This window comes from Pseudonaja textilis, chromosome 10, assembly GCF_049901715.1.
Source record: "Pseudonaja textilis isolate UNSWEBS1 chromosome 10, rPseTex1.2, whole genome shotgun sequence".
Taxonomy (NCBI): Eukaryota; Metazoa; Chordata; class Lepidosauria; order Squamata; family Elapidae; genus Pseudonaja; species Pseudonaja textilis.
The window spans coordinates 12,646,078-12,707,025 of record NC_141999.1 but is presented as its reverse complement, the minus strand read 5'-3'; the positions used below and the strand labels follow the sequence as shown (position 1 = coordinate 12,707,025).

The 60,948-nt window shown below is 41.2% G+C and overlaps 1 protein-coding gene across 1 annotated transcript; it reads left to right on the top strand.

Annotated features, from left to right (window-relative positions):
• The first annotated feature begins 11,000 nt into the window (after window positions 1-11,000).
• OPRD1 (opioid receptor delta 1) lies at window positions 11,001-38,668 on the top strand. Its single transcript, XM_026702837.2, has 3 exons — window positions 11,001-11,544; window positions 33,097-33,446; window positions 36,177-38,668. The coding sequence occupies exons 1-3, from the start codon at window positions 11,330-11,332 to the stop codon at window positions 36,707-36,709; spliced, it is 1,098 nt and encodes a 365-aa protein (XP_026558622.1). The 5' UTR covers window positions 11,001-11,329; the 3' UTR covers window positions 36,710-38,668.
• Window positions 38,669-60,948: the final 22,280 nt, after the last annotated feature.

The following is a 60,948-nucleotide window of genomic DNA, read 5'->3' as shown; positions in this document are numbered from 1 at the left end:
AGGAGGGATTCAACCTGGAAATAAGGAGAAATTTTCTGACAGGAAAATAGAACAGAAGTTCCCTTCAGATGTTGTTGGAGTTTCATCACTGGAAGCTTGCAAGAAGAGACTGGAATGCCACCTGTCAGAAATAGTGTAGGATCCCCCGCTTGGGCAGGGGGTTGGACTAGATGACTTTCAAGGTCCATTCCAACTCTGTTAATCTGTATCAACCTTCCCTTGTTTTATCGTGCATTTCTATAGGGGCTCCCTTTTCTTGTTGATTGTTTTTATCAAATTGTTTTGGTGGGAAAGGCTTGGGCGTGGGTTCTTTATTTGCCTACCATTCTGGAGTCCTCCAGAAGAGATAGCAGCGTAACAATAACATAATCCTTATTTAGTGTGGGAGGTGGAATAGCACCACTGCCAGGCTTCTGACTCGTAACTCCCAAGAACTGAAATGTTCTCCTCATTATCAGGGACAAGATCTGCTGTGCACAGAGGATTTCGAGCTTAAGATGGCAAGTCAATTATTATTAGCACAAAATGTATCCATGTGTACAGATTTTTTAGCACGAACTGTGCGTGGGTGGGACATTCATCCCCTCCCCAGTTTATCTGCATCCTTGTGTCTTGTCTTTATTAGCATGTGCAAGCTTTGATTTCACATCACTCAAAGGATGCCACAAACATAATTACTCCTGATATGGTTATACAATGATTACATCAAGATAGTCTCCTTTTCTTTTTGCACTGGAGAGCATTTAGCAACCTTAGCTGATCACAAGAGTCTAGTAGTGATGAACTCTTGGTTAGCATTGGGGTAAGAGTACAATGCAGAGACATGTACACATGTGTACATTGGAGAAACAAAACAGCCACTTCACAAATATAAGGCACAAGATAGGAGAACAAACCCATCAGGACAAGATTCAGCAATCCATCTGCATCTGAAAGACAAAGGTAATAGATAACAGATAATCAGAGTTGGAAGGGACCTTGTAGGTCATCTAGTCCAACCCCACCACCCAACTGGGAGACCCTACACTATTTCTGACAAATGGCAGTCCAATCTCTTCTTGAAAGTCTCCAGGGATGAAGTTCCCACAACTTCTGAAGGCAACTTCTGTTCCATTGGTGGATTGTTCTCCCTGTCAGAAAGTTTCTCCTTATTTCCAGGTTAAATCTCTCCTTGTTCAGTTTCCATCCATTATTCCTTGTCTGGCTTTTGGGTGCCTTAGAAAATAGTTTGACCCCCTCTTTTCTGTGGCAGCCCCTCAAATACTTGTACACTGCTAGAAGTTCATATGTTTTAGTCTCCAGTCCCCTAATCATCCTGGTTGCTCTTCTCTGCACTTTTTCCAGAGTCTCAACATCTGTTTTACAGTATAGTGACAAAAACTGGATGCAGTATTCTAGATGTGGCCTTACTAAGGCTTTATAGAGTGGTATTAGTACCTCACTTGATCCTGATTGTATCCTTCTGTTAATGCAGTTTAGGATTGCATTGGGTTTTTTGGCTGCCACTGTCTCATATTTATCTGGTTGTCCACTGACAATTGGCAATTTTTTAAAAAATTGCAGCCTTTGTTGGCACTGGGGGCTGATTTGACACAGATGGCTACATAGGACTCTTAGAGAAAATGCAATATATAAAGCACACATACCCTTTGTGGGGAGAAAGGGATTATCTTTACACACAAAAATCCCCTTATTAACTTTGGAACTTTTTGCAAAGAAGCAGCGGTATTTCTCAGCGGTATTTCTTTCTTTGACATGCACAAATTTATATAGCTGTTTGAAAGGTAACATATTTATTATGGCACATGCTTTTCTCCATTGGGAACCACTATCAGATAGAAGAAACTGGGGAGCAGCTATGTATCTTTATGACAGGTAGAAGTGTAAATGCTGAAAGATCAGTAACAAGTGCCTTTTTAATTGTGGCATTCAAAGAGGCTGTCAGGTCGCAAAGCCTTTTTCTCTCTGTCCACGATTTCTCACTCAAGTATGCATGTTCTTAACACTTGAAACACAGCACTTCATCGAGCTAATAAACTTGTCGTTAGTCCATGAATTATCATCATCCATTAAGGAAATGCAAGGCTCTGGTTGTTTTATGAATGGAAATATACATGTCCCAGGATAATGTTGCAGGATCCAATCTGGGTGGTTCACCAGGATCAGAGGTTTAATTTTCCAGATGGGCTCCAGCAGAGGTGGTATTCAGCAGGTTCTGACTAGTTCTGCAGAACCGGTAGCGGAAATTTTGAGTAGTTTGGAGAACTGGCAAATCCCAGCTCTGACTGGCCCCGCCAACCCCATCTATTCTCTGCCTCCCGAGTCCTAGCTGATCAGCAGGGTCTTCTTTAGTTGCCCTACACATGAGAACAGAGCTGGAAAGCAGGTTCTGACCAGTTCTGAAGAACTGGTAGTGGAAATTTTGAGTCATTTGTAGAACTACAAATACCACCTCACACAGAACTGGTAGTTTAAAAAACTGAATCCCACCACTGGGCTCCAGCATGAGTCCAAAAGCTCGGAAAACTAAACCTCTGCTCCCAATGAATGACCCAGTTTGGATCTTGCAACTTGGATTATTTTGGTTGAAAATAGAAATATTGAACTTTGATTATCCCAGGATTGGAATCTCTGATTAAACAGTCAATGATTAAGGAGGTGGCGCTGGCCATTCTTTTGGTCCATATGTTCATCTTCATCTTCATATTATTGTGGAATATTTTCATCCAACCTGGAAGCAATTAAATGAGCCAAGTTTTGCTCTCTTCAGACTGCTTTGTTTTCATACCATGATTTTTTTTTAAAGTGATAATGTAATTCTTTTCTGCTGCATATCATTTGCAACTCACACAATCCCAAGTTCATCTCTTTGCTCCTGGGAACTGGGAAAGATTCCCTCATGAGTGGGTGAGGAGCAGCTTCCAATCAGAACGAAATTGAGGTATTAGATGACCCGAAGTGTGGACTTGGGAGGCTTTTAGAAAATGTTTATGAAACTGTTATATCTAATGTGAGAAGAGGAGGAAACACAGAGAATTATGAAGGAATGGGGAGTATTTGGTTTTGAGAAGAGACATCCACGCTGAATAAGGTACCCCAGATATTGTTGTGGTCCGCCAGAGGCCTGCGGAGCTGAATCGGACAGTGGGGAGGAACATGGGCCAGTCCTGGAATCTGGAGAGGGCTCAGACAAGGGATCTGTGTCTGACACAGAGATAGGAAGGACCAGGTCCACCTGAGAGTTATGTGCTGACTCCAGAGCCTCCAGAATCTGACATCAGCAAGGCAGAGGAACAGGGGGAGCCTGTTCACAGTGTGTACTTGCGCAGAGCTGCCAGAAAGCAAGAACAGTTATGACAAAAGGGGTGACTTAGGAGGAAGGGTTGGGGTTGATTGCCCCTCCCATAAGACATAAAGGAGAGCAAAGGGACAGGAACCTTTGCAGGAAGCAACTTTGTTCATACTGGTTGGTTTGAAACCTGAAGCTCCATGTTGAATTTGTGCTGTGTTTGGTCTTGTACAACTAATTGGCAATTTAGCCATTGGCAGAATTTCAAGAAAGATAAAGGTGTGAGCTTATCAGACTTATCCCGAATGACTTTGGCAGACTTCTGCAGCACTATTTACAAACTGTTTGAGACTCATTATGGGCTGTGAATGGATATTATTCACAACCATTGAAATAAAGAAAAATGGGTTTGGGGACTAACGTGTGTTTGTTAATGTCTCAGGAAGCCTTGGTCAGAACAGGTACCTCACAAAATATCATGAAGAAGAAAGTCAAAATCTGCTCATCTCAGTTCACAGAATATTGGATTTAAATTACTGGAAGGCAGTTTCCAGCATAATATTTTTGAAAATCTTCCTGTTAGTTGGAATAGTTTGAACCATGTATCCAGAGAGATGATATGCTTTCCTTTATGGGATTTATCTAAAGGTAGCCCTCAAATTATGTGTCAGAGTATATTCATTAACTGGCAGAGACATGGTTAACAAAGTAAGAATGGCAACAGACCAGCCAATGGGAGCTGACAGCCTGGGTGTACTTTGACTCTGTGTGCTTTGCTGAGAATTGAAAGTGAAACTAACTTGCTAAACTACTTGCTAAAACTGAGTTCTGCTCTGAGCTGCTGCTGCTTGTGTTCTTGTTTATGTTACATTGTAAGAATCTACAAATGGTATTGTAAACTTTACTAATGTTAATATGTTTATAAAGAAGCTAATGATCCTGCTGAATCAGTCTGTGTGTTTTCTGGACATGAATTTATGCTGCAAAATCTAACATTATGACAACAATTGAGCCCCATATTCTGTTGCTAAGTGAGATAAGTTTCACCCCGTTTTATGAATTTCTTGCCATAGTTGTTAAGTGAATCACCACAGTTCTTAAGCTAGTAACACAGCTGTTAAGTGAATCTGGCTTCCCCATTGACTTTGCTTGTCAGAAAGTTGCAAAAGGGACATTACCACCATCATAAATGTGAATCAATTACCAAGTGTCTGAATTTTGATCACGTGACCATGGGGATGCTGTAAAGGTTGCAAGTGTGAGAAATGGTCATAAGTCACTTTTTTCAGTGCTGTTGTATCTTTGAATGGTCACAAAATGAGCTGTTGTAAGTCGAGGACTTCCTATATTTATTTTATCTCTTTATGTCTTTTTTTTAGTGTACTGTACCAATTGCAGGTAGTCCTCATTTAACAACCACTCATTCAGTGACTGTTTAAAATTACAACGGCATCGAATGAAGAGACTTACTATCAATCCTGTAGTTGCAGCATCCTGCAGTCATATGATTGTGATTTGGGTGCTTGGCAATTGCCTCACAATCAGAGGTGGTATTCAGCAGGTTCTGACCAGTTCTGGAGAACCGGTAGCAGAAATGTTGAGTAGTTCGGAGAACTGGCAAATCCCACCTCTGACTGGCCCTGCCCCCATCTATTCTCTGCCTCCTGAGTGCCAGCTGATTGGCTGGATCTTCTTTCGTTGCCCTGCACAGGAGAACGGAGCTGGAAAGCAGGTTAGTGGGGTAGGGAGGGAATGGGGATTTTGCTGTATTGCTCCCCTGCCACACCCACCAAGCCATGACCATTAAGCCATGGCACACTCACCAAGCCACACCCACAGAACCGGTTGTAAAAAAATTTGAATCCTACCACTGCTCACAATTAGGATAGTTGCAGTGTCCCATGGTCACATAATTGCCATTTGAGATTTTCACTGTTGACTTCTGTCAAACAAAGTCAATGGAGAATGTGCAAGAGTTGCTTAAGAAGAGCAACCACCATCAATGTGGTCATGTGGCCCTTATGTCCCCAATAATATGTCCCAAATAATGTAGTTAAATAAAAACTACTTCTATCTTAATCTTTAAAAAAAAAGTAGTTTTTCTCTGTTAGTACATTTCTCTTAAGTTCCAGGTTGCTTCTCTCCTTGATTAGTTCGCATCGATTGCTTTTTGTCCTGCCCTCAGGTGCTTTGGAGAATAGATTGACTCCCTGCTCTTTGTAGTAGCATCTCAAATATTTGAGTTCTGCTATCATGTCTCCCCGAGTCCCTTTTTTCACTAGACATACCCAATTCCTGCAACCATTCTCCATAGGTTTTAGCCTCCAGCCCCCAATCATCCTTTTTGCTCTTCTCTACATTCTTTCTAGAGTCTCTATATCTTTTTTATAATATGGTGATGGAAACTGGGTGCAGTACTCTAAAGTGCGCTCTTACTAAAGCTTTATAAAAATGGTAGTAATTCTTCATCTAATCTTGATTCTATCCCTCTGCTAATGCAACTTAAGATTGTGTTGGCTCATACTTAAGTGATGAAGTGATTTAAGTTTCTAGAAGATTCAAAGCTCTCTGTTCAAACAGAAGATAGTTATCTACTGTATTTGTCTTGAAAGTCTTCACTTGGATTCCTACATGGGAAGAGGGTTCGGTTTAAGAGTTTCAGCGGTGATCTTAAACCATAGAATTTCACTCTCCCTCTTTTTTCTCTCTCTTTCCAACAGATGGCAAAGTGGGATGATTCCAGCAAATTCAGAGCCTCTTGTGAGAGAGTGAATTATCAGTTGGATAACTACTGCAAACAGTGATGAGATTCAAATAATTTAACAACCGGTTCTCTGTCCTAAAGATTTCTTCCAACAACCAGTTCACCAAAATGCTCAGAAAGTTCACAACCGGTTCTCCCAAACTGGTGCGAACTGGCCGAATCCCACCACTGAATCCCACCACTTGGAGAGGTGGAAAGGTGGAAGACGAGCGAATTATGAGGAGACAAGCAGATAAATAGTCAGAGGTTGATTTTATTGGGGAATCAACACACAGGAGAACAATCATGTCTTGTTCTTGGTTTAAATGAAAGCAGAGGATAGTGTTGTGCCCGACTTTGTGATATAATTAACAGCTTCACATAAAGTGGTTTTAGAGTTTGACTTTATTGTATTTTAGTTTGCCCGACTGTCTCCAACGATCATATCGGTAGCTTAAACAGGTTTGCTTCTGTAACAGAGGAACACTCCAAGGAGAAGCTGAAGAATGAGAGGGAGGAAAATAAAACATTTTCTCTCCTATTAGTTCACTGCTTTTATCTCATTTAATATTGCAATGGTGGTCTCTGGGCTAATAAGTAAAGATCTTTCATGCTCCTCTTAGGTGAGAAGACATGTTTAGTTATATAACTTGGCCAGAATGAGAAAGCAAAACTCGGAGTAAACAAGGTTCTAAGAGTTCCCTTTGGCCAGAATTGTCTCCAGTTCCAAATACAATGGATTTGGAGTGAAAGAGAATATTTGAACATCCTCGGATTTTATGATTGGAGAGACCTAACTTCAAATTAACAGAAGAACGAATGAGATGTTCTTGGAATTATTACTGCCTATGGGCTCTAAACCACCTGAATGGATTGTCATGGGGACAAAGTGATAGTGTAATTACTACCATACAGTCAAGGATTTCTAGATTGAGCAAGGAAAAGTAGGACTGTTAAACTTCTTAAAAGTGCCAGAAAAGAAGAGCCTCCATCAGAGGAAGTAAAAACTTTAGTTTGCTATCTGCTAGTAATGGAGAACCACAAACTTTCGAGAGGCAGCCTTCTCACAAACTGATTCTGCCCATCCTAGTTAGTTGCTGCTTCCTTTGGGACAGGAAACATCAGAGTCAGAGAGAGAGAGAGAGAGAGAGAGAGAGAGAGATACACACATATATAAAGCTAAAAGATATAAAACAGAAAGCAAATATAAAAAATAAGAGTCTGAAAGGATTTGATTTGATTTGGGGTAGGAATGAACAGAAATGCCAGCTGAGCATTTATAGAGAGCAGAAGTCGACATGAAGAAAAGGTAGGAATTTATCTGGATATAAATACGAGCTGAGTAGTTTAGGCAGACATGTAAGCCAGAGGTAGGAAACCTCTGGGACTCAAGATAATGCCTGAACATTGATGAGAGATGTTGGCAGTCTGAGGTGGAGTAGTGTTACTCAACCTTAAGTACTCTAAGATGTGTGGCCTTCAACTCCCAGAATTCTCCACCCAGCCATCTTAAGAGTTGTCAAGGTTGGGAAAGACAGCTCTGGGGTGTCACTGGCTGCCCACTCAGTGTAAACCTTTCCTCCAATTTCCCTGTTTTCCTAATCTCCCGACAGAGCTTTATGCCTTCAGTACAATGTTCTAAAATACTTACAAGCCTCTAGAGTTTGTGATGCTCTCTGAGCTTGGATTTTTTGCTTGCAGATGTTTCCTCACCTCAGTTGGTAACATCAGTGGGAGTAATTGCCAGGTTGGCTGGCAGTTCATATGCAGTAGCTCGCCCTGCCAGTTTTGGTGGAGGTGTAATTTCCTCCTTGTGGTTCCTTGATTAGAGTATTATTTCCTGTCTGATTGTCTGGTCTCTCCGCTCATCTGCATGTGGGCTGCTAAAGAGGGGCGGTCTTGTAATTCTTTTATTTCCTCCTAGGTTTTGTATTGACTCTTTTGAATGACCTGTAAATGTAGTTTATCTCTATGTATCTATTGATGGCCGTTTTATGTATGCCTATCTGAGAATAGTCTCATTGTAGGGGTCAGAGCTGATTAGTCCCGGTGATTCGGAGTGGGAGGCCGAGCAGCTCACAGGGACTGGGAGTGTGGCTCCGTTGGCTGTGGAAGAAACTGGGGAAGGGCAAAGTCCAGCTGGGCAGAGCAAGGGAGAGGTAGAGCAAGGGAGAGGGGGTTTGGAGGAGGACTCAGACCCACCCCCTCTTCATCCTAGGGCATGCAGGGAGGAACAGAGAAGGGAGCAATGTGAGTTGTTCAGCTTACAGGGGAGGAAAGGGCCCTGATTCCCTTCATGAGCTGCAGCTGGGAACACAGTGTTTAAAAAGGGAAGCTGCGCAGAGCAAGTTGTTGGGAGCAAATCGTGAATTATCTGGTTTCGTCAAGGCTTATCTGTGTTCCTGGCATCTTCCCAACTGTGTGTGTTTTGCTGTGCTCTCCAGTCTGCAATTCCTTCTCCTGCCCTGTCAAGTTATAATTACTGCAACGTGGTTTGTTTGGATTTTTAGTTACAGTTTGTATGTACTTTGTTTTTGGACTGAATTTCCTCCACTTAAAGGCTGTTCCTGAGAAAGTTTTTCTCCAGCCGAAGGTAACCTGGACATTGGGGGCAAAGTTGGAGATAATAAAGGGACTCTTTTTACTTATTTTACTGTGTTGCCTTTGTGCCACGCCCCAGGTCATTACACCCAGCTATATTTAGGAAGAGAGGGGAGCTTCTGGAAATTAGATCATATATTGCTCCAGCCCTGTATGGCCTGATCCTTGTGTGCTTTGTTCATTTGTGCCAAGGGTTTTTGCCACATGTTCATGAAACAGATCATACTTTTTGTCTGGCCTTGAACCATGGATGTCAATAAGGCTTGTGCTCCAAAGACTGTAGTTTAGAACTATAGCTTAGTCTGGTGTATTTAACCGATTCACAATCTAATAATGCCAGAAGGGGCAGGAAAATAATTATGTAAGACAAAGTCTTCTCAAATTTTAATGTGCAACAACATCATTTGTTGCTTCCTTCTCTTTAGTTTCGCAGACCTGACTATTAGCTTGTCCTAAATTATTGTATTCCTTGTCCACTTCAGCCCACAGTCCAGCCTTGTCCCTCTGAAAACACCCCACTGTATAATTTATGTCAGGAAGCAAAATAATTTAGGTTTAATAGATCAACTTGGAATTTTGGGAACCTGTTATGGACACTATCACCACCACGGATTTGCCTTCTCACAAAATGATGGCTTTGATGGGGTTTTGTCAGGCACAAATCACCTGTTTATCAGAAACCAAGCAGCTGAAGGATGCTCTTTCTATCGCCCTCACTTTGCTTTGTCCTTTTTAACTTCAATGGAAAAGGAGCTTGAAAGTGGCTTCAAGGGGTGCTTCATTTTGATAAAGGTTCAAATGAGAACCAGCTCAAATTGCTTCTTTAGGAGACAATGTGGCTACATGGCTTTACTTGTTCCCTTGGTTTTGCTGGGAGAGCTTATGAGTTGAGTCAAATCACTTTGTGTCTCCACTTCAGTAAGGCACATTACATCACCTTCACAACATGAAGCTACTCATAGAAGCCTGATTGTTTCCAGTAACAATTTATTTTGCAAAGAAAGCCCTCATACATTCAAGTCAGTCGGAACAAAGTAGGAACTTATCTCTTAATGAATATGAAAGTAACGACCATTATTGCAAATGAAGTAACTACAGTTTGTGTCAGCCTTCAAGAAACCTTCTTTTGCTTGTCTTTCTGGCTGCCATAGAAATGGGGGGAAGGAAGATAAATTGGGCTTTGTGTTTGGGGAAAAGAGTGCTGGAGGCTTGAGAGGGTGAACTGTAAAACTTGGGAAAACTTTCTTGACTATTCTTACTTGCTTATTGCCCAGGTGTAGCTTCTTATCTATCCAGGCCAAGGTCAACTGTCCTGGAGAGCCAGATGTCTTAAACACCACCTGAAGATGCACCCACATGACATTATACACACCTCAGATTGGATGGCCAGTTTGAACTATTGGGGGTGGGAACATTGGCATAACTTTCTATATGTGATTTGTGCGCCTATTGCCTCAGATCTTGTATTCCTCTGATGCTACCATATCAATTTTGAGTAAAAGTCCTTTTCTCTAAAACAGTGGAGTCTAAGCTTTTCTTTCTTGGATTTTGAATGAAGCCTCACCTGACAGTTAGTCATCATTTAGAAAATTCTTGTACATAACATTAAAAGTAAGTCCATTCAGGGAGTACCATCAGATCTCCAAGACTTCAGTAAGGGCAGGATCATTCCCTACCTTTCCTGGGATTGCAAGAACGATGCTGAGCTATGGCCTTTTCATACCATTTTTCAAGAAGCAACCATACTACTTCTGCTAGATATCAGCTAAAGCTTTGTCATGTCTTCAGAATCAAAGAATTGGGACAGAGATGAATGATGCCTTTTGTTGAGTTGTTTGTGATCTTGATATCGTGAGGTGATGCTAGCAAGACCTCCACTTTTGTGGGAACAGGCTACCTATGTATCTTTGATTCAAAGCTAGTCTGGAAAAAAAGAAAGAAATGAAATGAAAGATATCCGGTGTTATTGGGTTATGTCATTGTCAATTATTGGAACTTTTCTCTCTCCCTCTGTCTCCCCAGCCTTTACCTCCATTTAAACACAATTAACAATCTCTAATAGCTGTCTCCATCAGCAACAATATTGTGTGCATATGTGTGCAGAGACGCACTTCCATAATAGCATCAATAACTCCCTAAAAACACATTAGCCGAGGAGACAGCATTTAAATGATGGAACCGAGCAATGGGAAGAATTTTCTCCATAACAACCCTTAAAGACTGCCCCCTTCCTTCAATTTGCATCTTGTACGTTGTTTCCAATGTCCAAGAGAGAAGTCAGATTTCCCCCCACCCAACCTTTTTTAAAATAAGAAATCACCATCATTAGGAGAGCTTGCGAATTCAGTTTCCTGTGCTCAGCTGCTTGGCAGCAGATAAAGGAGGGAGGCAGTGTGTTGCTGGGGTTTATACAGAAGAACTGCTAGAATAGATGTCAGATTCCACCGGCTAGTGCGACTGCTTTTGAGAGCTCCTACTTCTGACTTGGCTGCCCAGTACCCCGCTTTCGCTCTGATTTGAACTTTTGGGTTTATTTGAATGTACTTTGCAAGGGAAAGAGTGAGCCTACCCAAGAGGAGAAGAGCTGGTTTTTTTCAGCACCGCCACAACGGGACAGCTCCCACGAAGTCTTTGGACTGCAAGCCTTCTGACCCTTTTGTCCTACCACAAACTGGACTCTGGAGCTGCCTGGTATCATGGAGCTGTCCACCATCCCCGGTGCTGAAATCTTTTACAACAGCACCTTGCAGGACTTTAGCTCAAGTTCTCTCACAACTTCAAATGCCACAAATCAATCGCCAATGAAAAATACCACTTCAATCATCATAGCTATTGCTATCACTGCCCTGTATTCCGTCGTGTGTGTGGTGGGACTTTTGGGGAATATCCTGGTAATGTACGGCATTGTCAGGTAAGAAAAAGGTTCCAAAATATCAAGCCCAGCTTGTTCTTTGACTAGACGAGAGGAGGATTTATGCCTATGTGACTTGGCTGGATGACACAAGGGTCATTGGAAAGAAAGAAGCCATGAAGTAGACGTGTAGGGAGACTGGGAGAACTGTGTGCAGCATGAACTCGTGACATAAACTTGTAACGTAATGTAGTCTGTGTGAAAGTGTGAAAGAAAATCACTTGCATGCCAAATGAATTAATAACCAGGATTAAAAATAATGCTGGTTGTGCATTGAGTGGAAATAGAGTGACCGTTTGAAGTTGATGAAGGAATTAGAGCCATATCTGTGCATTCAGCAATGCACTATCATGTGGAAGTTAGGATAGAAATGGAACATTAAAAATGTGGGTTTTGTGACTCAAGAAATGATGTGCTTCACTGCATGCATTTTAACTGCAAAATGAAGGTGCATCCTATGTTACTATTATTATGGTTTTAGAAAATTGCCATGCCTGATACATGCCTGGAGCAATGTAGTTTTTACAGTGCTAAAAATTCTGCCCACTGTGAATTTTATGTTTGGCTGTATATGAATGAAGAGGGAGACTCAAACAACAGCTACAAAGATGCAATGACTTTTCAAATAGAAGTATCTTGATCAGGCAGAATAAACTCTTAAGATATATTCACTCTCGGTTTGTGAAGACGAAAAACATTGTTTCTTTCAATTCATGTCAAGAGAGGCATGTGTGTGCCTGTATGGGAGATACCAATTTTTCTAGGAGAGGTTCAACATGTCAAACAAACAGAGATCATGAAATATGTGCTTTGTTAGTATATTGTCCTCAGCATAGTTTCCGTCAAATATGTTGGACTACAAGTCCAAGAATTTTAGGCTGCCTGGAAATTATGGAAACTGTAGTCCCTCATACCTGAAAGATATTTGATGGGGGGGGGGCAAGAATATTTCATAACTTGGTCTATGAGAGGTCATTTTTATTGTACTGAGAAATTTCCAAGATACTTCATATTTTTCTGGTGGAGGTAATAGTGCTATTAGAACAGATAATGGTGAAGTGTAATCTTATCAAATAAATTCAGATCCTTGACAGGATCATTAAACACTTCTGCAATCACTTTGGTTTAGGTCTAATGAACCTGCATTCCAGCCATTAGTCACAACAGAGAAATATTTTTAATCCTGATAATTACCAACTATGAGACTACCGCCAAGTCTCTTTTCCTTTTCTAGAAATGCTGAGTTTAAATCTGGGAACCCTTCACAGAGTTACAGCCCCTTTATTTTTGTGCCTAGAATTGTGACGAGAAAGTTGCTTAAGAATTGCATTTCTACTTCCCTCCTTCTGCCTCTTTATTTTTTTAACTAAAATGCTGTAACTTCTGGTTAGGTCTAGCCAAACAAAGAACTGACCTCTCATAGCATCGTTTTTGTTTCAAATGACATATTATGCAAACAAACAGGCCCCATTTAGTGAACTGGGTTGCTTCCTTTGGAGACTGTGTGAGTCAGCATTCACACATTCACATCTGAGGAAAGAGTGCCAATGTGGATTTTCCCCCCCTTCCTTTGTTGTTTCTGAGTCATGCAAAGCAGAGAAATGGTTTGCTTTCATGCAAGCAATTCAAAAACCCCAAAACAGATTCCTGCTTTCTTTTTGTATTTGGCAAAGACAAAGCTTTGGCAAAGTCATCATTAATATGCAATGCCACCCCCCAAATTCTCAGGAGTCTCAGAACTTGGCATGCCCAGGAAATTGTATTTTGAGCTCAGTATACCAAAAATCTGTTTCTGGAGTAGAATACCGCAATAATGTAATCTGTGTCTACCAACATTTCTTCCCCCTATATTTTCCCATTTCGGTTCCCAATGGCTGACTGAAATGATACAACAGTTTATGTTAATATAATAACTTGGAGCAATCACAAAGAACATTTAGGATTACTGAATGAAAATATTCCATCTGTTAGCATTTGCAAACCCTCATGAGAAAATGCCTTTGCTATTTTCGAGCTTTTGTACAATTTTCAATTTTGTCCTAGACTTATGAGGTCTAATGGCTTGATGCCCTTTTCTTCAAATGGGAGCCGCGATATCAAATATTCTGAAAAACTCTTTGTCTGAGAGTTCTGTAGAGAATTGGTCATGAAGTGCAAAACCATACATAACTATTGAAAAATAATTCCTAGCCCATTCGGTATAATTGATTTCAAGATCTGCAACCTGCATCTCCTTGATTAAGACCAAATACTAGCCTCTCCTGGTAGGGCTTTGCTATTTCAGAAGTTGGAAGATTTCTGCAGAAAATCTGGATGACAATTAGGTAGCTTCAAAGAGATGCAGAAAAAGAGATTGCAGCTCAGGGTTGAACTATGTGGTCCTTGGTGCTCTCTGAACTTGATTGTTTTCTTGCAGATGTTCCATTACCCAACTGGTTGTTCCTTGATTAGGATATTGTTCCATTGTTGTTAGATTGGAATACGAGAAGTAAACAATACTCCAGTCAAGGAACAACTCAGAAAAACACTCAAACAGCCCCAGGAACCACTCAGTCCCTTCCCAGCAACACTGATGAAGCAATATACTACTATATAAAATAAAAGCAAATGTCACATCCTCCTAGCAATGATGATCTTACGTAGTTTGGTATTGAACCATCTGCAAGAAAACAACCAAATTCAGAGAGCACCAAGAAGGGAGGTGAAGAAAACCTAACTCTTTGCTCTCATCTGGATTGCTGCAACCCAGAACTGGTAGCCTTGCTGAATGTGTATGCAAGAGTTTGCCTAAATTATCAACCACATTACTCTAGACGCTGTGTCTGATGCAGTTTATAAAAGTTTACAAACCTCGATTTGTTCATTTGGCTGTGAAATGCCAAGAGATTAACAAACCGTGTTGTCATTTTCTTTTCTGAGCTAAACTGCTAAGGTTGATAGTTAGCATAGTTAATTTGGAGCCAACTTTTCTTAAAAACTCTCCTCCTTCTGATAAAACTACCATGTTCTGAAGTCAGCTATAGAAACATGCATGGGTTACAGCTTGGAACAATTGATTTGAAAGGCAAAACAAGATTTTTAGCATGGATTTGCACGTAGCACCTGTCAGTAACTAACAAAATGTGTCTGCTCTTAAAATTGCACAGCACAGTCATATTTTGCCTTCAAGCCAGACTGCTGCACAATCCTAACCCTAACCAAATTTGTTTGGTTGCTAAGATGGGGACTTAAACCTGGAATCATAAAACTGGATGGTTTTAAGCTTCCATTACCAATTAATCAAAGAGTTGGGACTCTTTCCAGAACTGCCAGTCAAGGAAAAACGATGAGGAAGAGAACAAATTTAAAAAACCCAAAACCAAGCTCAGGCACCAGTTCCAAAAATAATACTTCATCTAGTGACCTTTTGAGATTTTATAGACATTTGATGGATTAGAAGCGGTTAGATGATCCTTGGGAACAATCAACATAACAAGCTGGCTCAGATATTACTTGAGACTTTCAAGAAGAGATTGGACTGCCATTTGTCAGAAATGGTATAGGGTCTCCCGCTTGGGCAGGGGGTTGGACTAGATGACCTACAAGGTCCCTTCCAACTCTGATTATCTGTTAATGGTTCCTGATTGCCATAAGGAACAGTCTCACTGGTACAGTGACTGGCACATTACTTTACCTATTCATTTTTAAAGTGTCACAATATTCTATGGTAATGAATTCCACAGGTAAGCCGGGTGTCTCTTGGAATGCTTGGTTTGGCCAAGCATGTCACCTTCATCAGGTTAGAATGATTGAAATATCATATTTTCACAGTTTCCCATCTTTGCTGGCTTCATATTATTCCACAATTCTAGAACCTATCACCCTGTGGCCAACTGTTTCCCCTCCACTCACTTAGCCATTGTGAATTCTCATTAAAGCGCTGCATCTTTCTGCATATAGGTAATCCTCGACTTATGACCACAATTGAGCCCAACGTTCCTGTTACTGAGTGAGACATTTGATAAGGGAAGTTTGCCCCATTTTAGACCTATTTTGTCACCATTGTTAAGTGAATCACCTCAGTTGTTAAATTAGTGACTCAGTTGTTAAGTGAATTTGGCTTCTCCGTTTGCTAAGTTTGTTAAAAGGTTGCAAATGGTGATCAAATGACCGCAGGACACTGCAACCATCACAAATATGAGTCAATTGCCAAGCATCTGAATTTTGATCATGTAATCATGGGGATGCTGCAATGGTCGTAAGTGTGAAAAACAGTCATGTCATTTTTTCTGGTGCTGTTGTAATTTTGAACAGTTGCTGAATGAACTATTGAAAGGACTACTTGTATTCATTCAAAGCAGTGCATATAATAATTCCTTGCATATTGAATTTCCCTCCCATTGTATTAAAAAGAATCAAAACCAAGAGCAACTTTTGGGAGAGGTCTCGTTATATAAATAGATTAAATATGCCGACCACGTACAGATCTACATCTTCCATTGTATTATTATTTTTTCCTTGCTGATGTGCACTCTCTCACTTTCTTGCTTGTGTTAATAAATTAACATCTTAGTTAATCAGTGATGGAAAACACTTAGGCAGAAAATTCCATTTCATTAAACATCAGAAGGCCAAATCCAGAAATTTATGACAAGCTGCCAATAACTAGGGTTTCTATATTTGTGCATGGAAACAGGATTGCAGTACCACAAACCAATGAATCAAGCTTCCAAATTTGCATTTTTGCCATATTGTTTTCCGTGGCTTGACAATAATTAATCTTCTACCCATGACTCTGATTTCTTTGACCCGTTCTAAGTGGAGCAGCTTTAGAAAGCAGATTAGAGACTGTGTTTGGTTCAGAAAGCAACTGCTGCATCTCAGTATAATTCTATTTATATTTGGCGGTTTATCAAAATCCCAGAGCAGATAGCAGCAGTAATAAAGCAGTCACATAAAATAATGAAAGGCTATTGCAAACTTTAAAAATAAGCCAACCTAAATAAACACTGACAAAAGAAATAAGCCATCAACCAGTCATCAATAAACCTTCTTAAATATACAGGGAGCAAGGGAATCTTAGGCAAATCTCTTTGGGGAGGGTACCAGTCTGACATGGGGTACCACCACAAAAACATGGGGTACCACTTCTGTTTCCATCATGTGAGGCCCTTTCCCTCAGGACAATGAGTCAGACCACCTACTGCCAGGGTAAGTATGTAGGCAATTTAAAGTTCTGAAGTCTAATCTAGTATCAATGCTTTGTCTGTCCAGATAACATAGAATATAGTTATAGTTATGAAGTTATATAGTTATGAAGACCCGGGGCATGGCATAAAGGCAAAGCAGTCAAATAATCAACAAGAGTCCCTTTATTATCTCCAACTTTGTCCCCAATGTCCAGGTTATCTTCTGGCTGGAGAAAAACTCTCCCAGGAACAGCCTTTGACCGCAGAGAATTATGTCCATAACTTGAGCAACACAAACTGTAACTTTAAGTCCAATCAAACCAAACTGAGGTAATTAGTTTGGGAGCGCAGGAGCAAGAATTCCAGACATGAGGGCATGGCAAAACTCAGAGGGTTGGGAAGATGTCAGGAACACAGATAAGCAACGACAACACAGGATAAAGGGCATGACAATAGTATCATAGGCTGGAAATGACCTCAGAGGTTTTCAACCCCCCTGCTCAAGGCAGGAGATCTTGTACCGTCCCAATCAAATGGTTGGCTAGTCTAATGTCAGCGTTCCAAGTTATGCACCCAGTGGAACAACCGGATCGATGGGTACACACTGCATGCGTACAGCATTTTTAAAAATAGAAAGAAAACTTACCTTTTACTGCAGCCCAGGTGAGTAAAAACAACTGAGGTGTGGCAATCTGGGCTGCTGCATGGATCAGCTGGGCTTCAAAGGAAATATAGCACAGAATAGAGCAAGGGTAGGTGGGCAGGGCCAAATGATTGCCGGAACTACCAGTTCACCCGAACCTGTCCGTACCGGCTGAATCCCACCTCTGGATGCACCCATTGAAAGCAGAACTGCGAGGCAGGTAGATTCCTCTAAGAACGTATTTATTGGTTATATCATATCGGCACAGCTGGTGAAAACCAACTCTGAAAGTTCCTGCCGTTTTCACCTTATTAAAAGAATGAAACTTTTCCCCCTCTCCAGTGTCATCGGCAGGAGTGGGATATTTTCAACTGATGAAACAACTGGTTTGGTGAGCGCACGCAGCATTTGAAAACTCAGAATTTCAGCTCTAATACTTACCTTCTACTGCAGCCCCAGTGAGTAAAACAGCTGAGGCGCGGCATGAATCAGCTGAGCTGCAAAACATGGAAATAAAGGAGAGACTAGGCCAAGGGTCTTCAAACTTGACAGCTTTAAGACTTGTGGACTTCAACTCCCAGAATTCCTGAGCTAACATGACTGGAGGAGGAATTCTGGGAGTTGAAGCCCACAAGTCTTAAAGCTGTCAAGTTTGAAGACCCCTGGACTAGGGCATGGCCAAATGATCCTTGGAACTAGCAGTTCGCCCTAACCGGTCCGAACTGGTAGAATCCCATCCCTGGACTCATCAGTTACATGGTCCAATAAATACAGCTGGCAGGCTCCTCTCTTCCTTCACCAGCCACCTGCTATGATGACCTTGGTTCTCACAGGAAAATTTTTTATTTTGACTGTAAGCTATCTACTTCCCTCCTCCCCTTCTTTCTCAGGCTTCATGGCAACTTTGAGGCATCACAAGATGCCTCTTCAGCCAGGTTTGCTTCAGAGGTGAAAACCTCCAGTGATGGAGCACCCACAACTCCAGTAGGCAAGCTATTCCATTGCTTAATTGTTCTCATGGTCAGAAAAATTCTCCTTATCTCTAAAAAGGATCTCTCTTTAACAAGCTTCCACCTCTTGCTTCTTGTCCTGCCTTCTGGTGCTTTGGAGAAGAACTCAGTCCCCTCTTCTCTGTGAAAGCCTTTCAAATAGTAGAAGACACAGAGGTGGTATTCAGCAGGTTCTGACCAGTTCTGGAGAACCAATAGCGGACATTTTGAGTAGTTCGGAGAACCGGGAAATCCCACCTCTGACTGGCCCCGCCCCATCTATTCTCCACCTCCCGAGTCCCAGCTGACTGGTTGGGTCTTCTTTGGTTGCCCTGCATAGGAGAACGGAGCTGAAAAGCAGGTTAGTGGGGTGGGGAGGGAATGGGGATTTTACAGTATCCTTTCCCTGCCACGCCCACTAAGCCACACCCACAGAATTGGTAGTAAATTTTTTTGAATCCCACCACTGAGAAGACAGTTATCATGTCCCCCTCAATCCTTCTCTTCAATAGGATAGACATACCTATCTCCCTTAAACGTTCATCGTACGATTTAACCTCCAGATCCTTTATCATCTTTGTTACTCTTCTCTGGCACTTTCTAGGGTCTTAGCATTTTTTCTCAATATTGTAGTGACCAGAACTGTATAGACCAGAACATTAATAGCTCAGTTTATACACATTATAATTTCCAATTGATTTTCAAAATGTGCATTGCAATAGCTTGGATGAGAAGGACCCTGCTGAGCTGCTAAAATCAGGAAAAGCATGTAAGAAACTCATTTGTTCTCAGGTCTGTCTTCTGTGAAAGAGACACCAAAGCCAAGCTGTACGACGGTGAGAAGTTAATGATCAGCATAATTACAGAAGGTGCTTAGTCTACCATTTACCATGGCAGTTAAAAGTCTAATTGCATTTACTCAGGTTTAGCTTAGTTAGAGGTAGCCTTGTATGTTCTTTGGTGGTTTAGGATCTACATAAATGCAGCTTCATTTATGGTTAAGAAAATCGGGAAAGCAGAGAACATGGATTAACTCAGGAACCAAATTAAGCATGTTTGCAAACATTGGCCTTGAGTAGCTCTTGCTTTCTAGAAATCCTAACAAGGGAAAAGAAAAGAAAAGAAAAGAAAAGAAAAGAAAAGAAAAGAAAAGAAAAGAACAAGGAAAAAGCAAGGGAAAAGGAAAAGGAAAGGAAAGGAAAGAACAAAAGAGAATGGAAAAGAATGAAGGATAGGAAAGGGAAAAGAAAATAAGAAAAGAAAAAAGGGAAGGGAAAAGAAAAGAAGAAAAGAAAAGGAAAGGAAAGAAAAAAGGAAAGAAAGAAAAGAAAAAAGGAAAGGGAAGGGAAAAGAAAAAGAAAAGGAAAGAAAAAAGGAGAGAAAGATAAAAAAAGGAAATGGAACGGAAAAGAAAAGAAAAAAGGAAAGAAAGAAAAGAAAAAGAAAAAAGAAAGAAAAGGAAAGGAAAAAGGAAAGGAAAGGATGGCCAATATAGATTTTTGCACAACAGCTTAAAAGCTACAACATGCTAAAAGGGGGAACTTAGGACAATTTAGCACAACAGTGCTAGAATCAAGGCATTGCCAGATTTTAAAACAACATTTATTGATTTGGGGTCATCACAATCGGAACACAGCAATCATCCCACAAGGACACTTAGCCCCAGCTTTCAGTGCAATTGGTATCATCATGGATTCACAGGAGGAAAATAAACCCACCCTATAAAGTATTGTCTGAATTGAGGTCATAAACAAACTGCACATTCGCTGGCCAAAACCTTATTAACCTTCTCTCTGGTTTATTATTATGTAGATTTCTTGCTGGTCTAGTTTTCAGTGGAGCATTAATTTCGCAAACCTTTTATCAGTAGCGTAACATTTGAGAGCATCAAAACTGTATCACCTGCAAATAGATTTAAAAGAGAAGTCTTCCAATTTTTATCTTATTCAATCATCGTACCAAAGCTAGCCCCAAATTTAAATTCACTGCATATTTCTTTTAAAAATGGTAGTTTCTGAGAATCAAAGACTTTAAATATATCTAAAGAACATAAGGGCTAGTAACAATTTGTAAAACATTTAATAATTTCCCTATAAGGATAGATGTATTTCAATTTGGAATAAAACCAATCCATTTGAATATTTTACTTATAATACTTTTAATAGGTTCACTTACTTAAAATCACTTTTAATAAGTTCCCATGCTCTCCAGTCAGCTAACAATATTAAGGAATTAAAGGAATTTGCAAAGGTGTCTGGACTATCAGTTAATTTTCAGAAATCGTATCTAATGTTTTCTGCACACCCCAAAATTCAGAAGATTTCTATGATTTGGGGGATACCAATTGTAGATAAATCTTGAGAATATTTAGGCATTGCTAGTATTATTAATTATTATTATTATTATAGAATATTAATGCAGTTTATATTAATAATTATATGTCAATATGAAAGAAATTAAATAGGGAAATGAATGGATTTCAAAACATTTTAACATTTTAGGGCAAACTGCAAAGTAAAAATTAAATTATTTTCAAGGCTCGACTTTCTATTTCAATACCTCCTAATAGAAATTCTGGAACAAGCTTTCAAATATTAGCAAAAAAAAAAAAAAAAGGAAAGAAAAGAAAATTACCTGTTCTGCTTTCAAACAAAAATAATGGTAATAAATACATGTAGAAGGATATTATACAAACCTCCGAACTGTTGCAGCATCCCTGGGGTTACGTTATCAAAATTCAGTCATTTGGTGGCTGACTCATATTTATGACGGTTGCAATGTCTTGGGGTCATGTGAGCCCCTTTTGCAACCTTCTGACAAGCAAAGTCAGTAGGGAAGCCGGATTCCCTTAACAAACATTTTACGAACTTAACAACTGCAGTGATTCACTTAACAACTGTGGCAACAAAGATCGTAAAATGGGGCAAAACCAGTTCTGGAGAACCAGTAGCAGATATTTGAGTAGTTTGGAGAACCAGCAAATCCCACCTCTGACTGGCCCCGCCCCCATCTCTTCTCTGCCTCCCGAGTCTCAGCTGATTGGCTGGGTCTTCTTTGGTTACCCTGCACAGGAGAATGGAGCTGGAAAGCAGGTTAGTGCAGTGTGGAAGGAATAGAGATTTTGCAATACCCTTCCCCTGCTACGCCCACCAAGTCATGCCACGCCCACCAAGCCACTTCCACAGAATCGGTAGTAAAAAACATTTGAATCCCAACACTGGGCAAAACTCACTTAACAACTGTCTCACTTAGTGACAGAAATTTTGGGCTCGGTTGTGGTCATAAGTCGAGGACTATCTGTACCTTACATAGATATATGTGTGGTTCCCGTTCCTTTATACTGTAGCTTTTTTTCCTATATTTTCTGTATTTTCTATATATTTATTCCTTTATGTGGAACTTGGGGTTATGTTAATGTAGTTGCCTGATATTATTTGTTAATCATAGTGCAATAAAAAATGATGGGAAAATAAGCTGTAATGGAACAGCCCGATGGATATGACCTTTCAACACAATTTTTCCACTACTATGGATTTGAATTGTCATTGCTTCCAAGGGTTATGCCTGCTTGAAGCTCATTGGTATTGGGGGAGTTTATGTTCCTTGAATTTTCAGAATTTTGTGGGGGCTCACTCCTTTTTATTTTTCAAAATACAAACTTGGAAAGAACTTTGGTGAAAGTGAGTTTGCCTGATCTCCTGCATTTAGCAGTAATGGACTGGGGACTGACTGCAGAATTCAACTGTTTATTTATTTTTTTAATTAAATTCTATGGCAACGCTAGATAGCTAACAACATGTAAAACAATAAAAAAAACAGCAATTAGGAGTTTTAGAAATAAAAATGTACAATGGATAGGATAGAAAATATGGAATAGAATGGAATGGAATAGAATAGAATAGAATAGAATAGAATAGAATAGAATAGAATAGAATAGAATAGAATAGAATAGAATAGAATAGAAAATATGGAATGGAATGGAATGGAATGGAATAGAATGGAATGGAATGGAATAGAATAGAATAGAATAGAATATAGAAACCCTATACCATTTCAGAGAAATGGTTGTCCAGTCATCAAGCAGAGCGATCAATAGAAACCTTTCAGCAGGCCATTTAACCTTCCCACCCAGCTCCTGGAAAATATCCAGATCTTCAACCCTTTACAAATATCAAGAACTGCACTTTTAATATTGAAAAAACAGGTTTGGGGCCTTTACGTCTATCTCAGCAGCCAAAAAGGAAAGTAGGTAAGATCTCCAAAAGAATAGAACTCCAGCAACTCTTCCTTTCTTGCAGTTTCCCTTTTTCTTTCTTTCCCTTCTCCCCAAGAAATCAAAATGAACTTTGCGAAATAAAATCAATGAGGCATCTTTATTTAATGCGCATGGTGAGAACTGGATGTGGAATCCAAATGATTTGCTCCAGGATAAACCTGGAGACGTGACCAGGTTTTGAGTCACAAAACGCAGCAGTATTTTCTTTCCATTTTTCCAACTGCACACAGAGGTCTTGATATGTGTAAAACAAGGAGGTATAATTTAGATGATCAAAGTACTGTTAGTGTTTCCTAATTCTTCTAAGAGAGGTTAGGAAGGGATGTGTTTGTGTCTGGTTTCGAATATTCTTGACTCTTGACAAATTTATCTTTTCTTTTATGTACACTGAAAGCATTTGCGCCAAGACACACTCCTTGTGTGTCCAATCACACCTGGCCAATAAAGAATTCTATTCCATTCTATATATCCAAAACAAAGTTAGAACAGAACAAGACCAAATCATGTGATTTAAAGAACTTCCAACTTTTTACAGCAAGACCATAAAAAGTCTGTCCTTTCTGAAACATTATTCTGGGCGATCCAATAAACCCGTAATTATATTATTGAAGAATTATACTTGCAATTTTTAAATCATAAAAAGCTGCATTGCTAAGTTTGAAAGGAACCAAGAATTCTACTCATAAAGTTGGCTGTATCTTGAAGCTTTTCCGCAATGTTGTTTTGCTTCATTGCTTTAAAGTTTTGTTCAGATTGTGGTAAATATCCTAAAGATAGAAGTAGCTAAGCTTTCCACAAATGCTAAGACGAAACAAGCTTCTCGAGTGATATCAATCCATATAAAATCACAGTGTGAGTTTTCCTTGATCGAAGGCTGCATTGGGTATTTGAGTGACACGGCATAGAATCCCATTGGGCTGCACTCCAAAAAAATTCATGAATGGCACCAGAACAAAAACAAAACATAATTTCACTTCAACTTGCATTTGATAATGATTTTATCATTATATTAAATGTGATTATTCTGTGGTGATTCATGTAAATATTTTTCCTGGCACATTAAAATATCATTTGTTAAGAATTTTTGAAAGTCCCAAGCCACAGTTTAGGGTTTGGCGGGAGCTCTGTAGCTTTGATGAATTAAATTTTGCCGTTCAGCCTTAATGAAGCCTATGGCTTTTCAAGACCTACTGAAATTCTACTCCTGAGGCTCAACTATTGACTACCCTGGAGCAGAGATAGAAAATTATAGCTAAAGATTTAAGATCAGCTCAACTTCATTGTTTCAGACTTGGTCTGGGAATACTGACCAAAGAAGCTTCAGGCAATTCTGTCGAAAGCTGCATTTGGCTCCCATCTGACTCCATTTTGGACCTTTCTGCCTTGCAGTGTTAATACTACTTTATAATACCTTGGTAAGACCACACTTGGAATATTACATAGATAACCTTTATTGTCATTTTTAACTGTGGACGTACTGGCACACATTAAAAAAAAAAATTCTGTTGCCTGCTCTCAAAAGTGCACACATACATACATACATATACACCTACTACACATACACACACACACACACACACACACGTACATGCACCTCTTGGATGGGAGCTAGGCATGTGAAAAGACACCTCTGAGACCCTAGAAAGTGTGCAGAGAAGAGCAACAAAGATGATTAGGGGCTGGAGGCTAAAACATATGAAGAACGGTTGTTGGAATTGGGTATGTCTTGAGTAGGGGGTTGGACTAGAAGACCTTCAAGGAACCTTCCAGATCAGTTATTCTGCAGGTCTCATTTATTGTATGTATTTATTTATTTGATTTGTCAATCGCTTACAAGGTAATAGGTTATAAGCATAAACATAGTTACGAATACATGAATTAATTTACAGATTAATTTACAGATGAATTACATTTACAGACACAATATTGATAAGCAAATCAGAGAGAAGATCATGCGTCCTCCAGATCGTTTCCAGGGTTATTTATTCAGTAGAACAGTAATTGTGAAGCTGCGAATGATACTTCAACTGGCACTTAGGAATGAGGCTGGAAAGCGAAAAGCTGTGGCAAGTGCTGTATGAGCCTAGCATTATCAAAATGGGATAATTATAGTTGGTCTGTATTGCTTCAAGTTATAGATGGGGACTAAACTTTCTGATGGATTCTTCTCATAAAAGGGAAGGCAAAACAGGCATATATAAAACTGTGTTCCAAAGCTTCTCTTCTTGATGGAAAACCCTTTTGAGGATGAATGGAAAGTTCTTATAACTCTGTCTGTCTATCTATCTATCTCTATCTATCTATCTATCTATCTATCTATCTATCTATCTATCTATCTATCTATCTATCTATCTTTTTATCTATCTATCTAAGGAAATTTATATTGCTGTGTTTTAGTCCTTCCTTAGGCAAGAAAGCCAACTGGGTCACTTTGGGCCAACTGCCCGCAAAACTTGTTTTCAGTGCTGTTGTAACTCCGGTCACTAAATGAATGCTTGTAACTCAAGGACTACCTGTAAGACAGGGGACCAAAGAGGTTACCTGGTGTGTATGCAAAATATCCACAATATCTTGAGACTTTCAAGAAGAGATTGGATTGCCATTTGTCAGAAATGGTGTAGGGTCTCCCGTTTGGGCGGGGGGTTGGACTAGATGACCTACAAGGTCCCTTCCAATTCTGATTATCTGTTAAATCTGTTAAATCTCTGTCCCAGTGATGTGGACAGGAAATGTAGAGAAATACAAGTAGTCTTTAACTAAAAACCATTTTTTTTGTTCTGACCAAGGCTTCCTGAGACCGTAATCAATAACACACTTAGTCCAAACAACCCTCTTTTTATTTCAACGGCCGGGAATTATGTTCATTCCCAGCCCGTAATGAGTCAAAAACAGTCTCTAGAGATACCCTTATCTCCTTTGAATTGCTGCCAACAACTAAAGTGCCAAATTAACTGTAAAACTCCAAATGAAATACAAATTCCACACAGAGCTCCAATGTTTAATCCAAACAGAGCAAACAACATTGCTTCCTGCAAAGGTTCCTGTCCCTTTGCTCCTCCTTTATGTCTTATGGGAGGGGCAATCACCTCCAAGCCTTACTCCCAAGTCGCTCCTTTTGTCTTAACTGCTCTTGCCTTCTGGCAGCTCTGTGCATGAGCGCACTGAGAACGGGCTCCCCTTGTTCCTCTGCCTCACTGCTGTCAGATTCTGGAGGCTCCGGAGTCAGCACACAACTCCCAGATGGCCCTGGCGCCATCTCTGTATCAGATGCTGGACCCTCATCCGAGTCCTCCCCAGACTCTTGGACTGGCCCATGTTTCTCCCCACTGTCCAACTCTGCTGGCTGCTGGCGGACCACAACACTTTTAGCTAACAACCAACCGTTCAAAGTTACAACAGCACTGTAAAAGTGTCCATTTTTCACAATTTACGACTATTGCAGCATCCCCATTGTCACGTGATCAACATTTGGACACTTGGCATGTACTTATGATGGTTGCAGAGCCCCAGGGTCCTGTGATCCCCTTTTGCGAACTTCTGACAAGCAAAATCAATGGGGAGGCCAGATTCACTTAATGACCATGTGACTTAACTTCACAACTGTCATGATATGCTTAACCAGTGGTGGGATTCAACCGGTGTAACAACCAGTTCGATGAGCACGTGCTTTGCGCATGCGTGCATGCAGCATTTCAAAACCACCCATTTTCAACTCTAATACGTACCTTCTACTGCAGCCCCGGTGAGTAAAACAGCTGATTCATGCGACAATCCACTGTACTGCACAAATCAGCTGAGCTGCAAAACAAGGAAATAAAGCATAGGAAAGGGGCATGGGCGGGTGGGCGGGACCAAACGTTCGCTGGAACTACCGGTTCACCCAAACCGGTAGAATCCCATCCCTGCACCTAACAGCTTGTGGCAAGAAAGGTCATAAAATAGGGCAAAACTCACTTAACAACTGTCTTACTTAGGGATGAAAACTTTGCATTCAATTGTGGTTATAAGTCAAGGGCTGTCTCTCCACCACCTCAATACACATATTGTCAACTCATAAAGTATTTCTATGGCCTTTTTAGAGTTGCCAACAGAAAGGGAGGGGGGAAAGGGTTTTGAAAGAGCAGTGCGGCAGCTTGGAAATTGAAAGTGTATTCTATAAATAGTTTTTCAAAGATAGTAACTAGGTGACTGAAGTTTCTGCCACGCAAATATCTAACTGGAAAACATGATTGATGACTCTTGGCTATGGATGTGTCTCATTGGAGAATATGAATTATCATACAACCAGGGGGGTGGGGGAAAACCAGGGTCAAGGGTGACAATGAATGATGTTTCTCAGAGTCGGCTACACCCAGGCAGTGCTGGACTCCCAATAAATCCTTTTGAAGTTTTGGAAGTTTGGCTTGAGACTCATGATTTAATTGGGGGTAACTGCCAGAATCCTGACAGACACCATGGTATTGGAAAGAAACGTTTTCAGTGTGTTCAGTGTTTTATTCAAGTTGTCACATCCTTTTTCATGAGATTTTATACCCCTGCTGTCTCCTAGCCCTCCGGGCACCATCTCAGAGCCCTGGAATACATTCCATCATAATTAGACTGTTTGGGGGAGAAGGGAAGATGCTCCCTGAATTGTCAATATCTCAGGGACGGTAGGGAAGTTTTCAACAGAAGCTGTTTTATATTTTCCTAACTATAAGTTGAGTATATTACCAAAATAATCCAGGTAATGCAAAAGTTATGTGACTGAGATAATACATGCTGCTGCAAAGAAACTTTTCTGCTTCTGAAAAGGCTAGCATTCCTTCGGCACAGCAATTTAATGAGCATATTCATGAGAACGAGTAAAATTAGGCTACAGTCACAATTTTTTTTAAAAGAGAGATTTACTCATCTTTTATTTATCTTCCTGATTTTCATCGTTGTCTTCTCCTCCTGATTTATCCTACAGAAGATCAGCTTGGTTTCAATCCTTTCGCCATTTAAGCTCTGAGTATTGATTGGCCTTTCTCTCTTTCTCTCTCTCTCTCGACAGCTTATGAAATACTGTATATACAGTCAGTTCAAAAAATGCACTTCTGCTCTTTAACATTTTGCAAAAGTCTTCACTGTGGGAAGATGCTTCCTTCTGCAGAACACTGAAAACAAGGGAAACGTTCAAACAAAGAAGCAATTCAGGGGTGGATGAAATCCGGGGAAGTAACTTTCCAAATATAGCAAAGCTTAAGTCAGTCAGCTCATCTCCCACAGAATAAATATAAGTTCTAAGCCTATTTAAATATCAAAACAAGTTTATTAAAGGAGTTGAAAGATAAGCCAAACTGTAACAGGTATTGAGTTATGCCTTCATCTGGTATGTCCCATTTGTACTGTGGTAGTGGAGTGGTTACTGGTTCTCCAGAACTGGTCAGAACCTGCTGAATACCACCTCTGCCCCATTCAGTTTGTGGGAATCAAGGTTCCCACAACCATGAATAGGTTCCTTTGAACCACCATGAATTTTTAAATTCGTTCCAGTGTTTATGGAGATGCTCTGTCCTCCAGGCCATGGTGGTCCCAAAGGTGTTTTTTTTTCCCCAAGAGGCAACGAAGACGTTCTGGTTTTTCTTTGAAGACGTTTCACTTCTCATCGAAGAATAGAATAGAATATAAAATAGAATAGAACAGAATTCGTTCTTGGCCAAGTGTGATTGGACACAGGCTAACTCTGCCCATTGCCAGGAGTTCGATCCATACCAGCTTGAGGTTGACTCAGTCATCCATCCTTCCGAGATTGGTAAATGAGGAGCCGGTTTGTTAGGGGCAATAGGCTGACCCTGTAAACCGCTTAGAGATGGCTGGAAAGCAACATTGGAGCAGTATATAAGTCGAAGTGCTATTGCTATTTCATATTCCATCTCATCTGATGTCTCCAGATTCTTTAAACATGGTAGAACATCTTCTTTAGCTCCATTGTATGAACCCAAACATTCTTTCTGGGAGTTGAAGTACACAACTCCTAAAGTTGCCAAGGTTGGACATCTCTACCCTATACCATTTCAGACAAATGGCTGTCCGGTTTCCTCTTAAAAGCCTCGACTTTTGAAAGCGAGCTGTTCCACTGATTAATTGTTCTAACTGTCAGGAAATTTCTCTTAGTTCTAGGTTGTTTCTCTCCTTGGTTAGTTTCCATCCATTGCTTCTTGTCCTGCCCTCAGGTGCTTTGGAGAATAGCTTGACTCCCTCTTCTTTGTGGCAGCCCCTGAGATATTGGAAGATGCTATAATGTCTTCTCTAGTCCTTCTTTTCATTAAACTAGACATACTCAATTCCTGCAACCATTCTTTATATGTTTTAGCCACCATCCCTTAATCATCTTTGTTGCTCTTCTCTGCACTCTTTCCAGAGTCTCTTTTCAATCTTCAGTGAAAATCTCAGTGAAATCTCAGAGGTGTCATTTCACATCTATAGCTGCAATCCAAGAGATCCATGGTGATCACACATGCAAGAGTAAACAAACCAGTAAACAAAAACTTTGGGAGTGGGGGGCGGGGGGAAGGATGTGGGAGAGAACTAGGTTACCATAAAAGTGAATTGGTCAGTAGCAAAAGCAAGGCAAGGCAAGGCAAAATCTTTACTGCAGCCACTGACCAGCATCAATTCACGTTAGAATGGTGAAAGGTCACAGCCATTCCATTGTACAAACTATGAAAAAAATAACCACAATTAGAATACTAGCACAAAGCTCCTATTTAGCTATCGCTAAAATAAAATTATGGAAACTACAGACACCCTGGGAAAATCCCCCAAAAAGTCTGCAGGAAAATTCCCCACCCCGTTTTCCTACCGATCGATCGTTCTTTATTTGGGATCACAGGATACCGTTTCCAGCTCCATTCTCAGGGGGAGAGAGATAGAGAAAGAGAGAGACTTTTGGCTTCATGAAAGGAAAGCTCTGCCAGAAATGAGACTTGTCACACCGGTACAGCCTCTTGGAGCAGGATGCTTTGCAGGGTCCCAAAGACTCATTTCTGATGGAGTTTGGGGGAGAGAAAGAAAGACTTTGGCTGCTTTCCTTGCGCGCAGCCAAAAGCAGAAGAAGAAAGAAGCAGAAAGAAGCAGACCGGTGGCCAGGAGAGATGCATGGGACGAGGAGGGCAAGTTCTTCCCCTCTACCCTTTTGCCCCTCCCCTCACTACCTCATATTCTTCACATTGCAAGCGACACAAGCCTTGTGTTCCCGCGCATTCATTCCCTGAATTAATAGCTTGGAGGGGGGGACATTTCTTTGCGGACCACCAAAATTTTCTCACGGACCACCCGTGGTCCCCAGCCCACTGGTTGGCGACCACTAAGCCAAGAATACTGTGAGAACCTCCAGAATGGCTCCATTTTGAATGGAGGTTTCTAGAAGCCTATTTTAACATCAGAAACTTTCCCAGTGCAACTCTTGCAAACCCCTGTAGATGAGGTTGGCCATACAGGTGAGTGAGGCCGCTGTCTTTTCATTGATGGCCTCCACCTGTCAAATTCTTTCCCCGGATCTTTTTGGCAGCATTCTTTTAATTTTCCCTTTTAATTTTCTCAGTCTTTTTATTAACAGTAATTTCTGCAGCATTTTCACCTAATTATTATAACTTTTATTTATATAGTCTACTGAGCAGCATTGGTGGGCTGGAAGAGGAGCTCTCACCTCACAGGAGGTGAGGTAGGTAATGGCAGATATTTCTTTTTCTGCAGCTACTGTAATTATCTGCTGTGAATTCCATGTAGGCATCAGAAAGGGCATCTGGCCAGTAAATTCTCAGTTCCATTCAGTTGCTCCGGCTCCACCCTGATACAAGGGAGTACAGAGTTGTTAAAAGAAAAAAATAATTATATAATAATATAACGTTACATAACGTTACATAACATAACATAACATAACATAACATAACATAACATAACATAACATAACATAACATAACATAATATATATATCCTACTGAGCCCAAGAACATTGGCATTGAATGAAAGGCTGGTTTTAAAAAGGAAAAGTGCCAACAGATCAAAGACAAACATTTGAAAAACCCTTTTCCTTTTTCTTCTCTCACTCAGTAATGATCTCCCTGTCCCCATTCCTGAACTTTTTACTCTCTCTAACAGACACAGTGATGTTGGGCATTTGCGATTTGTCAGCCCATGACAGCTATGCATAGCTTGTAACATGTTTTGAAACTTCACACACCTATTCTCAGCCCTGGATTTATTCAGAAGGTCACCTTTCTTTCCCAGGGTGACTGGAAAGATTTCTGAAAGCAAACCTGGCAAAATAGTGAAATAAATAAATAAAATGGTAGAAAATAATGATTCCCCCCACCCCCACCCCCACGAAGGATTTAGTCCTGTGTTGACTCCTCTAATGGAGCTTTCTCAGATCAAGAGATCGCAAAGGGGGTTGTAGGCTGACCTAAAGAAGTTGAACACCAGCAGTAAAAACAACAGGAGTTTCTGCTTTTTTACAGCAATATAGTCAACATAAAAAGGTATCCTGGAACAGCCTGAAAATCTGCTGTAAAAAGAGTCTCTCGCTTGAGGGACAGAATGTTTTCAGGAACAGGAACAGGGGTGGTATTCAGCAGGTTCTGACCAGTTCTGGAGAACTGTAGTGGAAATTTTGAGTAGTTCGGAGGACCGGCAAATATCACCTCTGACTGGAGATTTTACAGTATCCTTGCCCTGCCCTGCCCCGCCCACCAAGCCACGCCCACAGAACCGGTAGTAAAAAAATTTGAATCCCACCACTGAACAGGAAAAATGGATTTCAGCACCATATAAACAATGACACAGCCCCGGTGAAACATCTTTTGCCGCTTTCATCCTTCAGAAATCCAGATCTAAATCAAATGAATAGTTTCCCTTTTAAAATCAACTGATTAAAAGCACAAGGGGACGAGCATGGGTACCAAATACAGTAAATGATATCTAGATTTAATACTACTAGATGGGAGATAGCACAGAAGAAAGGAGAATTGGATCACATCAAAGAAGCAAGCAAGGGTATTTATTTCTTTATCTTTATTTTGTTTATTTAGTTTGTCAAGCATGTATGAGAAAACAAGTATAAGTATGAACATAACATATACACATATGTATAAACAGGTATAAGTATATACATAATAAATGAGTATGAATAAATGGGAACAGTGGGACAGGGATGTAGGCATGCTGGTGCGCTTATGTACGCTCCCTTACACATCACTTAGGAATGGGGTGAGGTCCACGGTAGACAGTTTAAGGTTAAAGCTTTGGGGTTTTAGGATGTAACAACAGAGTCAGGTAGTGAGTTCCATGCATTGACCACTCTGTTGCTGAAGTGGTATTTTCTGCAGTCGAATTTGGAGCGGTTTACTTTGAGTTTGTATCTATTGTTTGTCCGTGTATTATTGTGGTTGAAGCTGAAGTAGTCATTGACAGGTAGCACACTGAGGCAGACAATTTTGTGTACTAAGCTTAGGTCAGACCGTAGGCGACGTAGTTCTAAGTTATCTAGGTCCAAAATTTCAAGCTTGTTATTTATGTAAGGTGGATATCAGGCTGTCAGAGAAACAAGGAAAAACAAAACTAGAATATATACCTGGAATGTATCCTAGGAAATGGCAGTTGTTTATGATAGTTGACAATTTTTTCTACAAGCAAGAAAGGTAGTTCAGAATTTATAGCTAATCAGAACTTAAACTCTTCATGTTCTCCTTCAGCATGGCCCTCCCTGAGCAGTCAGCTTGAATTTCTCCTTATCTCTTGCCTTCACATTGTCTGTTGAAGACCGATCCATGTTTACATTCTCGGCATTCTTGGGCTACCCTTCAGATTATGTCCACCAAACTAGACTGTTACAGATGAACAGAGTTGGAAGGGACCTTGTAGATCATCTAGTCCAACCCACTGCCCAAGCAGGAGACCCTACACCATTTCTGACAAATGGCAGTCCAATCTCTTCTTGAAAGCCTCCAGTGATGCCGCTCCCACAACTTCTGAAGGAAAGCTATTCCACTGGTTGATTGTTCTCACTGTCAGAAAGTTTTTCCTTATTTCCAGGTTGAATCGCTCCTTGTTCAGTTTCCATCCATTATTCCTTGTCTGGCCTTCAGGTGCCTTGGAAAATAGCTTAACCCCTTCCTCTCTGTGGCAGCCCCTCAAATATTGGAACGCTGCTATCTTGTCTCCCCTAGTCCTTCTCTTCACTAGAGCATCTATGCCCAGTTCCTGCAACCATTCATCAAAGACAGTAATCTTCTAGCCATTAACTGAGCCTGATACCAGGAAAGGATTCAGGCAAAACATCCCCCCCGCCCCCCATCTCTTGACTTCAATCAAAACACATATCACTGTTCTACTCCATTTTATCTCCTGTTGTTTTGCCAGTTTAATGAGAATGTATGTATGTATTTTTTGCAAAGAATGAGCCCCAGTGTGATCTGCAATTCATCTCATTCGCCTTATCTCCTCTCTCTCTAGATATACCAAGTTGAAAACTGCCACCAACATCTATATCTTCAACTTAGCCCTGGCAGATGCCTTGGCCACCAGTACTCTGCCCTTCCAGAGCGCTAAGTATCTGATGGAGACCTGGCCCTTTGGGGAACTGCTCTGCAAAGTCGTCCTCTCCATAGACTACTACAATATGTTCACCAGCATCTTCACCCTGACGATGATGAGCGTAGACCGGTACATTGCCGTCTGCCACCCGGTCAAGGCCTTGGATTTCCGGACCCCGGCAAAAGCGAAGTTAATCAATGTTTGCATCTGGGTTCTCTCTTCTGTGATTGGAGTGCCTATCATGGTCATGGCTGTCACTAAATCTCAAGGCAAGTGGTTTGCCATTAACTTCCAAAGACTTTCCAAAAGACCACTCAGGTTGGGGAACGATCAGGCTGTGGTTCCCACTGCTAAATTGACATAGGCCTTTGGGGTGCAAGGACTTTTTCTGTCCTGTAGTAGGGAACGAACTTCTATTCTATGAGCCTTGGTGGCGCAGTGGTTAGAGTGCAGTACTGCACTTCTGCTGACTACCGGCTGCCTGCAATTTAGCAGTTCGAATCTCACCCGGCTGAAGGTTGAATCAGCCTTCCATCCTTCCGAGGGGGATAAAATGAGGACCCAGATTGTTGGGGGCAATAGGTGGACTCTGTAAACCACTTAGAGAGGAGGGTAAGGCATGGTGAAGCGGTATATAAGTCTATTGCTGTTGCTATTCAGTTTATTTCTTGGGGTGATTCCGTTATATAGGAAGCAGACTTACCTATGGGGCTAAGGAAGGAATGTTCATATTTTGATAAAAAGATGGGCTTGTAAGTAACCCCCCCACCCCACCCATGTACAGGTAGTCCTCAACTTACAACAGTTCATTTAGTGACCATTGCAACATCACTGAAAAAAGTGACTTATGACCATTTTTCACACTTACAACAGTTGCCGCATCCCCCGTGGTCACGTGATTTGCATTGGGATGCTTGGCAACTGACTCACATTGATGATGGTTACAGGGTCCCAGTGTCATGTAATTGCCTTTTGTGGCCTTCTGACAAGCAAAGTCAGTGAGGAAACCAGACTCATTTAACAACCGTGTTTGTAATTTAACAGCGGCAGGGGTTCACTTAACAAATGTGGCAAGAAAAGTCATAAAATGGGGCAAAACTCAAAAAATTCTCACTTAACAACATAAATTGTGGGTTCAGTTGTGGTCATAAGCTGAGGGCTACTGTACTGGCTTGGAAATTATATCAAGAATTCTACGCTCATTCATTAACCCTGTTCACTCAACATATTGAACTGGGCTGTGGGGTAGGGATAAGAAAAGTATACAAACCCCAAACCCCAGTCAATTAATCCAGGCAGAAAAAATAGCTATAAAGAGACCCAGGCTTATTTGGTGCTAATTGAATATCTCCCTGATCCCATACAAGCTACTAACTTGAATCTTTGTCAACTGAGACACAGTCCTAGAGAAGCTCTGTGAAACACAATTGCTCTAGGCACTCTATCTCTATGACTGGTTTGCTTTGTACCTTTTCCCAGTCTGCATCCATTAGGAGTTATGACAAAGGTTGGAAATGATGAGAAGGAGCACACACCCCTTCCCAACTATCTATAATCTATTTACAAAGGGAAGTAGTGGAAGGCAGCAATAGCCTGCTAACCTCCATTGTAGTGGCTGAGAAGACTAACAGCATGGATATTGTCCAACTGGTCTATTCATCCTGGATTGCATAAATTAATAAAGGTCAATTAATTGACTAGGAATATCCCAATAGAAGGGACGTGGTGGCTCAGTGGATAAAATGCTGAGCCTGTTGATCAGAAAGGTCGGCGGTTTGGTGGTTTGAATCCCTAGCACTGTGTAACGGAATGAGCTCCCATTACTGGTCTCAGCTTCTGCCAACCTAGCAGTTCAAAAGCATGTAAAAATGCAAGTAGAAAAATAGGGGCCACTTTGGTGGGAAGGTAACAGCGTTTCGTGCGCCTTTGGCATTTAGTCATGCTGGCCACATGACCACGGAGACGTCTTCGGACAGCGCTGGCTCATCTTTGTAATGGAGATGAGCACTGCCCCGTAGAGCCAGAAACAACTAGCACATATGAGCAAGGGGAAGCTTTACCTTTATACTCCCAATGTTGGGAATGGATGGGATGGTCAATTAATTGACTAGGAATATACTCCCAAAGTTGGGAATGGATGGGATGGTAGAGAAAGGGTGAGATGGTTGGATAGTTTCTTTGATGGAATGGACATCAATTTGAGCAAACTCCGGGAGGCAGTGGAGGACAGAGTGAAGCAGGGATGGGATTCTATCAGTTCACACCTATTCTCTAGAACCGGTTGTTCACATTCTAAGCAGTTTCGAGAACCGGCTGTTAGAAGAAATTACTGGCCTAATCCTGTAAGGAAGGCAGGAAGGAAACATTCTGGTGTTGCTTACAGAAACTGCCTCTCCATTAACCCTTTTTACACTCTTGGCAGGCCTAGACTGCCTGTCTCTGGAACTTCTCTGGAGTTTTTTTCCCCCTCCTTTGCTGGTACTTTGTGGAGTGACCATTCAAAGTTACAATGGCACTGAAAAAAGTGACTTATGACCATTTTTCACACTTACGACTGTTGCAGCATCCCCACAGACATGAGAGGCCAGGCGAGGAGATGCGTGAGTAATATTGAGTTGGCCACACCCAGCCAATAACATGACCACCAAGCCATGTCCACCCGGTCACATGACCACCAAGCCAAGCCCACCACCTAAGCCACACCCACAGAACCGGTTGTTAAAAAATTTGAATCCCACCCCTGGAGTGAAGCATGGTGTGCTATCCTCCATGAGGTTGCAAAGAGTCAAACATGACTTAAATGACAAAACAGCAGCAACAGCATACTCTCAAACTCTCATCAACAAAGCCACTAGTCATTGATGGTTGTTGTCAAAGCGGTCTCTACTATGCGATGATGTGCTTTTATGTGTAAGAGAATAGCACTTCTGTTGGCCACTGAGCTATGGTCCTCCTGTTTGTTCATCTCTCATCTTCATACTCTTCTTCTTTTTATGCAGGTGGCATTACAATCTGTCTCCTTCAGTTTCCTGAACCTCAAATTTACTGGGATACGGTTACCAAGATCTGCGTTTTTATCTTTGCTTTCTTGGTTCCCATCTTGGTCATCACCATCTGCTACGGGCTGATGATTCTCCGCTTGAAGAATGTCCGTCTCCTCTCTGGTTCCAAGGAGAAGGACCGCAATCTGCGCCGTATTACCCGCATGGTGCTCATTGTGGTAGCAGCCTTCATCATCTGCTGGACTCCCATCCAGATCTTCGTCATCGTTTGGACTCTGGTTGGCATTGACAAGAAGAACCCTTATGTCATGGCCAGCCTGCATTTTTGTATCGCCCTGGGCTACACTAACAGCAGCCTCAACCCGATCCTTTATGCTTTCTTGGATGAAAACTTCAAGAGATGTTTTAGGGAGTTCTGCCTCCCTTTCCGATCACGGATGGAGCAGAATAGCTTTAGCCGGGCCCGGAACAGCACCCGAGAACGTGTTTCTACCTGCACACCATCAGAAGTTCTTCATAAGTCAGCATGACTAGACATGGACAGCCACAAAAGAGGCTTCAGCAGAGGAGGCAGAGGGGAAGAACTGCAGTCCGAAGTGACCCAAGTTACCACCACAGAATTCTAGCCTGAACGGATGCAGGAGCCATTCAGGAAAAGACACCGCCACAAACCTGGCGAATGTTTCAAAGTGTTTTAGGGTATCGCTCTCCAAGCTGATGCACTGGGAATGCAGTTCTCCAAATTCCCCTTCAGCACTTCCAACCTACCTGGAGGACCACATGTTTGGGGAAAGGCACATTAAGGGTTTTCTTTCCTCCCCCACCCTTCGACCTATGACAAGCCAAATTTTTGTTCTGCAAAATGGTCTCTGTTTGTCCATTGTTATAACACTGCAAATTTCTTAGGAAATCTTTAATATCTTTTGAATGAAGTCTCAAAGAGGCATTAAATGAATGCTGTGTATGGTGCCCGTTATTCATGCCTGTATGTGCGTATACATTTATGGATTTCTGGAAATCAATGCCTTCAAATGGTTTGAAGAACTCGCAGCGTCTGTTTCTGCTTCACTGAAGATATTTTTTACTTTAGCTTTACCAATTAGTCTCTGGCTGATGGCTCCTTCCGCCCTTCTCTCACTGGGTTACGTGCATTTGACAAACCAGGATCAAAATCCTCTTTCACAGTTGCGATGGTTCGATGGAAGCATCCCAAAGTAGCTAAAAGGGATACTTTTAAAAAGCCATGCATTTCTAAACCAAACTTTCTAATGGCTACAAAATTTAGTTATCCATTCAGAGAAAAGCGAAGCATAGCCTTTGATTTGTAAAGTTGGAGCACTCAAATCTTTGCCTCTGTAGCGACCAGGAAAGCAATGAACCGAAGATACAAAATTCTACCATTAGTGACTTAATCTCTGTGTAATCAGTGTTATTTGGCAGTGGAAGTTGCATTCTTGTGGATATCATGCCTTGTTCAGCGGTGTTCCTTCTATACTGCTTTTTAAAAGGTCAGGAAAAGAAGGAAACCAGGGTTCCCTAGCAAGAGCTGGTTTCCTGGTTCCAAAAAACTATGAATTCTAGATGGAAAGAGATTGAACCTTGGAAACCAACAAAAACATTTTCATCCTGGGTTTTCCCCATGGCCCATGGGAAGTGACCTCCTTGCAGAGAGAGTCTCATTTCCCTCATGTTCTTGAGCAGCACGAAACCCTTCCTTGTGAACTTAGAACATAGAACAACAGAGTTGGAAGGGACCTTGGAGGTCATCTAGTCCAACCCCCCCTGTTCGAGCAGGAGACTCTATTCCAAATATTAGCCTCTACCTAGGATCGAACTCACAGCCTCCTGATTGTGAGGTGAGAGAGCTCCACCTGTAGGATACCACACTGGACTGGCTTGTGTGTTTTCCTGACTGTTCTGTTATATGTACCTCCAAAAGACTCTGCGACACGTTGGTACCTCTACTCAGGAACTCTGTCGTGGAACAAAGACGTAACTTGATTGTTCTTCACTGTAGATATATGAACTTGTACCAGTACTCCGATCTTACTCAAGAAGGCAGCTCCCTGGGCCTTAGGCAACTGAGATCGCATGAGGCAGAGCTGAAAGATTGCAGATGAACTTGGGTTCTGCTTGACAATTTCCTGGAAACATCTTGCTAGCCACTGTGGAAACAGAATGCTGGGCTGCGTAGCCTGTCAGAGTTTCCAGTAACCCTCCCAATCTGGAGCCATAGGCATTTAGTCTGGTCCAACAGGTGTAACTTACATTCTTAGATTGCTTAAGTGTTGGGTGTTCAGCTACTTCTGTATTGCTGTTATTGCCTTACCCTCGTAGAAGCTGCAAATCAGGTGGCCCTTTGCGTTCCCCATACAATCCCTAATTCATTTAGGGCTTGTTGTCTGGATCAGGCATTGGCGTGAAATCATTTGTCAAGTTAAGGAGGATTCCTATTTCAGTGGCTCAATAAATTGCTGTCAATGAATTATGCAATGTTTCCTTTTTATTAGGCTGATCAAGAACTGCCTTTAGCATTTTCCTTTCAGTTCTTTGATGAGAATGTCTTCCAATTTGCTTTGAAAATTATATCATGGTGGAATGTATTGTTTTTGCATATAGAGGTAGCCCTCAACTTAAGACTACAATTGGGATAAGAAATACCGTTGCTAAGCAAGGTATTGGTTAAGCAAGTCACGTCCAACTTAACTCTTTTTGGGGGTCATGATTAGGGCAGAGTTTAGAGTAAGGCTTTTGCAAAATGCTAAGAAATAACTCCCTTCTTTGTAATTTTAATCCCATTCTAAACTATTTTTTTAATATTGGCCATACTCATAATCATCTTCACTTGCCTTCAGTGGCATTAAGGTGCCAGTCTGGCAACATGTTATCCTGTTCACAGAACGTTTTTAGACAATAATCTCCAAGATAATTTGTTATAGTTATATACACTGTGTTATATACACTGATAGGAGGCTGGCTATAGCCCTAATAGAGTACGATATTATGACATGATAGCAGTGTTCCAATATTTGAGGGACTGCCACAAAGGACAGGAGGTCAATTTATTCTCCAAAGCACCTGAAGGCAGGACAAGAAGCAACAGATGGAAACTAATCAAGAAGAGAAACAACCTAGAAATAAGGAGAAATTTTCTGACAGAACAATTAATCAGTGCAACATCTTTCCTTCAGAGGTGGGCTCCATCACCAGAAATTTTTAAGAGACTGGTCAGCCATTTGTTTGAAATGGTACAGGGTCTCCTGCTTGAGCAGGGAATTGGACCAGAACAGGGGTCGCCAACCCTTTGGACCTCAGGGACCACCAAACTCATAATTTTAAATCCCGCAGACCAGAGACCCTGGGAAAATTCCCAAAAAAGTCTGCAGCAAAATTTCCCACCCTGTTTTCCTACCTATCAATCATTTGTTATTTAGGATCGCAGGATACCATCTCCAGCTCCATTCTAAGTGGGGAGAGAGAGACTTTTGGCTTCATGCAAGGAAAGCAGCAGAACTAGCAGAAGCCTTTCTTTCTCTCCCCCAAACTCTGCCAGAAATGAGTCTTTGCCGGCACAGCGTCTTGGGGCAGGATTCCTTGCAGGGTCCCAAAGACTCATTTCTGATGGAGTTTGGGGGAGAGAAAGGAAGACTTTTGCTGCTTTCCTTGCTTGCAACCAAAAGCAGAAGAAGAAAGAAGTGGAAAGAAGCAGCCTGGTGGCCAGGCGAGGAGCGTAGAGTGCGTGGGACAAGTTTTCCCCCTCTGCCCTTTCCCCCCTCCCCTCACTACCTTGTGTTGTTCGCAATGCAAGCGACGCAAGCCTTGTGCTCCTGTGGGCCATGTGGGCAGCGCAGCCTTGTGTTCCTGCACAGCCTGGATTAATTGTTTTGGGGATGACATTTCTCTGCGGACCACCAAAATTTTCTCATGCACCACTAGTGGTCCCTGGCCCACTGGTTGGCGACCACTGGACAAGAAGACCTTGAAGTCCCTTCCAACTGTGTTTTCCTGTTAAATGGCATTATAGAATAGAATCTTGGTTTACATGCATAACAAGCAGATCGTTGTGTTTGCATGAAACGCTTCATCAGAATGCATTGCTCTGAATAGAGTTCAATGCAGAAGGACAAGGAAAGTCTTTGCCAACATCTTGGGGATGGGAATAAGGGCAAAACACTTGTGTTTTATTGCCCAGAAAACTTTTATGGTTGTGCCCATATGGTTACATGGAATCAATTTTAACGCAAAGGTGTTATTACCATGTTTAAGAGGACAGTGTGTATCTATTATTCAGGTCTACAGGAAAGCTTTTAGTCTGACATTTTGTAGACCAAGACTGGGGAGGACAGAGGACAAAAAGTCAGCCAATACCTATATTTCCTTTTTGTTGTCACCACTGCACAATCTGCCCCTCTCCGGTCTCCTACTGTCCTGAGTAGTTTGATGTTCTTCAGAAGAAAGAGAATGTGCATTCCATCAAAACTGTAAAAATCCAGAAGATGGACTGATGCTTGGGATTGATCAGGTCATGATAAAGAAATATTGATGAATGACTTTAAATTTTCAGGGCCTGAGGAAATGTGTATGAGAGTTCTGAAGAAAACTGATGATGATATGGCTAAGATTTTATGAATAATCTTTGAGTAATACTAGAAAATGGCTTGCCGGGGGAGATGGGGACAAATCACAGTGACAATGAACTCTGGAGACATCCTAAAGCAAATCACAAAGCAACTGATACACAAGCACCTCAGGAACAATGTGCTAATCACTACCAGAAGTCACCGTGGACTTGCCCTGCAGGATTAATCTGAAAAGTGGAGAGTAGACAATTAAGCAAAAATTGTATTTAAAGAATATTCATGAGCAATTCTTCCACCGGTGAGGATGTTAACAAGTAGGGCCACTACCGTTTTAAGATTCAGCCCACTCTGCTATTTTCAATTAAAAAAAAAAAAAATTGCATGAGGAGATAGAGGGAAAATTTTCAGTGACGCCAAACTGCGAGAAGAGAGACAACATATAAGAGATTATGAAAGGTTAGAAAAATGGGATAAACGAAAGAGAGACAAATGCAAAAAATATGCATTTAAAAAGCAGAACTCAAGGGCACAGGAGGGAGGAGGAAATATTTGGACTGGTGATAGAGTCTTTCTTTTCACAAAAACTAAGAAAGTAGAAGAAATAGGGGAGAATAATGGATTTAAATCTGCAGGAAGGCAGGTTCATATTAGCAAAGATGGATGGACAGTAGTAGTTCAGCACTTGAATCAATTACACGATTACAATTACAAGGTTACTCTTTGATTGTATTTGAATAGAGGCCAGACTGAAAGTATCCACTGTAAGGAGGGAGGGCAGTAAAGATGATTTCTGTAGCCCCTTTTCAACATCTCTTCCCCAATGTAGAAGCTCCCCTTTTCATTTGGATTCCTGTAGTAAATAAGAGATTGAAGTCCTAAATTGGTCCTTTCAACTGAATGAATGAATGAATGAATGAAGTGGATGGATGGATGAATAGATAGATGGACTGAATGAATAAATGGAGTAAATGAATGGAGAGAATAAGTGGGGTGAATGAATGGAGTGAATGAGTGAATAAAAGGGGAAGAATGAATGGAAGGAATAAATGAGTGAATGAATAAATGAACTGAATGAATGAATGAAGTGAATGGATGGACTGAATGAATGGAATGAATGAATGGAGAGAATGAATAAATGAACTGAATGAATGAATAGAGTGAATGAGTGAATAAATGAATCAATGAATTAATGCCAGGGGAGGGATTGAGAGATGCTTGCTACCAGCTGAGCAGTGTTGTTGAGATCAGCCAAACTCCTCACCTTCAAAATCCAAGAATGAACCAATTTCTCTGGTTTTTTTAACTGAGATAGCCAAATTGGGCAGGAGAGTTATTTTGTCTCAGCCTTGAATAAGGTATTGTTTTGCTTGGAAGACAATCTGACCTCTTCTCAGAGGTGAGAGCCACAAGCCTGGTCAACAGATTCAGCAGATAAAGAAATGAATGGAAGCCTCCAAACACTGAAAACTGTTCCACTCGTGTGCTAACTGCTCACTTGACTTGTGATCCAATTGTGAAGGTCACACCAACAAGATCTATTCTGTAGATACATGCCTGTTAGGCTTTTAAATGGAAAACAAATACTCACAAATGCTTGGCTGGGAGATATTAGTGCAGTGTTGTTCAACCTCAGCAATTTTAAGCTGTGTGGCTGGGGACTTCTGGGAATTGGAAGTCCACAGATCTTAAAAGTTGCTGAGGTTGACAAACACGGCAACAGGGAATTCCAGTTTTATAGACTCAAGTTAGGAAGTTGAAAAACAATTCATGGAAGAAGGTCCCAGGTAAGCCCATTTCTGTGTTATTACCAAGAAAACTGCATGGATGTATTCAGGAAATTCACACAAGGGCATCTGAAGGCATAATTGTGTTGGTTTTGATAACTGACGCCTTGTGGCCTTACTCAGAGGTGGTATTCAGCAGGTTCTGACCAGTTCTGGAGAACCAGTAGTGGAAATTTTGAGAAGTTCAGAGAACTGGCCCCGCCCCCATCTCTTCTCTGCCTGCCAAGTCCCAGCTGATCGGCTGGGTCTTCTTTGGTTGCCCTGCACAGGACAACAGAGCTGGAAAGCAGGTTAATGGGGTGGGGAGGGGAGGGGGATTTTACAGTATCCTTCCCCTGCCATGTTCACCGAGCCATGCCCATCAAGCCACGCCCACAGAACCAGTAGTAAAACTTTTTGAATCCCACCACTGGCCTTACTGATTTCCGAAAGGTTATGCAGGATCAGAGATGCTGAATGCCTGGTTAGGAGACTACGTGGACGTATCAATGTGTAGGCCAGGTTAGGAAGTAAATAAACCTCTCTTGAGGACAGTAGCCTGGTAACCACTTCTGCAGCACTGGCAAGAAAATCAGTTGGATTTAACAGCAGTTGTTCAGTTCCATTGAAGAGGCTCTTACCTTTTAAAGAGATATTGTTCTCTTGAGTGACTGCATACATTATTCATGTCACTCAAGAAATAAAATCAGGTCTGACCTTTCACAAAAGCAGGAAAGAAAAAGTATTGTTGAAATCTCATCAAAGGGAAGAAAAACGAATCCTTTCTCCATACTTTTCTGTAGCCTCCTTTGGTTTCAATCCAATTAAACCCGAAAATTGACTCAGAAAACCCACAGTCAGAAAATCTGCAGATGGTTTGTGTGCAGACAGCTAGACATTACCTTCCTTCATCGCCCTGGTATTTTCTAAAGTCATCAGCTCAATGACCAAAGGTTGATAATAGTTGAGTTGGTACAATGCAAAATACGTAAGCTTTGGGGAATGAACTTTCTTATAATATGTCAACACATTTTCCCAGGCAAATGACAAAGCCCGCCTGCCAACTGTATCTGAGCTCAGAAACTAAGCAAGATTGCTTGACAGAGGACAAGCAGAAAATTCCAGCACTGTGCAAATTTAGAATTTAAAAAGAAACGAAAGAAGAAACTGGAACAATTTCAGTTCTGTTGCCAAGAAAACTTCAGTAGTTTCTCTATAGCACAGGTGTCAAAGTTGCAGCATCACGTTGCCATCCTGTGATGTTGCACGATGGCTTTCCCTTCGTGGAACTGGGGTGGGCATGGCTTGCACATTTAGTTTAGTTTAGTTTATTGTCATTGTAATTTCATATAATGAAATTAAATACCAACTTCAGTGTATGTTATGACAATGAAAATAAACACAAACACACATTCTTCACATTCTATACATTGAATTGAAAACCCCTGATATTGCGTTCATATTGCACTATACAGTAGAATTCAATAGAATTACTGGGACAGAAGCTGTTTTTCAGTCTATTTGTCCATGTTTTCATTATCCTGTACCGTCTGCCAGACGGTCATAGTTCAAAAAAGAATTCCTAGGATGAGTTGGATCTTTGAGAATGTTTTGAACTTTCTTAAGGAAGCAGGAGCTGTAAAGCTCTTCCAAAGAGGGGAGAGGACAACCCATGATCTTCTGGGCAATGACATTAACCCTTTGGAGCACTGTCCTATCTGCCACTGTGCAATTGGCAAACCATACAGAGGTGCAGAAAATTAAGATACTCTCTATGGTGCAGCGATAGAAGGTCACCAGCTGTTTTTCATTCAGTTGTTTTCTGAGAAGTCTCAGGTAGTCTAATTTCTGCTGGGCCCTTTTGATGTGACACATCCGGCCTATGGGGTGCCAGTTTGACACCCCTGTTCTATAGGAATTTTGTACCACTTGAAGGAGTTTTTAACTGAGATTTTATGCTATGGCATTGGGGGTTTGGTGGGCAAGATCTGGATGTAGAATGGATTGAGACAATCATGATGGGACTCTACTACTTCAGCACTGTGGTGGTGCAGTGGTTAGAATGCAGTATTGCAGGCTGACTCTGCTTACTGCCAAGAGTTTGATCCTGACCGGTTCAAGGTTGCCTCAGCCTTCCATCCTTCTGAGGTAAAATGAGGACCCAGATTGTTAGGGGAAAATATGCTGACTCTGTAAACCACTTAGAGAAGGTTGTAAAGCACTATGGAATGGTATATAAGTCTAAGTGGTACTGCTATTGCTATTTGAAGCTGCAGACTGCACATGAGATGAGCACATTTTAATGGGCCCCCACTGTTGAAAGGAAAAGGAAGCCTTGCCCTTTAAGGAAAAGGCAAAACTCTTTCCTTTGTGGATTCAAATTTCCCAGCTGGGAGATTTTAATGCAAAATGATTGGTCAGCTGCATTGGAAGTCAGAATCAGTTTATTAATAGGAAAGCAAGTAAAAAGAAGTCCTACAGCATTCCTGAGATTAATCTAATCTTGTGAGTAGAGAAACCCCTTTCTCTACTCTACCCTTCAGATCCTTTGATTTTGTAAGTGTGAACCCTTGAAATCTTTGATTTGTGTGTGTGTGATGAGTTCCTGTCTGTTGAGATTGGGGTCTCTTCCTGGGATCTTGGTAGGAGTAATTGTTTTATAGTAGCTGCTTGTTCACTTTGTAGCTGCTTGTTGCATTAGGTTGCAATAGCCTGAGTTTCTTGTTATGCCTTTTGGTTTGCTTTTCACAAGTTTTTATAGCTTGCCATCTATTTGATTTATATGGGAAAGGATCTTAGCTAGTTTGTAGGCTTTTTCTGTATCCCATGCAAAAGTGGGGGCTAATGTAGCTGACCCTCCTTGCGTTTTCACCTTTCCTTTCTTTCAGGGGAATTTTCCTTCCCCTTCTAATGTTTTAAGATTTCTTTTCTTTTCCTACAAGAGAGAGGAAATGTAACTTCCAACAGTCAAATAAAAGGAGCAGCATACCCATAAGTACAAACTGGAGTGTGTTGTGCACTGAATCTTATCAGAATGATTGTCCTTTTCCTGTCCAAGAATAATATGCCTGCAGCTATTTTTAAGACTAGAAGGGAAACCTAGTAATTGAATTGTACTTAAGAGAATGAAACAGTTAAGTCAACGTGCTTAAACATGACACAATTGGAAAAATAGATTGGCAGAAACCTTTTATTCCATGCAGACTTTTGTGTTCTCCGTCCCACCCTCCCTCCCTCTGTGTGTGTGTGTGTAAGAACACTCAGACAAAACATCTCCCCTTGCAGGGCCATAAAACGCACAAGAGTAATTTATTTAAAGAAGTGCTAAGTAATCAGCCCTTTTTCAACAGCGTTCTGAATTTTTTTCAGATCACATCATCAGAATTTAGTAGACTAATTTTCTGCTAAAAGCAAAACAAAACCGAAAGGAAGTAATAGAACAGATGTGTTAAGTCTCTGATAATATTGACACTTCTATTTTGCTTTGTTTTAAAATGAAATCAGTAAAAAAAAGTCAAACCTTCAAATCTATGGTGTTGACACGTATACAAAAAAGAATGAGGCTACAATTATGTGGCTGTGGTTGCCATCTTGACTTTTGCAATGCCCCAAATAGATGCCCTTATCTGCCACTTATCGAAAAATGGATTTTAAGACAGGCATCCATTTAAAGAAATTATCAGGACCAGTGGTGGGATTCCAATTTTTTTACTACTGGTTCTGTGGGCGTGGCTTGGTGGGCATGGCAGGGGAAGGATACTGCAAAATCTCCATTCCTTCCCCAACCCACTAACCTGCTTTCCAGCTCCCTTCTCCTGTGCAGGGCAACCAAAGAAGACCCAGCTGATCAGCTGGGACTCGGGAGGCCAGAGAATAGATGGGGGCTGGGCCAGTCAGAGGTGGTATTTGCCGGTTCTCCGAACTACTCAAAATTTCCACTATCAGTTCTCCAGAACTGGTCAGAACCTGCTGAATTCCACCTCTGATCAGGACTGTGCAGCAGCACTTTAGAATTGTGATGGAAAAGGTGCAAATGCAAACACGGCATCATCTGAAACTTTGAAAGCAGGTGCAACTTTTCCTGGGAATTTGAGGCTGCTGCAAAATTTGAGTACAAGTGTTCCCAAGCACTTTTTCCCTTCTGAAACTTAAGTTTCACGCACAGCTTTCAACTTTTTTCCTCCACCATCACAACTGTAGACTTCATAGAACCATCGAGGAATGTTCATCAAATGTTCCACAAAAGTGTAAGAAACAAGCCAAATGTCTTTAATCAAACAAGACCCTTCTGATAGCAAGAAGAAGAGACTATTCGAGAGAGGTCCCTGGGGGACTGGTCTGCCTTAGAATGAATTTCTTGACAGGAAGAGCTGTCAGTCATGGGATAGGTTCTGCATGGTAGGTTTTCTTTCCTTTCAATAGGGTTTGTCCAACAAGGCTGGAATCTAATCTATATGGGATGGTGTGGGGCAGTGTTTTTCAACCTGAGCAACTTTAACAGGTGTGGACTTCAACTACCAATCTGGGGAATTCTGGGAGTTGAAGTCCAAATCTCTTAAAATTGCTGAGATTGAGAAACGCTGGATAGTGAATCGTGCAGTGTGCAAGGGTTGAATTTGATGACCATAGAGTTCCCCGAAACTCTATGATTCTAGGATTGTTGTACCTCTTCCCATCGTTCTTCAGCCTACGTGGATGAACTGGAAGGCAGTCACAAAAGCAGAAGGCAGTGTGAGGAGGCTAAGTATAGCAAACACCCATGAACACAATGTACCTTTACTAAGCTCAAAAGAAGAGGCACAAGAAGGTTGTTGCTTCCCATTGTAGTGCTAACTTGCCTCTGGACTGGACCTTCATCTTGAATGAAAGGGTCTAGATCAGTTTAACCCAAGGAAGGTGAAAAGCAGTGGTGGTATTCAAATTTTGCTTACTACTGATTCTGTGGGAGTGGCTTGGTGGGCATGATGTGGCTTGGTGGGTGTGGCTTGGTGGGCATGGCAAGGGAAGGATATTGCAAAATCCCCATTCCCTCCCCACCCCACCCCACTAACCTGCTTTCCAGCTCTGTTCTCCTGTGCAGGGCAACAAAAAAAGACCCAGCCAATCAGCTGGGACTCGGGAGGCAGAGAATAGATGGGGGCGGGGCTAGTGAGAGGCAGTATGTGATTCCTCAACTTATAACATGTAATGATTTGTGACTGTGATTCCAAAGCCAGTTATGGTGATATGTTGAGGGGTGACTGTGACTTTCTTCACCTCAAGAGCAGCTGCATCGAATCTTTGCCATCAAATTAAGGATGGGATGAATTCATAATGAGATTCACTGGAAAACAAGATAGGACAGATGTATGAGTGATGCAATGTTAAAGTCAAGCGAATGGTTTTTCCATTCATAGCTGAGCAGGGAAGCAGAAAATTACCTTCTGGTTTTTTTTCTGGAGATTTATTCCTGTGTCTTTCCATTGTCTTTCTATCACCACCACTATCTGGAGTTGCAAGTCTTTTAATTCTCCAAAAGAAGAAAATAGCTCACCACGCATGGTCAATATATATTAAACATCCAAAATTGATGATAACTATGCTCAGGTCTCTGCCAAAAAAAATGCAATTACTGAACCTTCAATACGCAACTTTGAGAAGATGAGTCACTGCTTTCTCTTTTCATACATTAATAAGCTTTTTTGAGTGTGGAAATCCAAGGAACTGTTGCCATGGGCAACAATGTCCAGCCATTCAAGCATATAGTATGCCTTAACACGTCAGGTCCCCACTATTAAATTGACACAAATCCCTGGACTTCCCAAAGGTGCTTTTTCAAGAGGCCACTGGACTTTGGGGGTTTTCTTTGAAGACGTTTCACTTCTCAACCAAGAAGCTTCTTCAGCCATGACAGTTACAAACATTAGACTAATCAATAACTACAAGAAAGTGAAGGAAGAACATTGGAAATGAACTCCCTGGGGTTGGGATCAAAAGGGTGATTACATCCCACCAATAATTGTATTTCTGAAAAAACAACATACATTCACTTTCTGATTATGTACCATCAGGTGGTTATTGATGCTTAGTGACCACACGGATAGATTTCCTTCTGTCTTTCAGGTCTTCCAGTGGTACACCTATCCATCACAGCTCTACAGATAGTCTTTGACTTACGACCACGATTGAGCCCAAAATGTCTGTTGCTAGGCAAGGCAATTGTTAAATGAATTTTGCCCTATGTTGTGATCTTTCTTGCCACCATTGTTAAATGAATCACTGCAGGTAAGTTAGTAACACAGTTGCTAAGTGAATCTGATTCCCCCGTTGACTTTGCTTTGTCAAAAGTCTGCAAAAAGTAATCCAGGACACTGCAACTGTCATAAATATGAGCCAGCTGCTAAGCATCTGGATTTTGATAATGTGATCATGAGTGTGCTGCAACAGCCGTAAGTGTGCAAAATTGTCATAAGTCTTTTTTTTCAGTGCCATTGTAGCAATAGAACTTAGACTTATAATGAATGGAATTCTTTATTGTCATTGTACGTATACACAGCAGACATACAACGAAAATCACATGACACCCAGAGAGCAGACCCAACATGCACATACACATGACAATCCCCAAACACCTCCCCACCCACCAAAATTCCCCACCCCCTAAAACACACACTAGCACCCACACAACAGACCAAGTAATATTGTCCAACCACTCACTGATGTTGGTCTTTAAGTTCATCGTTAAGTGCAATTATAGCCCTGAGATAAAAGCTGTTCAGGCCTGAAGTTTTAATTGTTCGGGATCTTCTGCCAGAAGGCAACAGTTCACAAAGATTGTAAGCAGGATGGGAAGAGTCTCTGAGGATGTTGTGCAACTTCCTCAAACACCGAGATGGGAAGATGTCATCCAGGGCTGGTAGCTGGAGCCCAGTCGGCAGGCAGCAGAAGTAGCCTACAGTACTGCACTCTAACCACTGCGGCACCGAGGCTCACTGTTTGTAATGTCAAACAGTGACTAAATGAATGGCTGTAAGTCATTATCTCTAACTGGACCTATTCATCCTACTGCCATTTGTCCTCTTCTCTTTCCCTCCACCTTTCCCAGCATTAGTGTCTTCTCCAGGAAGTTAAATCTTTCCATATTATATTGGAAGTACACAATACGAGTAGACCAGGGGTCCCCAAACTTGGCAACTTTAAGACTTGTGGATTTGTGGAATTCTGGGAATTCCACAAGTCTTAAAGTTGCCAAGTTTGGAGACTTCTGGAGTAGACCCTTGTAATTCTGGAATAACTTATTCAATGATTTCCTTATTTATTATTACAGTCATTCCACTCCAGTGTTTGTTTTCCTAGCTGGCCATGGTATTTTTAGGAGTACATATAGAAGAGAAGATTTGGGGCTCAATGTTGAACTGTGGGTTCCTTGGTGCTCTCTGAGCTTGCTGGTTTTCTTGTAAAGGTTTCATTTTCTTGTAGATGTTTCATTACCCAACTAGCGCTGATGGTGTTACCTAGTGTGGTAATGAAACATCTTCAAGAAAACCACCAATGAGCACTATGGAACCCACTATCCTCAGGAGTTTTTCCCAACACCTATACTCTTCCTATCCTGCTTAATTCCAACCACAATGCAAATTCAGAAGTACATTTAGTCAGATGAGCTGTGGTGACACAGTGGTTAGAGTGCAGTATTGCAAGCTACTTCTGCTGGCTGCCTTCAATTTGGCAGTTCCAATCTCACCAGGCTCAAGGTTGACTCAGACTTCCATCCTTCCAAGGAGGGTAAAATGAGGACCCAGATTGTTGGCAGCAATAGGCTGACTCCAGTGGTGGTATTCGACCGGTTCTGCCCGGTTCTGGAGAGCTGGTAGCAGCAATGAGCAGTGGAGACCGAACCGGTTCTCTTCACTGCTCTGTGTTGGCCCACCCACCGGCCTGGGCTCCCATACTCACTTTTATGGCCAGAATTAAAAGCGCAGCTGCTTTGTGCATTGCAGAATAGCGCCGCGCAGCAACTGCTGCAGTGACCAGCATCATGCAGGCTTTCAGGAGGCAAGTTAGAATGCTTCTGTGCCTGCGCAAAGTGTGTGTTTGGCGCGCACATGCACACAAAGTGTGCATGCGTGCAAAGCGCAGCCACCAAGCCATGCCCACCGAACCGGTGGCAACTTTTTTTGAATACCAACACTGGCTGACTCTGTATACTGCTTAGAAAGGGTTGGAAAGCACTGTGAAGTGGTATATAAGTCTATGTGCTATTGCTATTGCTATTGGAACAGATTTAGTTCCAAAAGCAATAGCAATAGCATGTAGACTTTTATACCACTTGGGCATTAAATTTAATGAAAAAATCTGTGGATATAAGCCTAACTTTAAGCACCACTTTCTGTCAAAATTCAGCAAGCAAAGAATTTTATGCTAAATATTGGCTCGGCAAAGGCCTAGCAGCAGCTTCCTGTTTTAAAAAAACAGGAATTCAGAGGACAGAAAATATTGCAAGTCACAGTGACCTAAGAAAGTGTGTTGGTCTTTGATAACAATAGTAATTATCAATCTGTGTGTACTTGTGGGTTAAATAATAATAACTAAAAGTCACATAAATCATTTTGTAAAGGCAATGCAGAATGACAGTGTGCTATATTGCAGTCTTATATTAATACCCTGATGATTTAAAGCTGACAAAAACTGAAATTGTAATTTAAATGCAAATGAAAGCTCTGAAATAATACAACAAAATAGTTAGTTTGGCATTTACTGGGTTTAATCTACCTTAAGAAATTATTTATTACGTCTGCCACTTCTGTTTATCAAAACTTTCTCTTCCTACATTTTCTTTATAATGCAAACTACCCCGAGCCTGACGAGATTAGACAGAACCAGGGTTTAATCATTATTCATTGCTCTTGAACGCACAAAGTGCATGTTCACAGGAAAAATATGAAATGGTTCATAGGTGCAAAATGAGCTATATTGATTTAAATCTCAATCACCTAAAAGAACAACAACAACAAAAACTCAGTGAAGTTTTTAAAATTTCCATCTAAGGGAAACATTTTATATCAAATCCGAACTGCCTTTACATGAAATCATTTCACTTCATTAACCAGTTATTACATATTTCATAGCATCATAGAACTGGAAAGAAACTTGAGGGTTATACAGTCCAACCCCGCTACTCAGTGGAGTATCTGATAAGCCGTTTGGGAGAAATACAGAGATACAGAGTTGGAAGGGACCTTATAAGTCATCTAGTCCCACCCCCTACCCAAGCAGTTGACCCTACACCATTTCTAACAGATGGGAGTCCAATCTCTTCTTGAAAGTCTCCAGTGATGAAGCTCCCACAACTTCTGAAGGCAACTACTGTTCCATTGGTTGACTGTTCTCGCTGTCAGAAAATTTCTCCTTATTTCCAGGTTGAATCTGTCCTTGTTTATCCATTATTTCTTCTCTGGACTTCAGGAGCTTTGGAAAATATCTTGACCCCTCTCTTCTGTGCAGTCCCTCAGTTTTTGGAAAACTGCTATCCTGTCTCCCCTGGTCCTTCTCTTCACTAGACTAGCCATGCCCAGTTCCTGTAACCGTTCTTCGTATGATTTAGTCTCCGGTCCCCTAATCATCCTGGTTGCTCTTTCTCTGCATTCTTTCTTGACTCCCAAAGTCTTTTTTATAATGTGGTGACCAAAACTGGAGGCAGTACTCTAGGTGTGGTCTTACTAAGGCTTTATAAAGAGATATTAGTACCTCCCTTGATCTTGATTGTATCCCTCTGTTAATGCAATTTAGGATTGCAAGAAATGGCAAGCAGCTTCGACAATCCTTCCTTGAAGGGAATATAAAAGGAACATATTTCAAGCTTGATAACTTCTACTGCAGATAGTCTTTGACTTACAACCACAACCGAGCCCACATTTCTGTTGCAAAGCAAGATGGTTGTTAAGTGATTTTGCCCCATTTTATGACCTTTCTTGCCATCACTGTTAAGTGAATCACTGCAGTTCTTGTTAGTAACATGATTGTTAAATGAATCTGGCTTCTCCGTTGCCTTTGCTTGTCAGAAGATAATCACATAACCTCGGGACACTGCAGCCGTCATAAGTACATGCCAGTTGCCAAGCATCCAAATTTTGATCATGTGACCACGGAGATGTTGCAATGGTTGCTAAGTGTGTCAAAAGTCACTTCAGTGCTGTTGTAACTTTAAACAAATGACTGTAAGTCAAGGACAACTTTCATTTGGACCTTTATTCTGTTTTTTTGGAAGAGAGGGATAGCATTATCTCTGTCAGTCTTTTGATTCGCGGATCAGTTCTCAAAGATTATAATTAACAGTTCTGTGTTTGCCTCTGCTAATCCCTTCAGAACCCTAAAATGTAATTTATCTAACCCTAGAGATCTGAATTAATTTAAATTACTACGTGTTTTCCTTGGTTTAGTTGGAGTTGCAGCTCTGTGCTTCTGATCACAGCTTCATTTCCCTTCTGAGAAAGTACAGAGTATTGGGAATTGTGCTGTTGGGAGTTGAAGTCCACAAATCTTAAAAGCTGGCAAGTTTGAAAAGCGCTGCTATAATAGATTTCCTATGCAGTGTCCTTGGTACTCTCTGAGTTTGGTGGTTTTCTCCCAGATGTTTCATCACCACTGAACTATGCACTGATGATGTTACCTAGTTGGAGAGTGAAATGTCTGCAAGAAAACCACCAAGCTCAGAGAGCACCAAGGACCCCACGGTTTAACCTGATCTACTCCTGTTCTCCTCCATCGGTATTTCCTATGCACACATTCTCCTTCTGTCATAATAATGTATTTTGTTTCACTACTGGATCAGGTTCCCACACTCAGAGGCGCTCAAGGCCAACACAGAACGGTTGAACCTCTAACACAGGGGTCTCCAACCTTGGCAACTTTAAGCCTGGCGGACTTCAACTCCAAGAATTACCCAGCCAGCGAAGCTGGGGAAATTCTGGGAGTTGAAGTCCGCCAGGCTTAAAGTTGCCAAGGTTGGAGACCCCTGCTCTAACACATTACTGTAGCAGATTGAACTTCAATGGGACCTCAGAGATCTCACCATAAAATGTAACCTACATCATGTTGAAGTTATGGTGAGTTGAAGAATGCAAAGGGTTTGTGCAGTGGTAGGATTCAATATTGTTTACTACCTGTTTGTAGAGTTGTAATTGCAGGAATGTTCCAATCTCGGATGGCAGACCTCAGATAAAGAACGTTTCCAAGCAAATACAACTCAGGTAAACAAAGTCACTAATCTATAGATAAAGGAGGATTAGAGAAGGGAAGTAGACTTATGTTAGACTTTAACTAGAGATAATTAATTGTATTAATTACTGTGCTAAACAGTAACGAAAGTTAAGCAGTAACAAAAGTTAACCAATGATGGAGGATAATTAAAAAGGTGTATAAATGCAAGACTAGACTCCAATAAAGATCATCATGATTCAGTTGTTCATGATCAAACAACTCGACTGCCTCGTCATTACAATACCTGTTCTGTGGACGTGGCTTGGTGGCTATAGCATGGCTTGGTGGGCATGGTTTGGTGGGCATAGCAGGGGAAGGATACTGTAAAATCTCCATTCCCTCCCCACTCCTGGGGGAAGGATACTGTAAAATCCCCATTCCCTCCCCACCCCACTAACCTGCTTTCCAGCTCCGTTCTCCTGTGCAGGGCAACCAGAGAAGACCCAGCCGATCAGCTGGGACTTGGGAGGCAGAGAATAGGTGGGGCGGGGCCAGCCAGAGGTGGTATTTGTCGGTTCTCCAAACTACTCAAAATTTTCACTACCAGTTCTCCAGAACTGGTCAGAACCTGCTGAATACCACCACCTCTGGGTTTGTGGTGGATTCCTTATCATCACCTTCATAACATGGATCCCACTGGAACAAAGAGAGCCAGTTAAAAACTCAATCAAGATGGGGACGTGCTTATACTTCATCTTAGGCCATCAGACATAATAATTTTGGAAGTTGTTTGTAACTTATTATGCTACATGCAGTTCAAGTGGCCATGTGCAAAATCTCCTGAATTTAAAATACGATTTTGAAGAAATGAGTCAGAAACAGCGAGAGAATGGGGAGGGTGGAACCAAAAATAGATGTGAATAATTAGCATAGTTCAATAACTGTAGAGCTGCAGGGTAGGGGAAGATGGTTACCCCTCCCTCCTTTTTCCTTATTTCAGTCAGATGAATGAAGACCTGTCAGCACTGACAATTCTGCTTTGAAATAAGGGTGATATAATTTACTTCCTAGATGGAATAGGGTGGAATGAACTACCATTACTCATCTGGATGGTAACACCACTGTCCCTAGACAATCACTGTCGCCTTACTTGTTCTGAGTGTAGACAAAGACTTTTCTTTAAATAAGTTTCAATCACAGAAAAGACAGGCAAGTAGTCCTTGACTTAGAACCACAATGGAACCCAACATTTCTCTGAGATGGTTATTAAGTGAGTTTCACCCCATTTTATGACCTTTCTGGCCAGGAAGATTGTTAAGTGAATCTCTACAGTTGTTAAATTAGCAACACTAACCAAGGAAAGATCCAACCTAGAATTAAGGAGAAACTCCCTGACAGTTAGAACAATTAACCAGTGGAACAATTTGCTTCCAGAAGTTTTCTGAGTGCTCCATCACTGGAGGTTTTAAAGAAATGATTGGGCAGCCATTGGTCCGAAATGGTATAGGGTCTCTAGGGGGTTGATTAGAAGACTCCAAAGTCCCTTCCAATGTTATTCTGTTACATGCAAGATTAAAGTTGCCATCTACAGATGGAATTTCCTGTCCCTTATTTGGAAAGGAACATGGGGATAGATTTTTTTTCCCTGAAGAAGCAAATAATATAGGACATTGCTCATTGTAGTACAGAATTAGATGAAACTGCTACGTATTGACCAATCACCTATCAAGATCAGATCATCTTCAACTGATCAAAATCTGTTGGATGAAGAGAAAATGTCAGCTAGAACTTATGTTATTTGATGAGCATCGATTTATGTATGTAACTTTGTTGCTTGTATCCTTATGATTTTTTATTGACTGTTTACTAGTATAATTTGATTTGATTTGATCACTTATTATTATGTTTCCTAGTATGATTTGATTGCTTATTTGTACCCTTTGACTACTATCAAACGTTATAGCTATGATTCTTGACAAATGTATTTTTTTCTTTTTATAAACACTGAGAGTATTTGCACCAAAAAAAATTCCTTGTGTGCCCAATCACACTTGGCCAATAAAGAATTCTGTTCTGTTCTGTTCTGTTCTGTTCTGTTCTGTGCTGTGCTGTGCTATGCTATGCTATGCTATGCTATGCTATGCTATGCCATGCCATGCCATGCCATGCCATGCCATTCCATTCCATTCCATATTTTCTATTCTATTCTATTCTATTCTATTCTATTCTATTCTATTCCATTCCATTCCATTCCATATTTTCTATTCTGTTCTGTTGTTCTGTTCTGTTCTGTTCTGTGCTGTGCTGCTGTGCTGTGCTATGCTGTGCTATGCTATGCTATTCTACACACGGCACACAAAGAGTGAATCAGTATGCTCACAACTGAGCCAATCAACCATTGTAAAGGGTTTGGGAAAACAAAGTTACTTTGGAGGGTAAGAAAAGATGGATGTAAGTTTGCGACGATTTGATTCAGTATGATGTCATTACATGGTTATACATTCAAGGCATCTTAATTCAACCATGGCCCAGATGTCAAGAGCAAACAAAACTGTTAATTTGGCTCCCGAGTATGCATCCAAATTTGTTTTCTGATATGTAAATCGCCAGGCTACTGGTTCAAAAGTTGTGTTTGCCTTCTTTTTTTTTTTTTAGTAAGAAGGAACAAATGACGATTGTCATCTGGCTCCTTTCTGGTCTATAGTGGGTTGGATTCAAGCCCAGCGAAACAATGAACCTTAACTCAGCAGCAGATTGTCTGTTTTGCAAGCTGGAAAGCTATAGTTCAATCCACCAGGATTGGGAAAATGAGAGAAAAAGAGCTTTGCCTAAAACCCCGAACAATGTTTCTAGTCCATAGCGGATTTTGGGGGGGAGGTAAAAAATCTGAGTATCAGACAATTTTTTATGATACAGTTGTCAGGATTCCAGCAATTGCTCTAATTAAATCATGATTCTCGAGCCAAACTTCAAAAAACTTTAAAGGATTCATTAGAGGCCACATACTGGCATTGCCCTGTATGAAGCCAACTCTGGCATATGTAATTCACAGTCACCTGTGACCCCGTTTCCTCCTCCCCCTGGGTGTGTCATAAATCAGATTCTCCAATTGAGCATGTTCACAGGCTGGGTGTCATCATTCACGTTCTCCAATTAAATATATTTGTAGGCAAAAGCTCTGGTATGTTAGTTACAATCTTTTAAAGATAAGAGTTGGAGTGTACTTTTGCTTTCAACTTGTAATGACCCGAGGCGTAGCACAAAAGCAACAAAGTCACAAAAATAGGTAAAGTCCCTTTAATACCTCCAACTTGGCCTCCAATGTCCAGTTATCTTCAGCTGGAGAAAAGAAAACTTTCCCAAGAACAGTTTTTAAAGGGAAGAAATTCAGTCCAAACCCAAAGTACATATAAATTATAAATAAAAACCAACACAAACCATGCTGCAGCAATTAATGAGACAGGGCATGATAAGGAATTGCAGACTTCAAAAGATAGTGAAACACACACAGTTGGGAGGATGCCAGAACCCAAATGAGACTTGACAAACCAAAATAATTCACACTTTTCTTCCAGCAAGGTGCTGTGCGTAAACGCCCTTTTTAAATCCTGTTTTCCTAGCTGCAGCTAATGAAGGGAATCAGGGCCCTTTTCTCCCACATAACTCATGTTGCTCCCTTCTCCGTTCCTCCCTGCGTGCCCTAGGATGAAGACGGGGTGAGCCTGGGTCTTCCTCTGAATGCTCAGCTGGACTGTGCCCTTCCCCAGTTTCTTCCACAGCCACCGGAGCCACACTCCCACACCCTGTCAGCTGCTCGACCTCCCCCTCAGAATCAGATTCCAACAAGGCCGTGACACAACTAGTCTTCCAGATTTCCTTCCTTTTCCCCCCGCCCTTTTTTTTTAAATGGCAACTACTAAAACAGGCCTAGGAATGTTTTATGAGTTTACAACAGTAGTCCTCGATTTAGCAACAGTTCGTTTAGCGATGATTTGTAATTACAACAGCACTGGATAAAGTGATATATGACTGTTTGTCAGCATTGCAGCCTCCCCAAGGTCACAGGATCAAAATTCAGATGCTTAGACAACCAGTTCATATTTATGACGGTTGCACTGTCCCGGGGTCACGTGATTCTCCTTTTGTGACTTCCTGACAAGGAAAGTCAATAAAGAAGCCAGATTCACTTAGTGACCGTGTTACTACCTTAACAGCTGCAGTGATTCGCTTAACAGCTGTGGCAAGAAAAGTCATAAAATGGGGCAAACTGTACTTAACAACTGTCTCGCTTAGGAACAGAAATGTTGGACTCAATTGTGGTTGTAAGCTGAGGACTGGCTTTATTGGACTTGGAGGACCAAAACTCTGAATATCGGGTAACTTTTTCTGGATGATAAATGCTACTGGCTTTAAGTTGGACCCCTGAAGCCAAGCCAAATTCAATTGCCACTGAATTTAAACACAGTAAACACGTTTAAAACCAGTGAATAATGTAGAAAAAATATATGATGAAGAGCATTTGGTTCAAAAGCTGCCACAGATAAAATGACAGGGCTTACAACCTTACCCTTGCATGTATAACCATTGCAGCACTCCTGAAGTAACACGATCAAAATTGGCACTCATGTATAATCACATGTTGCAGCATCCTAAGGTCATGTGATTTGCAACATGCAAAGTCAATGGTGGGAGATATGATTCACTTAACAACTGCAGTGATTTGTTTAACAACCATGGCAAAAATATCATAAAATTGGGCGTAACTCACTTAACTTGTTTAACAACAGACATTCTGCTCCCAATTGTGGTCATAAGTCAAGGACTACAAAATGATTGTAAGCAGAGCATCTTGATCTAAGAATAGCTATTTCCTACCCCAGAAGGGAAAAGTGTGTTGGATACGTAGAATACAGTAAAAAATAAATAAACACCTTAAAAAGTTTTCCTTAGCCGTTTGGCATTTTTCATGCAGATAATTTTCTTTGTTTTTACTAAGTAGGTATCAGGCTTCTGAAAACAGATGGGCTGTGTGTGTTTTTGTTTTTTTAAATATAGAATTCTACCTGACTGCAAAAGGATTCCACATATTTACCAACAATTATGGCTGTAGAATACATAAATCAAAACAGTAAAATGGCACTGGTCCACTGTATCATCTCAGACACCACAAGATGTTTGTGGGGGTTTTTTTACATTTGTATACACATCACCAGACCTTGTGAGAAGGCTGGGAAAGGAATATACGAGAAACAAACAAAAATCAGGAGACAGTGGGTGTTTCATGAATGGTAACTTCGCCCAGGTGGAGCAAAATCTGGGAATTTTGTCAACATGTTCAAAGAGATTCCACCTTAGTTAACTGCCTATAAACAAGGCTGGGAAATTCCCCTTTGCACCTTCCAGGATTCCGTATTTATCTCAGGCTAATATTAACAAGAGAGGCTGTTTGGTGGAATGGTTAAAGCCTCGGGGTTGAAAACAGGATGCCATAGGTTCTGATTCCACCAGAGGCATGGAGCCAACTGGGTGGCCTTGGGCCAGTCATTCTCTTTCAGCCCCAGGAAGGAGGCAATGGGAAACTTTGCCAAGAAAACTGTAGGGATTAGTTCGGACACTCACAAGGAGTTAAGGCACCAAACTTGAAGGCACTAAAATAAAACTTTAAAAAGACATTCCTGAAATCCATATAGTTCCTGTTTCTTTGGTATTGCCCAACTGCGTGGGGCTTGACTTACATATTTGTTAGTTTTTAAGCTGTTCCAACCTATATTTTGACATCACAAGATTACAGTATCACATAGACGATTAACAAAAAGAAAAAGTCAGTGAGACATCCTACCTAGGATAAATGACTAGAGACTATTTCTCACCAATGGGCTGGACCAAATTTAGAATTAGACACATGTATTCATTTTGATAGGCTGGCACATAAAATATTGCCAACTGTAACCCCTGCAGCTTCTACCATTGTTGGGGACTGATTAATTCATCCATTTTCTAAATGAAACAGCAATGTCTAGAGGTGAATGACGTTTGGGGAAACAGGTGAGCAGAAAGATGGAACATCTTGTTCATGGGAGGTTTCCAATTTGTCAGAAGTGGTGTAGAGTTTCCTGCTTCGGCAGGGGGTTGGGACTCGGTGACCTACGAGGTCCCTTCCAACTAGGTTAATCTGTTAAATCTTCCCACCTCTTGGGTGGAATCTTAGTTTCTGGCCAGGCTGTCGTAAAAGTTGAAGTGCATGGCTGCTCCAAAAGAAAGTGGCATTTCTGTTCGTCGTAGTTTTCCAATTAATAAGGGTAAAATATTTGCTTCTCCCTTTTCATTTGATGTTAGTTTCTTTTAAGAGCATACAGTTGATTGCTAATAGTGGAACAATAGCTGAATTCATAACATTTGAAAACTCTCCCTAAACCAATGCTGGTTTGTTGGGATTGGTGAGTGTTGGGAAGCACGCAACCTGACAGGAAGGACGACTTAAGCACCAACACCCCTTAAGTTCCTTGAAGCTGTTTCTATTTGTTCCCAAGAGAAGGCTGCCAGTCTAGGGAGATTCCTGTATTATAGGCAGCATATAATAAAGTAGTTAGCTTTAACTCTGCGTATGTGAGTCTGGTTGTTCTTGTTTGTCAGTGGTTTTGCTCATGAGATACAGATGGGTTAATTATGATCTTCAAAGATTGGCTACCAGGCTAAAGCTTCTGTAGAGTTTGAGTTCATTCCCATAGTTTTTTTTTAAATATTTTGCAGGAGAAATGGCCATGTAGCGCCCAATACAGCAGGATTATGTGTATCAAATAATTCTAGCTGGAGAGGGACAAAGACAAAAAAGATGATGAAAAGGAGAAACGGGTTCAAAATCTTTCCCCGGTCAATTTGGCTCCCCTTAGCTGACTCAAGTTATTCACCCTAAAATTGCCCATAGTACAGTATATGAGATACAGATGCAGAGATAAATCCGCAGGAGGAAGAAATGTCAACACTATATTGAAGGAACTCGGCAGCTTCCTTCCCCATTTCTCTTTGTTCCTACACACTATTTACAATATGGCCTCTTTGATTTTAGGACACCAGTCATATCATCTTATTGCTTTTCCTGCCATTTAACGGAATGGTTGATGGGTATTAATGCAGCATGTAATTTCCAACCCACTTAAAACTTATAGCAGCTTTGGGCAAATTGAAAAGTTATTGTCAGAAAGATGTTTGATTGTCCAGCTTTCCTGCTGCCAGCTGGAGGACCGCAGA

Coding starts and splice junctions, on each gene's coding strand:
- OPRD1 (XM_026702837.2), top strand. CDS start 11,330: ATGGAGCTGTCCACCATCCCCGGTGCTGAAATCTTTTACAACAGCACC. Junction 11,545..33,096: donor GTAATGTACGGCATTGTCAG/GTAAGAAAAAGG, acceptor CTCTCTCTCTAG/ATATACCAAGTTGAAAACTG. Junction 33,447..36,176: donor GGCTGTCACTAAATCTCAAG/GCAAGTGGTTTG, acceptor CTTTTTATGCAG/GTGGCATTACAATCTGTCTC.